This window comes from Peromyscus maniculatus, chromosome 9 (assembly GCF_049852395.1).
Source record: "Peromyscus maniculatus bairdii isolate BWxNUB_F1_BW_parent chromosome 9, HU_Pman_BW_mat_3.1, whole genome shotgun sequence".
Taxonomy (NCBI): domain Eukaryota; kingdom Metazoa; phylum Chordata; class Mammalia; order Rodentia; family Cricetidae; genus Peromyscus; species Peromyscus maniculatus.
In genome coordinates, this window is record NC_134860.1 from 43,601,485 (window position 1) to 43,673,573 (window position 72,089).

At 42.2% G+C, this 72,089-nt stretch overlaps 1 long non-coding RNA gene across 1 annotated transcript; it reads left to right on the forward strand.

Moving 5' to 3' along the window:
- The first annotated feature begins 16,878 nt into the window (after nucleotides 1-16,878).
- LOC143267356 (uncharacterized) lies at nucleotides 16,879-37,885 on the forward strand. The gene is made up of 5 exons (XR_013042353.1): nucleotides 16,879-17,038; nucleotides 21,761-21,908; nucleotides 22,765-22,796; nucleotides 29,384-29,457; nucleotides 37,735-37,885. It is a non-coding gene; the product is annotated as an uncharacterized LOC143267356 (long non-coding RNA).
- Nucleotides 37,886-72,089: the final 34,204 nt, after the last annotated feature.

The following is a 72,089-nucleotide window of genomic DNA, read 5'->3' on the forward strand; positions in this document are numbered from 1 at the left end:
AGATTGGTCCCCAGCGTGTCTTAATGAGCCAGAACTGATAACTAACTCTCATTTGGTGTATTGACAGGATCTTGCTTCCCTGTCTTCCTGCTTCTTCCCCCTTCCTTCCACTGTGCATCCTCATTGCATCCCAGATGCTGGAGCTAGAATTACACAGACGTCTTTCAACAGGAGCAGATGCAGCCTTAGAGGTAATCTCACATTTGAAGGACAGTAAATCAGAGGGAACAGAGCCAGCGTCTTGATGAAATCATACCAAAAGCCCACGTCACTGAGGGCCTTTCATCTTAATCAAACACTAAGTCCTTTCTACTGTTCGACTTGATGGATCTTATTTTAAATTATTGTACATATGTGAGTAGAGAGAAATGTACTACACACAAGCTGTGAATGAGATGAAAATCGGGGGAATCGAGCCACATATGAGGTCTAGGGTCTAGAAGTAGTGCAAATGTATTCCAGACCCCTTAGGGATCCAGAGGTGGTGACTAGCTTCATTCTCAAGCTGGGGATGTCTGGCTACTAATATGATGTGTTCATTAAAGGTGCCAGGAGAGCAAAGAGCTAGCAAATGAAGGAGAAATAGTTGATAAAGAACCCTTAGCTCCAGTAGAGAAGTAAAATCCATCAAGAGCATAGGCTTCATGACCAGACCTTTTTTTTTTTTTAAAAATGATGAGCCTTATTTCTTCATTTATAAAAGAGAAAAATAATGAGATCTTATTGTTGAGATTGCAACAAATATTCAGTTGCTGAGATAGAAGCTCCAGGAGTCAGGCATGTTGGTTATGACTTAATGACACTACCGGTGGATTCTTGTGAAGGCTGGGTGAGCTGCCAGACTTTGTGACATTGGTAGGCAGGCTGTTTTGTGTGCAATGGTCACATGATGGCTCACTTTTGATTCTCTTGGTAATTTTTGAGGTATCCTATCAACCTTTAGACAAGAGGGAAGCCACCCTTAATTAATTTTACTATGTGGCCCACGAGTGGAAATGGCTATTTTTCCTGAAGTCACACTTTGTTTTCTGGAAAGATGACAGAAGAAAGGACCTCAATGTTGGTGCCAGGCACACAGTAGGTGCTCAAAAATGCAATTAGAATTGCCTGAAGTTTGGACATAGCAAACTGATTATTTCCCATTGGATCAAATGATGATAGGAAAGGCATGGAAAAAAGAATAATCCAGATTCCGTCACTGTTTCTACATCTTTCTCTTCCTCTCTGTTTTCCCCCGACCCGTGTGTGTGTGTGTGTGTGTGTGTGTGTGTGTGTGTGTGTGTGTGTGTGTGGTGTTTTGCTTGCATGTATGTCTGTGCCATGTGTGTGCAGTGATTGTGGGGGCCAGAAGAGGGGGTCGGATCCCTTGTGATGAGAGTTACAGATGTTTGTGAACCACCATATGGCTTCTGGGTATTGAACCTGGGTCCTCAGGAAGCGCAGGCAGTGATCTTCACCCTCTACATCATCTCCAGCACCCCCACCTTACTTTGTTTCTGTGTATTTTTTCCTTTTATTGAAAACAGAATTTTCCCCCTCACATAGTATACTGATTACTGTCTTCTCTCCTTCTACTCCTCCAGCTCCTCTCTACACCCCTCCCCCAACCAGCTCCACCCCTTTCTGTCTCTCACTAGAAAACAGACAAGCTTCTATGGGATAATAATAAAATAAAACATAACAGGACAAAATAAAACAAAAACTAACACATGGAGATTGGAAAAAGCAAACAGAAGGAAAAGAGTCCAAGAGCAGGCACAAGAAAGAGAGACCCACTCATTCACACACTCAGGAAGCCCATAAAAATGCTAAACTGCTAACCATAACATATGTGCGAAGGGCCTGTAGGGGAAAAAGAGAGAAGAAAGGAGAAGAAAGTGTATATATATATATATATATATATATATATATATATATATATATATATACACACACACACATATATGTGTGTGTGTGTGTGTGTGTGTGTGTGTGTGTGTGTGTAAAAACATATAAAAACAGTAAGATAAAATTTAAAAAAAAAGGAAGAGCCTTGACATGACACTATGACAAGGAACCTCCAAAGATGCTGTTGAGTTCATTTCCTGTTGGTTACCTACTGCTGGCCATGCAGCTTACCCTTGAGAGTAGTTTATTGCCCCAGTGAGACTCCCTTGGGGGAAACTGAATTTCATTTACAAGTGGTCATCAGCAGGACACTGCTTCTGGCTTAGGGATGAGGACACGTGTCCACTTCTCCTTTCAGCTCTCAGATCCCAGTGGAGCAAACCTGGGCAGGCCTGTGCATGCTGCCTCAGGCTCCTCTGTGAGTTCCCAAGTGTGTTTGTTGATCATGTTGATTCAGAGACCTTGTTTCCTTGGTGTCCTCCTGTCTCTCTGGCTCTTACACTTTTTTTTTGTCTCCTCTTCTTCTGGGTTCCCTGAGCCCTGAGGGGAGGGATTTGATGGAAATATCATTCCGTTTAGGGCTGAGTGTTCCAAGGTTTTTCATTCTCTGGGTAATATCTGGCTGTGAGTTCCTATATTTGTTCCCATCTGCTGCAGGAGGACGCTTCTCTGGTGATGGCTGAGCAAGGCACCGATCTATGAGTACAGCAGAATGCCTTTAGAAGTCATTTTTATTGCTACTTTATTTATTCATATTTTTCTTAGAACAGTAGTCCTTGGCTTTACCCTATGTCCCTGGAATATCTAGTTTCAGGTTCTTAGCCACACAAGCAGTGTCAGTTATGGGTTGGTTCTATAACCTGTGGAGCAGGTCTTCAGTCAAGTCAGATTTTGGTCAGTTATTCCCATAAACTCGATGCCACATTTGTCCTAGCATATCTTACAGGGCAGGACACCAAAGAGTTTGTGGCTGGGTTGCTGTTTACGTTTCCTCTTTGGTAGTATGCAGAGTATCTTCCCATATCAAAGACACTAGCATGTTGGGGGGGAAGGCTCTGTGTAGGCACCAGCTCAGCTTCTCCATGTCCAGTGAGTTGTATAGGGGCCTTGTTGTCAGTCTGTGCAGAGCAACCTATAGCCTTGGCAAGAGCCTGGGCTGTTTGGGGGTTCCTATGGGACCCCTATGGCCCAAAACTCAATAGATGTGTCCCAATAACAGTACTGAAAGCTTCATTTGTTGACAAGAGATGGCCAGTTAGGGATCTGTCTCTCCCATTATTTGGTGATTTGACTTATATCATCTTAATATGTGTATATATTTATGTATATGTATGTCTATATTTTAGGAAGCTTCTACTGCATTGGATTTTCCATACTACCCCTCAAATGGCCCTTCATTGTAGCTCTCTCTGTCTGTATTCCTGCAGTCTTTCCTCCCTTCTCTTCCCTCTCCCCTTGGTCCTCCTGTTCCAGCCCCTCATCCATAAATAACTGTTCTATTTCCCTTCCCTAGGGGATCCATCTGTACCCCTCCCAGTCCCTTAGTCTATATGTAAACTCTGTGGCTCTATGGACTGTAACTTGGTTATCATTGACTTCACAGTTAATATCCACAGATGAGCAAATACATACCATATTTGTCTTTTTTATGGGTCTGGGTTACCTCATTCTGAATTTTTTTTCTAGTTCCATTCATTTACCTGAGAATTTCATGACTTCATATTTTTAATGGCTGAGTAATACTACATTGTGTAACCATACCACATTTTCTTTATCCATTCATCTGTTAAGGGATATCTAGGTTCTTTCCAATTTCTGGCTATTATAAATAGAGCAAGTGTTTGAGCAACCATCTTTGTAGTAGGATGAAGCATACTTTGGGTATATGTCCAAAAGTGGTATAGTTGGATCTTGCGGTAGATCGATTCCCATGTTCCTGAGGACCCACCACACTGATTTCCATAGTGGCCGTGCAAGTTTGCACTCCCACCAACATGGATGAGCATTCCTTCTATCCTCACCAGCATGAGCTGTCTCTTGCTTTTATTAATCTTGGCCACTGTGACAGGTATAAAATGAAATCTCAAAGTAGTTTTAATCTGCATTTCCCTGATGACTGAGGATACCAAACATTTCTTTAAGTGTTTCTCAGCCATTTGAGTTTTCACTTTTGAGAATTCTCTGTTTATATCTATACCACATTTTTATTTTGGTCATTTGTTTTCTTGATATCTAGTCTTTTGAGTTATTCATATATTTTGCATATTATCCCTCTACCGGATGTGTAGTTGGTAAAAATAATTTCTCATTCTGTAGGTTGCCTCTTTGTCCGAATGACAATGTCCTTTGCCATGCAGAAGCTTCTCAGTTTCATGAGGTTCTATGTATTAATTGTTGATCTTAGTGCCTGTGCTAATGGTGTTCTGTTCAGAAAGTCCTTTCCTGTGCCAATGAGTTCAAGGCTACTCCTTATTTTTTTTTCTATCAGGTTCAATGTATTTGGTCTTATGATGAAGTGTTTGATCCATTTTGAGTTGAGTTTTGTGCAGGGCAATAAAAATGGATCTATTTGGATTCTTCTACATATAACCATCCAGTTTGACCGGCATGTTTATTGAAGATGAATATTGAAGATGCGTTCTTTTTTCCAGTGGGTATTTCTTTCTTCATCAAAAATCAAGTGTCCATAGGTGTGTTGATTTATGTTTGAGTTCAATTTGATCCCATTGATTAACTGTTTGTTTCATGGCTGTGCCATGTTGTTTTGATTACAACTTGAAATTGAGGATGGTGATACCTCTAGCACTTCTTTTATTATCCAGGATTGTTTTCGCTATTCTGTTTATTTTTTGTGTTTCCATATGAAGCAGAAGATTATCTTTCTGAATCTGGAAAAATTGTGTTGTAATTTTGTCTGAGATTGCATTGAATGGATTGCTTTTGGTAGAATGGCCATTTTTACCACATTAATCCTATTGATCCATGAGCATGGAAGATCTTTCTATCTTCTGGTATCTTCTTCAGCTTCTTCCTTTAATGTATGATTTTTTAAAAAAATTTTGAGACAGAGTTTCTCTGTATAACAGTCCTAGCTGTCCTTGAACTTGTTTTGTAGACCAGGCTGGCCTTGAACTCATAGAGATCTGCCTGCCTCTGCCTCCCAAGTGCTGGTGTTAAAGGTGTGTACCACCACTGCTGCTTGGCATGTCTTAAAATTTTTGTCATACAAATCTTTTCCTTGCTTGGTTAGACTTACCCCATAATATTGTATATTATTTGAGGCTGTTGTGAAGGATGTTGTTTCTTTGATTTCTTTCTCAGTTCATTTGTCATTTGTAAATAGGAGGGATACCGATTTTTGTGAGTTAATTTTGTATTCAGCTACTCTGCTGAAAGTGTTTATCAGCAGTAGAAGTTTCCTACTGGAATTTTTAGGCTCCCTTATATATATTCTTCCATATCACTTGCAAATAAAGATATTTCAACTTCTTCCTTTCCAACTTGCAGCCTATTGATATCCTTTGGTTGTCTTATTGTTCTAAGACTTCAAGTACTATATTGAATAGTATGGAGAAGGTGGAAAACATTGCCTTGATCTTGATTTTAGTGGAATTGTGATGAGTTTCTTTACATTTAATTTGGTGTTGCCTATGGGCTTGCAAACTGTCTTCATTATGCTGAGGTATACCCATTGTATCCCTAATCTTTCCTGGACTTTTATTATGAAGGGGTATTGGATTTTGACAAGGCCTTTTCTGCATCTAATGAGATGATCACATGGTATTTCTCTTTCAGTTTGTTTATATGGTGAATTACATTTACCAATTTACATACGTTGAACTGTTTCTGCCGTCTCTGGAATGAAGCCTACTTGGTCATGGTGGACGATCTTTTTGATGTATTCTTGGATTTGGTTTGCAATTATTTTATTGTGAATTTTTGAACCTATGTTCAAAAGAGAAATTAGTCTGTAATTCTCTTTCTTTGTTGGGTTTTTGTGTGGTTTGGGTATCAGGGTACCTGTGGCCTCTTAAAATGATTTGGGCAATGTTCCTTCCGTTTCTATTTTATGGAATAATTTGAGGAGTATTAATATTAACTCTTTCTGAAAGTCTAGTAGAATTCTGTGCTAAAACCATCTGGCCCTGGGACTTTTATGATGGGGAGATTTTTTTTTCTTTGCTCATATAACACATCATGATGGCAGTTCCCCCTCTCTCCACTCCTCCCAGTCCCCACTCCCTCAGCAACTCCCCTTTCCCCAGGCCCACTCCTAGGGAGACTTTTAATTACTGCTTCTATTTCACTAGGGGTTAGAGGTCTGTTTAAATTGCTTATCTGATCTTGATTTAACTTTGGTAAGTGGTGTCTATTGAGGAAATTATCCATTTCTTTTACATCTTCCAATTTGGTGGAGTACAGGTCCTTATGATTCTCTGGATTTTCTCCATATCTGTCATTAAGTCTCCCTCTTTCTTTTTAATTTTTTTAATTTGGATTTTGTCTGCCTTTTATTTAATTTGTGCAAGAGTTCGTCAATCATACTGATTTTCTCAAAGAATCAACTCTTTATTTCATTGATTTTTTTTTTTGCATTGCTTTGGTTTGTCTGTTCCTGTTTTATTGATTTCAGTCTTGAGTTTGATTATTTCTTGCTGTTTACTCCGTTTGGGTATGATTTCTCCTTTTTATGTCAGAGCTCTCAGGTATGCTGTTAAGTTACTAGCATGAGAGCTTTCCAATTTTTTTATGTAGGAACTTAGTGCTAGGAACTTGCCTCTTAGAAAGCCTTCATTTGTGAAAACCCTATACGTGTGGGTATGTTCTGTATTTATGTTCATTCAATTCTAGAAAGTCTTCAATTTCTTTCTTAATTTGTGTGTCTTGACACTTTTTTTTTTAAATTTAGCAGTGAGTTGTTCAGTTTCTAGGAGTTTGTAAGCTTTCTGTTCTGTTGTATCTGTTGTTGTTGGTATCCAGCTTTAATTCATGATGGTCAGAGAGGATGCAGGATGTTATTTCGACTTTCTTGTGTCTGTTGAGACTTGCTTTGTGTTCACGTATGTGGTCAATTTTGGAGAAAGTTCCATGAGCTGCTGAGAACAACAAATATTCTCTTATGTTTGGGTGAAATGCTCTGTAAATATCTGTTAGGTCAATGGTTCTCAACCTTCTTAATGCTGTGGCCCTTTAAGATAGTTCCTCATGTTGTGGTAATCCCCCAACCATAAAATTATTTTTGTTGTTGCTTCATAACTGTAATTTTGCTATTGTTATGAACCGAAATGTAAATATCTGATATGTGACCCGCACAGGAGTTGCCACTCATAGTATGAGAGCTACTGTGTTAGGTCCATTTGGTTTATAGTGTCAATGCCATCATTTCTCTGTTTAGTTTTTGGCTGGATGACCCATCTATCTGTGAGAGTAGGGTACTGAAGTCTTCCACTATCAGTGTGTGAAGGTCAATATGTGATTTTAGCTGTAGTAGTATCTTATGAACTTGGGTGCCCTTTTTATTTAGCACATAAATGTTAACACTTGCAATGTCCTCCTGGTAGATTTTTCCTTTGATGAATATGTAGTTTCCTTCCTTATCTCTTCTGATTAGTTTTCCTTTGAAGTCTATTTGTCAGATATTAAAATGGCTACACCTGATTGCTTCTTAGGTCCATTTGCTTATGGTATATTTTTCTAATTTTTTTAAAACCATGAGTTCATTTCTATCCTTGATGTTGAGGTGTGTTTCTTGGATGTAGCAGAAGAATGGATTCTGTTTTCACATCCATTCTATTAGTTTGTGTCTTTTTATTGGGGAATTGAGACTATTGATATTGAGAGATATCAATGAGCAATGTTTGTTGATTCCTGTTATTTTGTTGTTGTGGTGTGTGTGTGTGTGTGTGTGTGTGTGTGTGTGTGTGTGTGTGTGTGTTTCCTTGCTTTTGATTTGCTGGGCTGAAATAATTTATTCCCTGTGTTTTCTTGGGTATGGCTAACCTCTTTGGGCTAGAGTTTTCCTTCTAGTGCCTTCTCTAGTACTGAACTTGTAGATAGATATTGCTTAAAATTCGTTTTAATGTGGAATGTCTTATTTTCTCCAGAGACAGAAAGCTTTGCTGGCTATAGTAGTCTGGGCAGGCCTCTGTGAAATTTAGAGTCTGTAGGACATCTGTCCAGGCCTTTATGGTTTCTGGAGTCTTCATTGAGAGAAGTCAGGTGTTACTCTTATAGATCTGCTTTTATATGTTATTTCATCTTTTTCCCTTGCAGCTTTTAATATTCTTTATTTGTTCTGTATGTTTAGTGTTTTGGTTATTATGTGCTGAGAAGAATTTCTTTCTTGGTCCAGTCTATTTTGTGTTCTGCATGCTTCTTGTACCTTCACAGGCATCTTTTTCTTTAGGTTAGGAACATGTTCTTTTATGGTTTTGTTGAAAATATTTTCTGTGCCTTTGACCTGGGTTTCTTCTCCTTCCTTTATTCCTATTATTCATAGATTTAGTCTTTTCATTGTGTCTCAGATTTCCTGGATGTTTTTCACCAGGCTTTTTTTTCTTTCTTTTTAGATGTGGCGTTTTCTTTGACTGAGGTGTTCATTTCTTCTACCTTGTCTTCAATGCCTGAGATTCTCTCTTCCATATCCTGTATTCGGTTGGTAAGGCCTCCGAGGTTCCTGTTCGAATTCTTAAAATTTTCACTTCCAGATTCCCCTCAGTTTGGACTTTCTTTATAGATTCTAGTTCCACTTTTAGACCTTAAACTGTTTCATTCATTTCCTTCCACTGTTTGTGTTTTTGTTGATTTCTTTAAGGGATTTATTCACTTCCTCTTTAAGGCCCTGCATCATCCCCATAAAGTCTACTTTAAGGTCCCTGTCCTGTGCTTCAGCTGTGTTGCAATGCTCAGGGCCTGCTGCAGCAGGGTTGCTGGCCTCTAGTGCCCACATTTTGTCCTGGCTGTTGCTGATTGTGTTTTTATGCTGGTGTCTAGGCATCTGGGTTTGGGGAGATTGTAATTCTAGGTGCTGGAATCTGGTCTTGTCTTTGTTGATGGTAAGGTTTTATTCATTGCTTTCTGTTGGCCTCTCTGGTTCTTAGGAGAGCAATGGCTGTGGATTGTCTGGTAGGAAATTCTTCTGGGATCCTGACAGTTGTGGTCACTGGGGGTTCCAGGTAGAATGTGTTCCTAGGTATTGGGAGCTGACACCTAGGAATGGAGATATGTTGGGGTGAGTGTGAGGTTATCTACAGGAGGGAGGAAAACAGGGGTTTCCACCAGGACCTGCTTAGTCTTCTGGGAATGGGGGCAGAGAGTGAGGAGAGGCCACATCAGATTGTCTGCTTCAGAGCTGGGAATGAGCCTGGGGGACTGGATATGGAGGAGAAGGGGGAGCGTGAAGCCCCCCCTCCCTGCTTTGCTGACCTCCTTGCTTCTCTGCAGGCTTGGCAGGTGGGTTCCCAGAGAAATCCTGCTGGAGTCAGGGCTGGGATAACATCATGGATGGGGAGGAAGGTTGGGGGAGAAGATCTGGATGATCCACTGGAGATGGAGGCAGAGAGGAGGAGGAGGAGGAGGAGGAGGAGGAGGAGGAGGCTGCTGCAGCTGGTGGTCTGCTACAGAGATGGGGTGAGACTGGGGGATTGGATTTAAAGGGGAGGAGGGAGAGTGAAGATCTACAATTAGGCTTCCTGCTTCCCTGGCCCAACTGGTCTGTGACTTTCCAGGGAGTGCCTGGTGGAGTGAGGCGCTCACCTTATTTTTCACTGAACATAGAGCATGTCCGTCTGCTAGGGTGGTTAGCCAGTGGGTTTCCAGCATCTGCTGATCTCTGTTCCTGCAGCACTGCCCTTACAGACCCACACCACATCACCATAGTTTAGGATCTGTAGTCAGGTGTTCCGTGCTGACGAGGAATGGAGGAATGGTTCTTACAGTAATGGTTCTTTTCATCAAGGATGGTCTCTCTCGAGCTCCCGCTGGCTCTGAAGGCCCATGTCAGTGGAAAGTTTCACAGTTGGTAGCTGGCTCTGTGGCCTAAGGCAAGTCATTTAACCTCTTGCTGTCTGGATTTCCTCATCAGTGAGCCACGGATAATAACACTTCCCTACATCCCAGGTGTGTTGGGGGCATTAATTAGTGTTTGTCTATTGCTTGGGGATCTGAGATGAAAGGCTAGCATCGTTCTTGCCAATTTGCTGCAGGCGAGACTAGATTATAGTCCTCCAGATGGGCTGCATATGGGAAGTGGTTTTAGCAGAAGATTTTTCCAAATGAAATGCAGACTTTAAGGTTTGGGGCCACTTCAAAAGAAAAAAGGTGCTTGTGGGACTTCATCCTCTCCTCCAGCTTCAGTGGGCTCAGGGTGTACATCTCATGGAGTCGGCAACTGGTATCTTAGGACTAGATCCTGATTCACGAAGCAAGGGATATTCAGCTCATTCCTCTTTTTCCAGTGAATTCTCCTCTGGGTGGAACTATAGCGATCATATTAATAAGATGAGGTTATTGTTACAGAAAACTCAGTTCCTTGTGAGGAATACCTAGCACGTGGGGCCCACTGAGCCTATCTATCCCATATAAAAGGGTGTGAGACTTAAAGTTAAAGCAAGTTATAATGCAGTAGCTGCCGTGGGTGTGGGATGCAGACTGGGATTCCCGCAAATTCTTCAATGTGGTACCCAGTTGTTTCTTTCTTTCTTTACTTGTGTGCATGTATGAGTGCTGTGCATATACTTGTGCATGCATGTTTGCATGTATATGGATGGGTGCATGTGCATATGTGTGCAGGTGCACAGCCATGCATGTGGTAGTCAGAGGTTGACATCAGTTGTCTCTCTGAGTCACTTTACCACCTTCCATATGGAGGCAGGGTCTCTCACTTGGACCCAGAGCTTGCCAGTGCAGCTAGTCTAATTAGCCAGCTTGCCCCAGGGACTCTCCTATCACTACTTCCCCAGCACTGGGGTTACCATGGCTCTCAGTGCCCACCTGACTTTTATGTGGATGCTGGGCATGCAAACTCTGGCCCTCATGCTCACACAGCAAATGTTATCAGTGACACTGAGCCACCTCTCCAGTCATTATCGCTTCATCTTTAGATCCATCCATCATTGGCTGAATAAATGAGAAAGTGGACTATGATCGGGTCATGCAACAAGGACAGTCTGGGAATTCTCTGTGAGGAACTGAGGCCGGTGGACTCTGGCTCTTGTGACATCTTGCTAAGTTCGTTGTACAGTCTGTATTTCAGATTTTTTTTTTAAACCTGGGAGTAGGGACAAAAAGGGTCTTTTCAGCTCTCATTGTGAAAAAAATACAAAATTATAAATCAATTGTGATAAAAGAGCTTAGAAACTGAATTGTGTGTCCATCGGTAGTTCACCATTGAATATGTCAGGCAGAGAGCTCGGCTCACAAGTTAGAAAAGATGAACTTTTATAGTACCTCACCAAGAAAAAAAAGCTTAAAAAAGACACGCAGCTGAGAACTTTCAAAACCTCAGAAAAGTTTTAAATGATCAGTATTACTATACTGCTTGTGGTTTCTTTACTTTGGGGTTTTTCTTGTTTTTACAAACTAGTGGAAAGGAATACTTAAGGAATGTCTTAAAGTTTACCAGCTGAGAATTCCATTTATAGCAAAACTTGGGCTGTTAAAAAGCAAAGCCAGTAAGTAAATTTAGAAAGAACAATTTATTCTTTAATATCCTAGACTCTTCACAAGGAATTAAACACCCTCTTTTAAAAACAATGATATCAAACACAATTTCATGAGAAAATAAAACCACGCATCGTTTTGTGCCCCTTAGTTAATAGCACAACACTAACAATGTTCTCTTTTCTAACCCTCAACATTTTTCAAAAGTGTTTGGAACAGCTATTTGATCCTCACAGCTGCTTTGGAAGTGGAGTGGACGGAACCTATTATTCATACTTTATATAAGGGGGTAGAGGCTTGGGAGTTGGGTTTTTTTTTTCCCCTTCTGGAATTGTGTAACTGGTGACTGCATCTGGAATCCAGGATCCTGACTCCTGTGTAGAATTGCAGCTTTCAAAAATGGGTACACAGGGACCCCGAGTTTTTCCTTTTCTGTGTTACTGCTTGTTCCTAATACAAGACCCCAAGAACTTCCAAGGACTTCAGAAGACTTTGAGGCTACTGTGACATGTTTGAGCTTTGGAACAAATTTGGACAGCCACAGTGATTCTATCACCATACTCCTTCTATGAAGACCTGACTCCCTGTGTGCTAGGTGTTGTCTGGCATGGCTGTGACATTTGTCAGATGACTTTTGTCTATTGCAATGTGAGACCATAGTTGTCTTGGGGTGTAAATGTTGCTTTAGAAAAACTTGGGGAGGGTTGGTTAATCTCATTGATTCATTCTGAGTTCTTGTATTAACATATTATGAATAAAGTAAAACTCAGGTAAGATCCTTCTAAGTGTCTGTCTATCTATCTATCTATCTATCTATCTATCTATCTATCTATCTATTATCTATCATTCTATCATCTATATCTATCTATCTATCCATTACTCTATCATCTATCTATCTATCTATCTATCTATCTATCTATCTATCTATCTATCTATCTATGTATCTATCTATTATTCTATCATCTATCTATCTATCTATCTATCTATCTATCTATCTATCTATCTATCCATCCTGTGCATGTGTGTATGTGAATGCAGGGACACATGAGTGTGGAGATCAGAGGACAACTCTCAGGAATAGGCTCACTCTTGCTCCCTTGTGGGACCCAGGGATGTATGTTAGTACCTCTACCCATTGGGTCATCTTGCTAGTTCAGATAAGACAACATTTTTTTAACATTAACATTTTTCTTAGCATATAAAATTTTAAAGCTTAAAATTTTAGGCACCTGATTATCTTCTGCCTAACATCAGTCAATAAAACATTATGTTCAGAGAGACATGGAACAGAGCAGATGGTTTTCTACCCCTTTCCAGACCTTGCATTCTACTAAGGGCAGAAAATATTAAGCCTTCGAGTTAGAGCGTGATACAGTGATTATATAACTTATTTTGTTGCATCATTTTGGGTAAGATCTGTTAAATACATCTATAGGTCAGAGATTCTGAGGGAGGGGGAGGAATCCACTTGAAGATGGGGGAGAAAAGATGGATGAAACTTCAGAGAAGGAAAGAGTTGAGTAAAGGGAGAAGAACCGGGCACAGTTTTGTTAAAAATGTTACCCTTTATCATCAATAAATTAAAATAAGGTGGTGTTTTGGGGTGAGTCAGAAGATAGATGTTGCATTAACGGGCACTGGAATCAGCAGACGCTAAACGAGACAGCCGAGCATGGAAAGATGACCTTGGAGCGTTTGTTCCACTCGCCTTTTATCTTTTACACCTGTGTTTGAATGTCTCCAAACCTGCATAAATCCTTTACACAGCTGTCGGAATTGCACCTGAAAAAAGGCTGAGGCAGTCTCAGACCGGCTAACATTTCATCATCTTGAATACTTAAACCCAAACAGGTTTAAACACTTGGCCAAACCCAAGGATAATGGGCTTCCCATTGATCTCTGCCCTGTTCAAATGTTCAGCTGCGCGCGCGCGCGGGCGTGCGCCAAAATGTACACTGGGCTGCCTTGCACAGGCTCCAGCAATTTTTAGCTGCAGACAAACTCAAACACAAACTTTTAAGGACAGCAAGTTCCCTTTTAAATCGACACAAAAAGAAATCCTTTGATACTTGTAATTAAGTAAAGACCAGCTGGCCATCAAATCAATCTATTTAACTTAATTTTCTTTTCTTGTGCAAATAGTTAACTTTTGTACATTTCTGAGAAGAGTTAATCAAGTTTATGGTATTTTACTGGACTGTTTCTGATGTCCATTTTAACTCTGTAATTTTATCGCTTTGAATTTGGAATCTCTGATTAATTTTTCTCTTAGAAGTTGTGAATGTGGGGCTGGAGAGATGGTTTAGCAGTTAAGAACACTTGTTATTCTTCCAGAAAATTCTTAGTTCCATTCCCAGCACCCACATCAGGTGATTTACAACTGTCTGTAACGCCCGCTTTAGAGGATCTGATGCCCTCTTCTGTTTTCCAAGGATACCTACATTCACATAGTATACACACACACACCCCAAACAAAAAACTCCTAACTTAAATCTTTAAAAAAAATTGCAAATTTTAAATTTTAAAATGTGCAAAATTTCATAATTTGGATCAGATTTTCATAATTTAATGGTCACTCTTTCTACAGGATAATTTAGGTTGGAGTTACCAGCAATGCCTGGAATCAAATGACGAGTTTCAAGGCACAGTAAAGAGTACTAGTTCCCCAAATACATTCATTTTCTAGTCCCCAGAACATGTGAATACGCTAAATGGTAAAGGTAAATTAAAATGAGTAATATGTTGGCCTTGCAATGGGGAGTCTTTTCGATTATATTTGGGACAGTGCAATCGTAAAGCTGGAGCAGATAGTCAGAAGTGAAAGTTCAGCCGTGTGTGAGAGACCTGAGAACGATGCTCCAGTCCTGGTTGCCCTTTCTAGTAGCCAGGAAAGGCTGCCGCAGCCAGGAAATGCACTCTTCCCTCCATTTCTGAAGGAAACTCAGCTCTGCTGACACCAGCTTTTAAGCTCATTAAGACTTATACTGGATGGCTAAATTATGGAACTCAAAGACAATAATTCTGTGTTGTTTTGAAAAACTTTGTGAATGTGTGCATTGATTGACCTTATAGTAAAACCTACATGGTTCAAGAAAGCATAGCCTGTATAAGGAAAAATGTCCTGGGCTCTCTTCCTTCAAATCCTCCTCCCGAAGCAGCCATTTTCCAGCCTGGTGCTTTTTCCTCTAGACTGTTTATAAATACAAGAAGTAGCTCATTTGTGACGATATATCCATGGCAGAAGCCTACAGCATCTCTCCACAGGACCTGCCAGCTACTTCTAGACAATAATGTTAGCATTACCTGAGGTGGCAGGTATGGTGCCTGCCCTCCTGTGTACTTGAGTGAGTTACTGAGGCAGCCACGGGAGGTTAGATAATTTAGATAAAAATAAGAAAATCTTGGTGAAGTGGAAATTTTCATTTGGGGACCCAGAATCATAACAAGGAATCTCTCAGACCCTGAGAGATATACTTTCTTGAAAGTAATGTGTTTTCCTTGCAAAATTTTGTTGAGGATTATGTAATTAAGAAGCAAACTGACACGATTGTGAAGAAGTTTGTTTAACGGCATACTGCAGCTGGAAATGTGAAGGCCCACGGAAGGCTTAAAATCCAACTCTTGTTTTAATAATTTCAATTATTATTTAATTTTATATATTTTTTGTTTGCTTTTTTTTTTTCTTTCAAGACAGGATCTCTCTATGTAGCTCTGGCTGTCCTGGAACTCACTATGTAGATCAGGTTGGCCTTGAACTCACAGAGATCTGCCTGCCTTTGGTTCCCAAGTGCTGAGATTAAACGAGTGCACCACCACACTTGGCTTATTATAATTTTTGAAAAGACTGCAAAATTATAAGAGTGCATACGAACGAAGTTTTTATATACTGTGTGGTGGGCAGATGAAGATGTCTGCTGTACATTTCTTTGTTTGAATTTCTCAGACATGGCTTATTGGTGCAAGAGCTCATAGCATAATAAATTCAGTACGATGTAAACATATGGAAAAAATGCATGACTGTGTATAATTATGAATAAATAACAACTGCATTTCTAACAGGAATATTATGCGTCCATTACCCCTTAAAATATCATAACGTATTATCAGACTTTAAATACTACACAGTTTAAAAATGAAATTTGATATCTTTGGGTTTAAGATTTGCTGTGGGCAAGGAAGAAATACACTTAATTTTACAGTGATTCTATTTTCTGCTTAGAAGGCATATTTTCTTGGTAAACATGCTACTGGGAATAAGTGAATGTAAAAGCTGATCCTGAAAAAAGTGTAATACTTGCTATCATGGTCAGAAATAAAATGGAAATTCCACACAGCAGAGTGTCTGTGAGCAAAGCCACGGGAGCCCGAGTGTCTTCTTGTTTCCTTGGTGGACCCTGGGAGTCGCCATGACAGAGACAAACGTTGGCCATCTTCAGGTGTGGCTCCATTAGTACTTCCTTCTCCAGCTTCTGCTAAGGAGTTTTCAGTTCTGTGTTCTCATTGTCTTCAGCTGCAGCATTTCCTGATCTTCCTCAGGAAGAGTTCCTTCCTGAGGAAGAGGTGGATTTCCCTCAGTTTGGTAGAGAAAACTCCACAGCAGGGCTTTGCCTGAGCTGGAGTCACCGATTACTCTCTGTAAATTGCAGCAGAGAGTTTTGGGCTGCTGGGGACCTTGAAACTCACCTCACTGACAAGTGACAACAATCCCAAGGCCCACGGGAAGTGGTCCTGTGAGGAAGTTGAGGGTTACAGGGTCCATAGGGTATAATTTACATTGGCTATAATAAGATATAATAGTCAAGAGACAAATTGATTCAAGAAGGGTGTCTTGTGTTGAGTCATGAAGTTGGGAGCCTGAAGAAGCAGCAGCACTGTGGTTTGGCATCTGGACCTAAGCCAGGAGGACTTATGAAAATATGAATCTGGGTGAAAGGAAGTAACTTTCAATCACAATGTCACCGCATGCCATTTCTTATCTTTCAGGAGCAAGCTTGCTCTCTGATAGTCCTCGAGACGCACTGAGTGAGGATTCTGATTCAGTTTTGCCAATTGGCCCCTAAGCTTTGCTGTCAGGGGATGCTAAAGCTGCTCTTCCCGTCTCCTGTTTTCTATTTGCTTCCTGTTCCTGGGAGGCAGCCTACTTCTTTATACAACCTGTTGGTAGAGCTTGATTCCAGGAGCAGCAACCAGTGAGTCCAGATAGTAGTTCCCCCAACATTCAAAGTAGCTTTTTCTCCTCACCCCCACATCCCAAAGAAGCCGCTGCAGCTCAGATGATCCTTTGCTCAAAGTTCTACGTTTTCACCCCCATGAAGCCATTCTTCTATCTTCTCTGTATTCCAGAGCTTTAGGAGTGGGAGATGTTCTTAGAATTCTTACCGCTGGGATGTCTTAATGCTCCTCCTTTGGGTCCTCTTTTGTGTTTTTCTGTATTGGGTCAGCAGTTGTGTATAGTGAATGACTTCGGTCAGTTTACTGGACCTTGGCTAAGGTAAGCTGCCCTGGATGGTGAAACTGTGAGGGAGAGAGGTACACCTGACAAACTTCAGGTGAGAAGGAACCAGTAGGACTTGAGGGTTAAACACGTAGAGTGAGGAGAGAGGGAGTGGACAGGGAGGAGCAGTTGGGGGAATGTTGATACCATAGACGATTGTTGACTCTGGGGAAAGACACATGCACATAAAGAGATTTCAAAGGCCTCTGGCAAGGAACTTAAATCAAGTGAGAACTGAAAGGCATCTCTCTGTGAGGACAGAGACTAAGGCTTAGTTCTCTGGGGAAGTGAGGACAGAGGGATGGGGTTGTCAGGCCATTTGTTTAAAGAGGCTTAATGCCCAATACATCGTTGGAGCTCCTGTCCATAACAAACAAGGGTCACCTTTTTTTCTTTTTTTAAATATCCTGCAAGAGTTAAGAATTAGGAGAACTCCAGGGTCAGCCTTTTAACTAGAAGGCAGTATTAGTGATTGGTATTTTGTAATTGTCCACACAACTAAATTTCAATTCTGGTTGAGTCAGTTGAGGGCCTGGTCAATGAACAATATTGTCTTTAAAATTTTTAAGATGGAAACAGATGAGCAAGCTACACAAATAGATACATTACATGAGCAATAGACTATGAAGCTTGCTGTCATCAAATAAAGCACATAGCAAAGCTCATCTGACACATATATAATAATAGTCATTATTGAGCTGCACTGTAATTAGACACAGGTGGTAAGCAGGCCCTATAAAATATTGTAATTCATATTGATGAAAGACAAATTGAATTTTATACTATAGTTTCCACCTTCTCAGTTCTTTATTTACAATGGATATACAACAACTTTTATTCTCGTCTTCCATTATTTAAAATCCACTGAAACTGAGTTGATAGCTTCTTCCACGCTGGCCTAGCTTTTATAGCACCGGAAGGTAATTCTGGGGGAGAAAAGACATCAGCAGCCTTATGAATCCTATGAGCTACAATACTAGTTTATCAGGCAAGATATGCCCACTAACGCAACAACGGCATACTATTACGGGGGTAACCAACCACTCTCCGTTTGGACTCGAGGCCTGCTCCACAGGTTGCAATTTATCCTTGGCACTATAAATTGAGTTAAAAACCCATGCCTGGGGGGGTGCTAGGCCATAAGTGAGGGGTTAATGACCTGAGAGCCTCAGATGAGCCGAGAATCTCTGAGCAGGAAAATTGACACGCTAGTAGCAGCATCTTTGGGGTGTTAGGATCTGGGAACCTCCTGATAAGAAGACTGATGTACTTTTGGTATTTCCAACTCTGAGGCTGCAGGAGAATGGATCTGCAAACGGAATCTTCTACCCCCAAAGTTCCTGTTTCTGTTCTATAAAACTCCAAGTCCCCTGCACCTACGCATACAGTCTCCACTTCTCTGGAGAGACTGGTGCCCTTCATTGTTCTGGTTAACGGACAGACTGTGCCTGTAGAGGTCAGTCTCCTCTTTCTTTTATTTCCATGACACTTCCATAAATCCCAATCTGACACTAATTTACCTCTGTTGTTTAGCTAAATCAACATAGCCTCAAATTGCTTTCTAACTATTTATGTTAGTCTATTGATAAGTGCTTCTCTCACCCGTAATCAAAGAAGTCTTTCTGTGTAGTGAGTGGCAGTGAATAAAGTCTGCACGAAAATGGACCGGTCAACAGTCAGGAGTGGAAATGGGAAGGGACCATGAGTGCTCTGCCCTTCCCCACTGAGCTACTGGCTGCTGATGGGTTCTGGAAAGGGAAGTCACTGTGGCAGTTACGAATCTACTGGTGAGCTTACCAGGCTCCAGGGGATGGCTTCAAGCCCGTCATTATACAGATGGCCCTGGATAAACCCCAGGTCACAAAACAAAGAAAAAAGACATGAACTGGAAAGAGGCTTATAGGAAGAAGGGAGGGGTCATTAAAGATGGGAAGGAACTTAGGGTGTGTGTGTGTGAAGGAATGAGACAGCAATCAGAATGCATTGTATACATGAATGAAATTGACAAAGAAAAAGTCAATTGAAAATACATTCATTTATCTAGCATTGATTGAATTTTCATTCTGTTCCAAATATTGTTCTAGGTTTTGAGGATTATGAACATGAACAGAATTGACCCTTAAGTTGACAAGTTTGTGTGTGTACTCTAATCTGATGCACACACATGCTACAGCATGCCTCTCACAGATTGCTACACATTGGGCCCATTTTCTGTGTTGTGTGTTGCCCTTGACTCCTCTGGAACCTTCTTTCTTCAGTTGAAGGCTTTGCCTCTGCATCTGGCCACATCTGTCTTCTTGCAGTCCTCTTCTGGACACCAAGGGCTTCTCAGCTACATTTCCAATTCTCAGCTCCCCCAGTGATAAAGATCTTAACCCTAGAAATCTCTGACTTGTGACTGAAGTGACTTTGCTTAGGGCACCTAACAGACATACGGTAGGGTGGATGTCACAGAGGGTAGAACCTGGAAGGAAGGGGACTTTCCTCTTCATTGAACAGGTAAAAGGATGTTTAAGAGACAGAAAAACATGTCCCATTCAAGGGCCCTGGAAGCTCATATATGGTTCCTTCAAGATCACCAGTAATGAATCTTGCAGGGCCTGTGTCTTAGGCAGTTTGTTTCTAGATTTTTCTACTTCTTGGCACACAGAAGGGGTCTGCTTCTCTGCCACCTTGAAGTGGATGTGACCATGTGGCTAGCTCACGTTTGGATCTAACGTCACTTGCTAGCTTTGTGATGGTCAGTGTTCCATGGCAAAGGCCGAGACAATATAGCCACCCCACCTCTGGAACAACAGCTGGAACCGACCCTACCTCTGGATCTGGAAGTAAGCCTTGGTTTGCCTCAGCCAAGCATTGTACTGCTCCACCTTGCTTTGAAGAATGTATCAAGGTTGTGTAAATAATTCACAGTTCGGTAGGCATGCTGGAAAGAACTGTTTTTGCTCATATGCTTTGCTATAATCTATGTCTCTGACTAGGAATAAAGAAGGATATAAGCCTGATTATTTGCGATAGCATTTTTTAAAAAAAAATTGTGAGGTGGTCAACTTGATGACAAGCTCAACATGCAGAGAAGAATTGAACAGAGGGAACCGTAGAAAAAAAGAGCCGAGAGTGGTGGGCAAGCTATGACAGAAACCCAAATCACCCTTAGACTTTCCATGGAAGGAGCAAATGTCTCCCTCACTTGGGAAGCCAGTTTGAACAATTAGTAGCTACAGAAATCATGCCAATTTGTATATTTAGTTCTTGGGAGGCTGAAGGATTAAGTGAGCCTACATGATTAAATTTATTGGAGTGTCCGATGTGTTGGAAGAAAGTCCCCATCACGACAGTGTAATTAGTGTCTTATAGTGGGACAGAGAGAGAGAGGAGGTCACAAGAGCAACACCTAATCAAGTTCTGGGCATAGGATGGTGATGACTTTGGGGGTGGATAATAGAAATTAAAATAGAAATAATCACTTAAAACTTCTACTTTATCAGTCTCTCCGGCTAATTACTAATTATTTGCTATTTAATTGGCAAGCACAGTTATCAATTATGTTAGGAAATAAAACGGTTTACAAATATGCAGTGTCCTATTTTCTATAATTTAGAGTAGTGAGTCAGAGGAAGGCACAGATGTGATTTTCTTGTCAGTTCTGAGGGCTCCGGATGTCAAGGCAATCCAAGGAATGGACTATGCCAGTGGTCTTTAAAAATTTGTCAACAGCTGAGTGAATAGGAAAGTAGAGTTTCAAAAACAACAACCCTGAAGGAAAACCAGTTGAGATCACAATGTTGTCACGGTGGTGTTCAGCTGAGTGGGGATGCCTGGGCAGAAACCTACCCAGGTTTAGAGACCTGGAGGTGTGTGTGTGTGTGTGTGTGTGTGTGTGTGTGTGTGTGTGTGTGTGTGTGTGTGTGTGGTGGAGGGTGCTTAGGCCCATCGGAAGATCTCAGGGATTGCAGCCTCAAGCTAGGGTGCTATTGATGGCCCCGGAGAAAGAGAGAGACAATGAAGGGGCACGTGGAGAGATAATGAGCTGGGCTTTTGACATGTTTAGTTTTAGGAGGTGATGGGACACCCAAGTAGAGATATTCTGCAGACAGAAAGAAATGCAGGACTGAAAAGAGGGTGAGAGGTCAAGGCTGGGCCTGGAGATTTGAGAATCATCTGCATTCAGGTGGTAATTGAAGCCATCTGATGGAGTTTCCAGTAGATGCTGGAGGAGGGTGGAATCATGGCTCCAAACGCTTTGCTGCCAGGGAGAGCAGGAAGGGGGAGAAGGGCTCCTGTACGGAGACTTAGGAGGAACTAGAAAGGGAGGAACAAAGAAATCTCCAGGAGAGTTCTTGTGGCAGAAAAAGGAGGAGAAAGGAGAGACTCATCAAATGGCTCGAGACGTTGGAAAAGCCATAAAGAGCCATTAGGCAATTTAGTGTTTCCATCATTTTACAGGCACCGTTCTGAAGGGAGCAAAGGTCATTCATCCTTCAAAGAGCCAAAGAACCACTGATATAAGATGAATGATTTTGGAGAGGCTGAATCCCCGCTGTCTTCCTTTTCCATTTAGGAAGGAAATAATAGTTGCCATTTTGGGGTTGATGACGTTAGTCAGCACTATTAGGAGAAAAAAAAATACAGGAAGAGTTCTCACTTGTTACAATGTCATGGAGATGTTCATCATTACATTGCTAATTTTCTTTAAGAGCCAGCACTTGCACGTTACAGGAAAGAATTTGGCTTCCCGAGATAAGCAATACCATAGGAATTCAAGCATTAAGAAAAAAAAGTCAAAGTACTTGAGAGATACTTTCTTACAAATGTCGATATCCAGTGATGCTATTGAAACTAGTCATGCAAAGTGATCATAGGAAAGGTAATGTGGTTATAGTTCGAGACAGACAATTTCTTAAATAATAATAATAATAATGATAATAATAAGCAGAGTTGTTTTATGACAGAAGTCAGTAGAGAGTCACATTTTTATACACTGTTTATCTTAGTACCACCAGCTGTGATAACTGGCTGACTCATTCAATTCATAGAAGAGATTTTGTTGTGACAAAGGCCTGGGAATCATGTTCCTCTAGTAGCCTAGCAAATCCCTTTAAGTAAGATGCACAATAATAACAGTGGGAGGGTAAGACCATCTCTTCAGGACCTCCAGAGCTGGCGTGCTGATTAAGGTACACCTGGTGGCTAAGATAACTGTGATTAAACTCTTGCCCAGACATTAAAGCAGACTGTACCCTGTCCTAGATCTCCAGGTTAGTGTTTAACTCCCTCTCCCTCCCAATGCTAACCAATAGCTGTTTCAATATGGAGGAAGGCAGCCATATTTCCACAATGAATCTACATGCTTGGGTAAGGCTGGATTTGGCTGCTTGAGGTAAGGTTGGGTTGGGGCCAAGGACAAATGGCTTCCTTACACATTAAAAGCATAAACTCTTGCTCTGAGGCATGAGGTTTGTTTTGCTCTAGATTTTGCATTCATAATTTAATATAGTACTGATTTTCCAGGCCCCTTTAAAATTCCATTAATTGAGCTTGATTGAATTGTTATGAAATTTAGACCGTCTCACAGAGGCGAAGGAATGACGGCACAGAATTAGAAGGGTAGGGCCAGAGAAGGGGACAGATTGGGAAAATGAGTGGGTTGGGGGTGGGGGGTGCCTGAGAGGGGAAACAGCTCTCTGCTCTGGAAGGTTACAGAGATCTTTGTTGTGTTCCAGGAAGAAAAGGGGGAAGAAGGGAGAGAGCTTTGGTACCTGTGGGAGCCCGTTCTGGGGTTCCTCGTGGCTTTACCCAGCAGGTCCAAATAGAGGATGATCAGGACCACGGGCCTGAGTGCAGGTGTCTGAGATGGTCTGCACTTGGCTGTGCTGGGGGAGGAGGTCTTTTGCTCCACCCCTTGGCGTCTCTATAAAAACCCTGGACCAGAGACAGTCCGGGCCCGTTGGAATAGGTTCCAGGCCCTCTCGAGGCTATCCTTTATTTTCTATCTGTTTATCTCCACAAGATTCTCCACTATAAATCCTTCTATCTAATATTTCCTGCTGCTCGCACTCAAGAAAACTCTGGGAAGCTGTGGGGGTGGTGGGTAAACGCCCCACAGAATGGCGCCGTGAACAGGGACTAAAGAAAAAAAGGGACTAAAGAAAAAAAGGGACTAAAGAAAGGGGAAAAAAAGGGACTAAAGAAAGGGGAAAAAAGGGACTAAAGAAAGGGGAAAAAAGGGACTAAAGAAAAAAGGAACAAAAAATAAGGGGACTAAAGACAAATGAACAGGGACTAAAGACAAAGTAATAGGGACTAAAGATAAAGGAAAATAATAGTTTTAATACAGAGTTTTTGGTGAAAGTGCTGAGTCAGCCCTGCCAGTGGAAAGGCATGCCGGTGTTATGGAATATATATATTTTTATATATATTTTTTGGTAAGGCAGGGGTTTTATCCTCGAGAGAAAAGGAAAGCGGACTGGAAGGATGTCCGATGCTGCAGCGAAATTCTCTTCTGTCAAAATTTTCTATCTTCTATCCCTTTCTCAATTTCTATCTGTGATAAGTATAAGATATAGGGTAGTAATATAGTTTAGGAAAAACTTAGAAGTATAAGATTGTGTAGGAAAAAATAAGTAAGGCAACTAGACAGAAAAACTCAATTTTCTAACTTTGGGGGCTTTGAAAGCAAACTGGGGAAAAAATCTTTCTTTGGGCTTTTCGGGTAGTAAAAAAGCTCTTCTTGGAGCTTATGGGGAAGGAAAAGTTTCCTATGGAAGCTTTTTGACCTGGGGACAGCTGAAATGCTAAATCCAAGCGGCAGGAGAAAGTAATTTCTCCCTGAGGCAAAAATGGGGGTGTAAGAAGTCAAAGTTTAAAGTTGGGAAGTTTTGGGAAAAGTTGGTCTCTCTCCTGGGGGAAAAAAATCTCTCTTAAACTATAAAGCTTTTCTTGGAAAATTTGGGGGAAAAAATCTCTAAAAAGCCTTAATCTTTCTCAAAAGCTCTCTTAAACTTAAAAACTAAATTTGTCCTTCTGGGAGATGACAAAAATTAGAATCACCTGAAGATATTAGTAGGGGGACCACCTGTGATTAGCTCTAAGGGAAAACAACAAATGTAAGACAGCAAAACCTCTCTAAGTTTTCAAGCTTTAACAATCCTCCCTGCAATGCAGGAGGCTGGAACAAGTTTCTAAAAATGTTTTCTAAGCTCTGTTTCTTCAAGCTAGTAAAAGACAGTGGGTCAGAGTACCCTGAAGGAAACGCTTGGGAGAGTAAGGGTAAAGAGCTACAGAGAGCCCAAAAGGGCAGGAAACTTGACCTGAAAAAAGCAAAAAAGCCAAGCTTTTCAGTTACAGCAGAGCTGAGGCAACAAGGGTTTTGTTTGAGCATTTCAGAATGAAAAGGTGTTCCTAATTGTCTTAATGCTAAGATCCCCTGAAGCAATGCAAACTGTTAGCATTGTATCCTCACTTCTGAGCAAAAACCCAGAGGCGACTGGCCAGCGTCTCTGAGTTGGAGTGCATTTCGGGGATACTAGGGTTCCTGCAGTTGTAAACTTCCTGGAGCACAGAGATGAGGCAGGAAGGTGCAGGACCCAGGGGAAGATTGCTAATGAACAAACAAAGCTAAAGCCGGTGGGAACGGCACAGTTGCGCGCTTTCCTACAAGTCCCGGGTTGATAGGTCCACAACTGCAAAAAGAAATCTGAGAAAAAGTTTCCTATCAGAGAAAGGACCTTTCTGGGAAAACAGTAAAGCTGAACTGTGTCTGAAGCAGTTGTGCTCCTGGGTCAGAACGCTGTCTGGGGAAAGAGCCCAGCCAGGGCAGAACAGGACTATCCAGGAGTAAAGCTTTCTTTTCTGTCAGAGAAAGCACCTCTTTGAGAAAAGCTTTGTTTCAACTGACTCCCTGAGATGAGGGAGTGTAGCCCTGAGGGGCGATTGCCTCTGGCATAAACTCTGTCCTTGAGCACCCAGACAAGCAAATGCAACCCACTGGGGGACTGGGCCAGGTGAAGGCCTGATGAGGCAAAGCACCTGTCCTAATGGGAGTTTAGAAATGGCAAAAACTTCCCTTGTTAGATTTTCAGTCTGTATGCAAACCGCACAGACCCCGAAAACAGAAACGGACAAAAGCCCCTACCTTCAGTAGCAGGGAAAGCCGCTGCTCTAGTGTCGGAAACCGTTTCTGGGGTAGAGGGGATAAATTGAGACCAAACTGGGAACTGTCTGGGAGAAAGACTCTGAAGAGAGAGGGGACAGATACCTCCCCAGAAAATGCATGACCTGACAAAGCTGCTAGAATTTGAGGCAGATTCAGGGGGAGAAAAAGAAAGCCCCTACCTCCAAAGGCAGCTAGCAGAGGTACAGAGCCGCAGATACCTGAAGGCTCTGCATCTGGCGGGGAAGGAACAAGAAAAATGAGAATAAGATCAGTGGGAGAAAATCTCTCTGAAGGAGCTATGGAAAAGCTCTGTTGCAAATGTTTTTCACTGACTGGCTAAGGCAAACACAAGCCCCGAGGAAAGTTGCTTTCAGAAATGCCAGCCTCAATGCCGGCTAATGAGGCAGGTGCGGTTCTGATTCGGGGGCCAGTGTCAAATGAAGTTGAAACACCTGTTAAAGCCAGCTGAGGAAAATAGAAACCTCCCAATGTCCCATAGCTGAAAATGTAAAATGCTTGTTCAAATCTCCCATTGTAAAAACAAAAAACTTTGTTCAAACCTCCCGGGCAAGAATTTGTAAGCAAGTCTGGTAAAAGAGAACCAGTTGACTCTCAAACCCGATAAGAAATATGGAAAATGATATAAGGGACTGATATAAGGGACTGATATTATTATGGACTGATATAAGGGAAATGCATTCTGGGAAAGGTAGTTTTTCCCCTAAAGATGGCGACATTGCCCTGAAACACTTTTGTCAGCTCAAAAATACGTTCATGGTAAACTTAAAATACAGCCTTTAAAAAGAATAAGGAGGAAAACCATCTAAGGGTTTAAATGTCAGTTCCAATAACAAATTGAAAGGATACGGAACTAGGTGCTTCGTGGTTTGGGGCTCCGTTGGTAAAATGCCTTATTTACCCTAATAGCTGTGCAACGTTTTTACGGTAGTTGGTTGACAAAAAGCTACCTATAAGAGCAAATAAGCCACTTTAAAATCCTTAAAATAAGGGAAAGCAGTTTATACACTGAACGTTGTCTTAGATGTGAAGAAACTTACGTTGAAATTAAAGTTCTTTGCCTTTTGAACAAACTGCCTGCAATGAGTAATTCCTTTGCAAATCTAATAAGGAGACAAGGAAACAGGCATTCAAAAAGGAAATGACTGCTTTATAGATGGGAAACAAACTTCAGAAAATCTAGCTGTCTTACAAAAGAGTTGCTTTACCTGAAAGTTCCTTATAAGAAATCAATGCTAAATATCACCGCTGCTGATAACATCAGGAGTTAAAGCTAATGAAGTGAAAATACTAAATCCTGAAACTCAAGTGAAATGGAAAGATCCCTGCTCGGGATTATGGAAGGGTCCCAATCCTGCGTTAATAGGGGGTTGAGGACATGTTTGTGTTTTTTCACAAGAGGAGAATGAAGCTCGGTGGTTACTGGAGTGTCTGGTAAGGAGCGTGGAACTAAGAAAAGTCAGCTCCAATGACGTTCCTCTAAAGGAACCAGAATGATAGTGGCTCGATTAGTGCTTCTGAGGTTTTGTCACTGGTTAATGCAAACAGTGAGGAAATAAGAGTTCAGAGCTGTGCCACTTTTGGCTTTACTAGCTTCTTTAGAAAAATACCTTATATCACCTAATAGCTGTGCAGTATTGGCGAAGAGCTTTACAGCAGCTAAATATGATAACTTCACCCTCAGCATAAAGTTTTTCAGTAGAACAAACCAAAAGTACTGCTGTGATAGAAACGTTTGTTTGAATTGAAGTTCTTAGGGGAGCTATTATGAATTTGGGTGAAGGGACAACCTCTAGTTAAAAACTGTTTACCGCTGACAGTGCATCTCTGCCGGTTCGAAAAGGCCCACTCACAACTTTGGGGTGTGGCTTTGTCCTGAGAATGTTACAATCCCCTAGCAACAAGTATCACAACTCTATAATGACAACACTCACTAAATCCCAGTGCTTTATAACAAAGCTAACTATAAACTGTAAACTTTAGAAATGATGTACGTACTTCCTGTCTAGTTAAGAGAATCTTTCTGATAGATGGTGATAATAATTAAGAGTAAGAAGTAGAAAGACGAATATAAGATATGTGAGTTTGTAAAATTCTGTCTTGTTAGATCTGTGTTAAGAAATCTTTAGGTGTTTGCTAAGTTAGATATATGCTGATGGTAGCCTATATAAGTTTGTAAAATAGATCAATAGAGTTCCTTTAAGAATATAAGCTTGTAAGAAGTATATAAGGTAGTCTTAAGACATGTAGTAATAAGCTTGTAAGATGCTAGTTGTAAATGTAAGTTTAAATAAGAAATAAGATGGAATGAATATAAGTATATAAGAATTAATAGGAAATATATTTGCTAAAGTAGTTCTATAAAGTATAAATAAGTAGATGTTAATATGTTGTATGTGAGTTTGTAAAAACGTGTAAATGTTGAATATAAGTCTAAATGCTTTGCAAGGCAAAAAATGTTATATGTGAGTTTGCGAAAAAGTGTATGTAAATGTTAAGTGTGAGTCTATTAATGTAAATGGTGAAAACACCTGAGACATAGGAGATAGTGTCCTAGTAGACTGCGAAGTAGGCAGTCTAAATGATTTCAAAAGCTCCAGAAGCCGCTAAGAAGCTAAGAATGGCGGACGCCAGAACCAGCACAAGGCATCCGCAGCTGAGATCCGTGGAATATCAACGCAACACAGAAAAACCTGAGCTAACAGCAAAAACGGTGCGGTTTAAAAATCTTACTAGAACTAAAAAGGTCTGTCTGTGAGAACAAAAGTTGCAGAGACGCTTGTTTGAACAAAAATTATTAACTGCAAAAAGTTTTGGTTGAAAAACGTCTCTTCATATTTGGAAGTAAAAGCCTGATACCAGAATTTATTTGTTTGAACTTTTTGAACTTAAAATGAGATAAAATTACAAAAACATTTTGGTTATGGATTTCTTCAAATTTGGAAGGCTAGTACCAATATTTATCATTTGAATTTTGGTACTTAAATGAAATCAACAATAGAGATTTCATTGCAATGGGACAATTTTGAGCTTACTTATAGTAATGACCTAGGAACGGTTTTCTGGAATTGGGTTAAAAATGGAACTGTTTAAATGAAGAAATGTATTTCTACTTAGAATCAAGATGCAATTTTGTGTATGCATATATGCTTTATTAATTGGAGATTTATGAATTGTTTTGTGGGACTGTTTATTTAAAAATGGGATTACTTATGGAACTGGTTTTGTGTTACAAATGGAACTGTTTAAACAGAAAAGTTTGGGTTTTCTAACTAGGCTTGAGATTTTGCTTAAAAATTATAAAGAAAAGGAGGAGCTATGAGATTGAATTATGTTCTCAGAAACCTACTGATATTAATGCACCCTGGCTTTGTGGAATTGAGGAAATGTTTAAGTTTGAGAATACATCGAAGTTTTTCCTATGTTCTGTTAACAAGAAAATTCAAATGACTGAGTTAAAGTTGTAAGACGGAGAAAATTGTTAACTATATTTAGCACCATATATGCTAATTCTAATGGTTCTGTTAAGAGTTTGCTTTGAGTTGTAAGATTGAGAGAATTGTGACTATGTATAGCAATATTTATGTTAACCTGTTAATGGTAATGATGAAGCTAAGGGATTCTTTAAGTTTGTAGTCCCCTTAAGAGTTTTGGTTTAGAAAGGGCTTGAGGCAGCTAAGACTGCTGTGGTCACCTTGGACCTAATTCAAAAGAGAAATGCCATCTATATCATCCTCTACTCCCATACTGGGAGGTGTAACAGCTATGGAGATTGCTGTAAGCCATTAATAGTTATTTTTTTATATATTAAGAAGGGGGGACCTGTGGGAGCCCGTTCTGGGGTTCCTCGTGGCTTTACCCAGCAGGTCCAAATAGAGGATGATCAGGACCACGGGCCTGAGTGCAGGTGTCTGAGATGGTCTGCACTTGGCTGTGCTGGGGGAGGAGGTCTTTTGCTCCACCCCTTGGCGTCTCTATAAAAACCCTGGACCAGAGACAGTCCGGGCCCGTTGGAATAGGTTCCAGGCCCTCTCGAGGCTATCCTTTATTTTCTATCTGTTTATCTCCACAAGATTCTCCACTATAAATCCTTCTATCTAATATTTCCTGCTGCTCGCACTCAAGAAAACTCTGGGAAGCTGTGGGGGTGGTGGGTAAACGCCCCACAGGTACCCACTGAATACTCTTTGTGAATGGACCGAGCATGTGCTAATCCATCTATTCCTCACAATGACTCTCTGTGGTATGTATTATTGTTCTATTTACAGATAAACAGAGACTCAGATCCTCCTCATAACATGTCCAAGGAAATGGCAGAGTTGGGGTTAGAAACAAGACCCCCTCCTTCTTCTCTTATTCCCTCCCTTCCTTCCTTTCTTCTCTTTTGCCCCCTCCAAAGTGGAACCCCACTCCCCACTTTAGTCCTTTAATGAGTGGTTCATGGAAAAAAAGTTTGGATTTCTTTTTGCCTTATTCACATAAGTGGACACTTGTTTTATCATGGGCGTGTTAATCCTTCAACTGTATCTGAAGTATAAGCTGTCCTCCCTGCAGGTTGCTCTGGTTCTCCCAAGGACCTGGGTCCTGGGGATTGGTACAGAAGTCTGCTTTCATGTCAGGCTGTATGGTGGATTAGTTCCCTTCCTTGTTATTAGAACAATGTGCGTGGCAGGAGCAATCTCAAAAGCTGAGGATTGACTTTTAGTTTGTGGTTTCCGAAGATTTCGGATCTCTGTGGTGCGGGTGGCAAGTGTTTGTTCACATGGGTGGAGGGAGAATGGAACCAGGAGTGGACGTAACTATCAAAGGCCCGCCCCTAGTGGCCTAATTCTGCTAGCCAACCTCCACCTCCGAAATGCTCCAGAGCCTTGGGACCAGAACAGCAGGTTTGTAAGTAAGCATGGATGACATTTCAGATGTAAACTAGGACAGTGGGATCACACCACGTGCTCCTGTGTCTGCAGCCACCAGGCTGGGACTCTCCTCTCCGATGGGAAGTTGTGGCTGCACCCTAGGCCCTAGGGGAAGACCTGGTAGGTTGGGTGGGGAATGAGGAAGAATTCAGGGAAAGGATGAGACAGGGTTCCAGTTTCACGAGGAGGCCTGTCAGATCAGGGCTTATGGAGTCAAAGCAGCACCTATTACTTACCTCAGGCCTACTGAACCTGGGGGGACTGGGGTGGGCCACCTAACACAGAGACCCAGGGATGAGGCTGATCTAGATGACTCCCATAAGTGGCAGAGGTTTTAGAGGAAAAAAAAAAAAAGACGTGGGGATGAAGGGGAAATATGTTGGAATTCTTTGTGTGTGTGCAGGTGCATGCACCTGTTTGCACACTTGTAGAGACCAGAGGAGGATGTCATGTGCCCTTCTTTTATTACTTTGCACCTTTAAGTTTTGAGGCAGGGTCTCTACTAAACCTGAAGCTTGATGTTTAAGCCAAGCTGGATGCCAGCAAGCTCCGAGGATCTGAGTCACCCCAAGCCCCCCTCCCCCTCAGCTCCAGAATTCTCATTTTAAGGAAAGAAAATGCAAGTAGAAACAGTTGGGTATAGTGGCACATGCTAATAATCTCAGCACACAGGAGGTAGAGGCAGGAGGATCAGGAGGTCAAGGTCATCTTTACCTAGCAAGTTCAACACTGGCCTGGGCTACACGAAATCCTGTCTCAAAACATTCACATTCCAAACCCAAACTACACCGCCAAACACCACACCAATATTCAAACCTACAAGGCAACATCAACAGAGAGCGAGGAGTCAGGAGCCCCACACCCACTAGCATCAAGAAGAAAGACCCTGAAGATGAGTCCCAGGTTAAAAGAGACAGAATATGTCTGTGGGGAGGTGAGAGAGGCTGTTCTAATACCTCACCTCAGCAGTTCTCTGTGGTGTGTGGCTTCTCTCTCCAGCTGCCTGCTTGGAGATCGGGATTGGAGTTCAACACCAAGGACAAGGGCCCCTGATCCTGCCTGCTCTGTTACCAGGGCTCCAGCAGCACTTCTCAGTTCAGGGGGGTGATCTTGTTCTCCAGGTGCAGCGGCTAGATAGAATATAGGATGCACACGTTAATCAGCAGTTTAGCCAGAGAGCTAATAACTTAAAGTGTAAATGCATTGTAAATACCACATAGGACATGCTCGAGCTGAAAATGTAATTATTGGGTTGGAGAGATGGCTTAGCCGTTAGGAACACTTGCTGCTCTCCTAGAGGTTGTGAGTTCGATTCTCAACCCAGGTTCTTGACAAGAGCAACAAGTGCTCTTAATGGCTGAGATATCTCTCCAGTCCCCATCGCACGAGGAAGGACTGAATGTAGGTACCAGACATAGGTTATAAAAGAAGATTTGAAGATTTGAAGATTTGTTTTTCTAGTTCCAATTCTCTCATTTTTTGGTTGTTGTTGTTTTGGTGATGTATAGGTACATAAAATATATTTGGCAATAAAAGTGTAAAACAATGTGAAACTTCACAGTTTCTGTTCCCAAAGCCCATTCTAACTGCATGGAAATTCATATAATTATATAGACTTTGGGTCTGGTTAATTTTATGTGATGTTTTTACTTATTTTTTTTCTTGTGTAACAAAATTTATAATTTTTTAAAAGCAGAAAACAGGACTTGAGAACATCACTAGCAATATGAAGACTCACAAGCCTCCCTTGTGAGTGCCCCCGGCCGGATACTCTTCCCTGCCTTCCTATTTCCCACATAGGTGGAGTGTCTTCTTGCTGGGATTCCACTGTTTGGGTCCTCACTGAAGAGCAGCCATGATTTGGGAGTGCTCAAATTCAGCAGCCTACAGTGCATGTAGCACCCCAGACCTTTGTAGACTTCACAGACTGCCTTGTGGTCTCTGCATAGCCTGCTAAGGGTTGGCTTTACCCAGAGTTCCTAGGGTTGCAAGGCAGACCCAGCCTTCATGAAGGACAAAAAGACAACAATCCCTTCTGTAGCCTTTGCTAAATTCTGTTCTTTTTGTTCATGAAACACATCTGTCTCTTTTTCTGGCTCCACCTTTGACCTGCAGGTCACTTTTTATATTACTGTACCTGTGGAGTGAAAATCCTCAATAGTATCAGCTTGCTATGATATATTTCTGAAAATTAAAAAAATACATAAAATTATTTATTTATGTAGTGTATATGTGCATGAATACAGCACATGAGGAAGTCAGGGGACAACTTGAGGGGTTCGGGTCTGTCACTCTACCGTGTGGAACCAAGAGGCTGAACTTAGGTCTTTGGGCTTGCTGGCAAGCACTTTTACTGCTCAGCCATCTTGCCATCCCTCTGGGGCACTGTTCTTCCAATCAACCGGAATGCAGAAGAACCTAGGTCTGGGCTTTGTGAGGCATGGCGTGTGCAGTGTGAAATAGTATAATTAGTGAATTTTCAGTCATTTCCCTGCTTTACTTTCTAAGAATCCCTTCTTCCTTCTAGGATGAACCTTTGGACTCCAAATATTAAAGTTAGTGTGTTCCTGGAAAGCTTTTAAGCCCAATTTCTCATCAGGTGATAGACTATGGTTGCAACTGCCATGGTTTTATCTGCTTGCTAGGTGGATTTTTTTTTTTTTTGTGTGTGTGTGTGTGTGTGTGTGTGTGTGTTCATGCTGGGCCTCCAATCCAAGGTACTATGCATGCTAGGCTAATGTTTGACCACGGTGTCACATCTCAGCCCTCAATCACTGTTTTGATTGAAGAAAAGATTAATCTGTTTCACAGAACAGTGAGTTATTTAGCTGCATATTGTTTATTACTTAATGCTGTCACAGTTCCTTAGAAGTGTTTGAAGCTCTTGGTGTGTCTGTAAGATTACTGTCCTTCTCTGAGTCTACCCTCTAAGCAGGGCTTCCTTCATTTATACTGGTTTTTCCGGAAGGGATGGAGTGCAAAACCTCTGTCCTTTACATTTGTGGGTGGTGGGTGTGTGCACGCAGGGGCAGGAAACTACCTCATGGCCCTTGGTGTGCTTATTACTAGAAACAAACTGCGTTGTAGAGGAAACATTAGCACAGACAGATGGCTTCCTTCACATAGCCAAGTTTCATGGACTGTAGAAGCTTAATTCAAAAGGTCTCAATACAAGGCTGCTACAAATTTTAAACAAGAAAATTAAAGCATTATAATCCTGGTATAACTTAATTAAATGTAAAAGAAATCCTGATTTTTTTTCCTTTGTGGTCACCTTATTAATCTGTTTTTACTTTATTTTAACATTCTCTCCTCATTCTCGCCACAGACTCAGTTCTGTTTCATGTAAGTAGATCTCCATGTCACTATGAAGGGACAGCTAAAGTTTCAATAAACTGACTTTGTTCTTTCGTGGACTTACTTTAATATAGTGCCATTCAAATAGGTGTGTGTGTGTGTGTGTGTGTGTGTGTGTGTGTGTGTGTGTGTGTGTGTCTGTTTGATTTTTTAAGAAAAACCCAGATAATTTTTTCTATTAGAGATGAAGAGTGGATACTTGGTCCCTCAGCCTCAAGCGTTCACTGGGATACGACTGAACTCTGGTGTAATGACACAGGAAGTGGTCGATATTTTTAAAAGTTATTTTACATGGTCCTTTGTAGGGGATCCTTTTTTTCCCCATCATTAAGACTACATTTGTGGCAATGGTGCTTGTCTTCTATGTTTAGACATGAAAGTGAACGTCATTGTTGAATGGTAAACATGGGGGAATTACTATGTGACAGAAGTATGTAAAGTATCTTGTAATTCAGTAGGAGAATCAAAGTCTGCTTCAGTTCTTTGCATTCTCAGGGATTCAGAAAGGATTAAAGCAACAATAGCTAGAACCTATACAAGGGAGTAACCGAAGGATAACATTCCGTGAACCTCAGAAACCTGAGTGAAAGGACTCGGGCAATTAAGGTCTTTAGGCAATCTAATGGGGTCATTTGTGAATGCCATCTTCATGGAACTTGGCAAACTGTCATCTCAGAGATCAAGGGAGGTCACTGGCTTGAGGGTGGGGGTGAAAATGGAGTGACTGTTTCCTGCCAAGTGTGTTTAAATACTTTTAGTTCTTCTCTGATGGTAGCTATTTAAAAAACAAAACCCAACCAACCAACCAACAAAAAACTCCAACAGTGTCTGAGTGCTAAAAGGCACAATGCTTTGTAAAGCCAGCTCTCTTGATTTTCTGTCTTGTATAATACATTCAAAGAGCCTAGATTTGTTTTCTCCTCTAGGCAAACCACTGAGGGGCAATTGTCCATAAAGAACTGAAGTTGCCCAGTCACCAAGTCTGTATTAAATGCAAATGATTGTGTCATCCTAAAGACACAAATAGAATGCAAAAAGGAACATTTTTGTCAGCTTAAAATCTCAGGACATTCAAATTATCTCCAGCTTATCAAAAACCTGTGTGGGAGTGTTTGGGTAAGTGTAAAGGGATTTCAAGTGGGGAAAAAATTTTCAACTCAAGAGCACCATACATTTTAGGTGGGATTGTGACAGTGGGTCACTACAGTGGGTCCTACAAAGATTGTCTGAGAAATAAGTCACACAAAGAGAGGCGGAAGCAATTAGATAGAAGCAAAAACAATAAGCAGATGCAGCTTGGGGAGTGTTTCAAATATTCAAAGGGTTGTTTGCCAGCAGAATGGATTAAAGTTCCTCTTGATGCAGAACCGACGGGTAGGAGTTACAGGATGGCAATCAACTTCATACATGACATGCTTTGATCTGACCTAGAAAGAGTTTTTATTGTTATTATTATTATTTTTAAACCCAATAAGCTAGGGACCCGCAGCTGTGGAAGACTGTGATGAGGTGGCCAGTGGGCTGATACTGTTCCCCTCATTTTTTGTCAAGGGTTGAGAAGGATGGATGGCACCATATTACTATGTCATGAATAAGTTGTCTGGCAATTGTAATAGTTATGCGCATTGATGGGGGCTTTCCTTGGACAGTAAATGTGGGAATGAAGAGGAAAGATTTTTCCTTTTAAATCCTTAACGGGATGTAAAATGACAGATGCAGAGAACAGAGGAGGAGAAAGAGTCGAACAAATTCTCCAACCCATAATCCCAGGGAGTCAGAGGTACTATTGATAGAACACAGAGAGTCATGGGAGGAAGGCATGGTATGAATGCTTTTGAGGGGGAGAAGGTAAACGAGAGAAAGCCAGAGGAGACGTGTCCGGAGATAACTTTGCTTGTTCTTGGCAGATCCTCAGTGCTAAAGCCATCGTGGTCGGTTAGAGCTTTGGCGTTGACGCAGGTGCAGATGGAGCTATGAAGGAATGCTCTTGGTAGAAGGCTCTGCAAGGGAGATGGGAATGGCAAGCTATGTTTGCCTGAGCCCCACAGTAGGGGGTACTTAGCTCCCTGACAGTTTGGGGACCCATCTGTAGTGCAGAGAGGGTGGCATGGGGAAATGGAAGGGGCAGGAGGCTGTACTTTCAAATTATTTTATAGACACGGGCGTGCTTGTCTTTAGTGTCAGAGATATAATAACAGCCCCGAAGCCCCGGTTGCTGATCCCACCAGCATTCCAATAGATGATTTTATTTCATATTGGGCACATCCCAAGAATCATTACCATTGTGAATACTTTCACGAGAATTATTTTTATTTGTGTAATTTTATGAAAGTCTTAACCTGAAAAGCCTTAGCAACAAACACAACTTGCTGCACGGTCGACTCCAAAGGCTAGCCAACTGCTTTGCACTTAGTCCTCTCTGTGTCCTGGGGGTAAATAAAGAAGTGACAGGTAAGAAGAAGGGTGGCCTTCGTCTTTGTCGTTTCCATCCCTGGAGAACTGAGAATATTTTTTTTTGGTCAACTGACTTACACAATATAAAACACACTGTGTGGAGGGACCCAAGAACACATAGATATTGCTTGATTACCATTCGGACAGCATGGGTGTAGCTTTAAGGACTTCGGAGTTTGAAACAAACTCTCCCACAAGACAGTGGCTACTCTTGAATTCATATTACCTGAGACACAGCCCCGCGGGGTTCCTCCACCTTCATGGAGCTCCTCTCTCAGGGCTTCAGAAGCACGCGTGTGTGAACTAAGCATTCAGCAAGCAAAGGCATTATTCTCAGCATCGCTTCCCCCCAGGACAGGAAAAGCTGTTTTAACATTCTAAATAATCAGCAGGTGATTAGCTAGGCTGATTATTTCCTAATGAGTTGATCTTCTCATCTGCTGGGCAGACTCTGATCGGGCTGTTTGGAGAAGGAAAGATTTTATTCATCAGCCCCCCCTATGTGTCAATGTAATAAATAATAATAATAATAATAATAATAATAATAATAATAATAATATTTAAGAGCCTCTGTCCTGTTCACAGAGGACGAATGTTGAAGGCTGTGGTGGGACTTTTCTCAAAAGTCTGCTTCAGTTCTCAAAATACTTATGAATGTGTACAGCCAGCTTTAGACGTGTTTTAAAATATGATTCTCATAAGTTACTGCAAACAGGAGTCTTTAGTCCAGGCATCACATATGTTTAGATAACAGTGGACCAAGCTGGGGCTCTTCAAAACCATAAATTTTGTGTTTGCAACCCAGGTGGTTTTGTTTTCCTTGCAAAGTCTGTCCTTAGTCCTGCAGGCAAAAGACAGGAGTAACAATTAAAAACTTCTGGGGCCCAGGCGGCCAAACTATAAAGATCTTTAGCCCCTTGACTGTGTCAAAAATATCTGCAAATGGACTTGTTGGCGGTCACATAAAACACATTTAGATGGTCACTTTCATCTGCTCAGTAACTGGAAATTTCTTAGCTCACACCAGTGACCACATCCGAGAACAGCTGGTGAGGTGCTCTTAAGTGGCGTTTTTGAGCTAAGTACCAAGCCAGCTGCAACACGTTCCGGTATTAACCAAGAGGACCGGCCTTCCTGAAGGGAGATGAGTCAGGGTTCTATTTCTGTGGCTCAGCAAACGCTGCTAAGGAGTGGCAGTGGCGGAAGGTTAGCGTTTTCCCACCACCTTCCTCCCCGGGATCCTCTCAGACCTGACATTAGGCTGTTGGCTACTCGTCATAAAGCTTCCCTGTCAAAGAGAATTCAGCTGATGAGCTATGAGCACGCTTACAGTCAGATAATAGATGAAAGGGACCTCAAGATAAACGAGGTGCCTCCCGAAAAACCGGGCAAGGTTGTTTAGGAGAAGATGGCGAAGGCCGTTAATTCTCGTCAGGCGGTTTCAAAAGGCAGTGGGCACTTGACTGCTTACTTAAAAGCACATTATCTCCCCTTTGTGAGAGAGGCCCTGATGTGTGCTGAGAGGGCAGAGGGACTTTCTAAACGGATGTTAAACACCGCGCTCTTCTGAAGGCAGGAAGGGAAAACGGTTCTTTATTTTTATTTATTTATTTATTCTTATTTTGTAACGGAGATAAAGCAGTTGGTGGCCACCCTTCCAAGCCAACATTCTGACCAGTTTATGTCACGTTAAGCATCTGTTCTCCCTCACTCCATTCCTCTTCCTTTCTCACCCCCAATGCTCCAGTTAGCTCTGTAAGACAGTAACATGGGTGCCTACCATTTTTTCTTTTCAGGAGCTGATCCTGTTTAAACACCAACTGAACACTGCTGGTGACCTCTTAGTTTCTGTCTTTATATGCCGATTTCAAAATGTGAGCTAAAGTGCAGGTCACCTGTGCTTTCTTTTTCTTTTTCTTTCCCACTGAAATAACCTCTGAATGTTAAGTTGCATTGTGGGTTTGTATCTGTTTGTGTACCTTATTAACAGCACAAAAATTCAAAATATTTTTCAATTTGGCAGGTAGAGGAGGTTATCTCCCTTATCTCACAGAAAAGGAAAACAGTTTGCCCTGAGCTTGGCAAAGGACAGACTTCTCACAGATTTTCATTTTGTTGTGTAAGGGTTTTGAAGTTCAGAGGAATGCTGTTAAAAGCCAATCTGAAAGATAGTGAAGAGAAAATTAGGCGTTTTCCAGAAACAAAGCAAGAGCAGACGGATGCAGCTACAGAGGTCCCAGGTCACGCACAGAGCCTCACGTAGGCAGGCTCTCCTGCAACGCCACCTTCTGCTCCCCGTTTTATTCCAATGTCTCTGCTTTGCTTAGCTCACTCGGACGACCACACACTCTGAGCGCAGGACCGGTGCTGCTGCAGGCCGAGGTCGCAGAAAAGGCTTGAGCGCTGCTCCCAGAGTTTAGGGTTGGGGACAGTCACAGCTGCCCCTTCTCAGCAAGATGGACTTGACACTGGGAAAATGGACCAGGTCGACTTAGCCTAGGCTGGAGGGCTGAGGGTAGGCATCCTGGATGAAGTGCACCTGTCCCGCTGGAGTCCGGGACAGTCGTACAGGAAGATGCCACTGGGGGGTTTACTCCATAGGGCGGCATCTAGCGTGCCAAGGCCTTCAGGCAAGTGAAGTGGTGGCGATGAGAGGTCAGGGAGGATGTGGGGCAAGGAGGGGCAGGGATGAAGGATGTGGCTCCTGCCCCCTGCCCTTCTGAGGTCCACAGTCAGACTTGTGAGTAATTGCTCCAAAGCTTTGGGGTTCCCCCCCACCACGAAACGGCCCCACACCGTTGGCTGTCTGCCATAGTTCTAACTTGTACTCCATTCCCGCAGCATCGGCTCTCTGGTGTCCATTTCTCAGCTCTTCTGGGCTGAAGCACCTGCCCCTCCTCCTCCTCCGCAGGTGGGTCTGCGTCACTCACCTCCTGTCTTCTCAGTTAGGCGTTCGCTGAGCACTCCACTCAATCCTGCCGTCTTCTTCCACCCAGATACCTTCCTCTTGGCCTCCTGTCCAGCAACTCTTCATCGCCAGTCAGCTTTCCATGTATTGGCCTTGTCTGTTGAAGGAAGCCCTGAAGGCCCAAGTTTCCTCTCATTTCCGTAGTGTATCCCCAGGCTCTGGAATGACTTCTGGCTCACAGTAGGCTTTCCATAAACATTCGTCAACTGCATTCTAATACACTTGTACTTTTGTCAGAGTGCGGCCCTTGGCACACGAGACTTAAGAATTTAGCTATATGGATGTGAGTCGGTTGGTGGTCTCCATCACTGATTTCTAGTTAGCTGAGGGAGCCGAGGCAGCTGTTCACCTCCAGCCCTGGACCCTCCTGCACAGCAGACAACCCCAACAAACAAAAAGTTTGGTTTTGGGGACCAAACAAAAGTGGTATTTTTATATTTTAATCATTGAATAAATAGCAAGTCGTTACATATGCTCATATTTTTTTTATGTGGACTCATATAAGTATATATACATATCTGCATTGTACCTTGGGTACTCAAAACCATTCTGGGCTAGTTTGGATCAAACATCATTTATGTTGATCAGTTGCTTTTGCAATTGAATTCCCATGTCGGATGCAACTCCTTATAATTCTCAAGGCAATGACCAGGCTCAGAAGGATTTGAAATAAAATATAGACCCAATTTGATCTATGAATTTGGGAAGATAGCCTTTACCACAGTGGACAAGCACAGTGGAGGGCCTGTAGTAACACCAGGGCAGCTGTGGAACACTGCCCAGTTCTGAGAGGTGACGGTGATGATGATGAGGGAGATGATGATGACAGCTATGACAGTGACAGCTTGTATTAATGTGGTGGTGATAAGGATGGAGGGAAGTGGATGGTGTAAGAGACATAAGGACATACAGTTCTTGGAGGCTGGCAGTGTCCTGTTGGCATTACCTAGTTACACACTACCCTCTTATCTCCAAGCTGGAAGATGGGATCCTCAAGTACCATCTGCAAAAAATCTGGCTTATCCAAACAGTTTATGATTGTATAAACACATATATCAGATGATCCTACAGTTGAATGTTTCTGGAGGAAGAGCAAAGGCAATAAAGCAAAATTAAGAGTGAGATAATACAGTGACTCTAATCACAACACACGTGCTAGTGAAAATGAAGGGGTGCCAGGTACCTTCACACCACCAGTTCAAAGTAAGATGTACTTCTACAGTCACTTGGGGGTTCTTGATTAAGACTTAAGACATATATCCTACAGATGTGAACTTCTAAGATGGGCTTAGGCTTATATCAACTCATAGTAGTTAAAATATTGCTAAAAGCACATCCATTAACACACACGTCAGGAAGAGTATATTGCCAAACTACCAATTAAAGAATGAAGAAAACACGAAAAATCCGCAAGATATTTTATGACATCAACTTTTCATGTTGGTCCTCAAAGATTAGCAGATTTGGTTAGCTAGGAAATGAGGCTGTAGATAGTTGGTAGCTTGGACATTCTGAAGTGCACATCTAGGTTACTTCAAGAGACACTGTGTTGAGAGTGTGTGTGTAAAATAGATGAGGAATTTAATTCATGCAAAAGTTGTCAGGTGAGCGCCATGGCTGCCAACAAAGTGAGTGTCTCCCTAAATTCCATTAATAGACTCTGTGTGTGTGTGTGTGTGTGTGTGTGTGTGTGTGTGTGTGTGTGTGTGCGCGCGTGCGCGCGCGCACTCATGTACTATCTAGGGAAAGTGGTGATCCTCTTTTGGTTAGTTGTGGTCCACTTGCACATGGAGTATTGTAGTTAACACTGAGCACCACACTTTCTGAAGAACACAGACATGCTGAAGTGTGCTTACAATTGATAAAGCAGGGGGCTGAGATGACTGGGGAACTGGGAAATATTTATCTTCATTGAGAAAGTACTGGTATAGTTACTTTTATGTCACTGTGACCAAGAGTTTATGGAAGAAGTTGGTTGTAGTTTATGACTTCAGGGGGTACAGTCAAATCTCAGTGGGAAAGGTGTGGTAGTTGGTGGTTCTGCCCGAATGGTGGTGGCTCCAGGCAGCAGCTCCCCACATTTTGGTAGATCAGGAAGTAGAGAACTGGACTAGTACCAGAGGTGTGTAAACTGTTCAAGGTTCACCCCTAATGTCTTATAGTAAAACAAACAACCCTACCAAGTGAGTGAGCATGTGGGGAATAGTTCACATTCACGCCATGACAGGACAAAAAGGAGGCATCACTTGTAAGAGGATCCAAGTCTCTGAGGTTAAAATTAGGGTTAAACATAAGTTACAGAAAGTAGAACAGGTGGGGGTGGAGAGCATACAATGCATATACATTAGTTTTAGAGAGAAGACAGTCATGAAGAAACCGTGTTGAATTACATTAATTCTCATGCCAGCCACTGGGTGGGACCATTAGCCCAGGGAAGCATGGCTTCCTTCATAGCTTGGGGTTGCCAGGGAACCACAATCATACACTGACAGTATGGACAGTGGTGGGTGACCCACTCACCAGTGTAGTAAGCCCACACACCCCACTCCCCTTAGGGAGAAGTACAGAAAGTTAAGGGCATGCCACCTTTTAAAGCTTGAGAGAAAAACATCATCTAAAAGTTTTGTCACTTGTGTTAATATTACACAGCCTTCATGGATATACCTAGGTTGGTAATTTCTTTCTTTTTTCTTTTTCTTTTCTTTCTTTCTATTTTTAGAGTTTAGTAAAGAGGAAATATAACTAAAATATCCTTAAACATGATTTCCTTAGAGCTAGATGCCAGTGTGGAATAAAAGTTGCTGAAGCTTTTAGTAAAAATGGTGATGAAAGATGCTTGAAACAGTTGTTATGAAAGTCTGACCTGCCATGGTTATGATTCCATGACTATTATTAATTTTCCTTTGGATCATATTCTATGATCCCATTAGTTTCATCCCTTTCATCTTTCCATATAGAATTTGAGGTTCAGCCTTACAATTCATTACACTATCTCAGGCTGAACAAAGAAGTTCCTGGAATGCTATATGCCTTCATCCCTGGGCCTTAAAACCATTCACACAGCATACACCTAACAGCTATGTCTTGATTTCTCAGCAAGAAATCATTATGATCCCAGCATGTGGTGTTGTGTTTAGTATGAAAGTGTTCTTTTGGCTGTGTTCCTGGATAATACATAAAGAACCAAAATTATACAAGTTAGTAAACAGGAAAATGGAGGCATTTGCCAAATTTTATTTAGTTCTTTTATTAGGCTAATTATTTTGTATAATGAGGAGATTAGAGATGGAGTTGGGAGACATTACAGAGTTGAGTTGGATGATAAAGTTTACTTGAGAAATGAACAGGGTATAGAGGAGGGAAGGACTTCTAGTCAGATGTGAGGGGCTGTGGGGATGATGCCTAAGTAAATTTAGCTCTTATTTCTCTTGTAGCATTCATTTCTGTATGCTATAGCCCACCCAACAGAGTGGAGAGCAGTCAGCCATGCACTCTCTTCCCTTAGGGAGACGTGCACCTGAGCCAGTGAGGTGGTTAAGCATCTGCCACATTCTTTTTTTTTTTTTTTTTGGTTTTTCGAGACAGGGTTTCTCTGTGTAGCTTTGCGCCTTTCCTGGGACTCACTTGGTAGCCCAGGCTGGCCTCGAACTCACAGAGATCCGCCTGCCTCTGCCTCCCGAGTGCTGGGATTAAAGGCGTGCGCCACCACCGCCCGGCTGCCACATTCTTAAAAGCTGTTGAGAGAAAAACATCATCTAAAACTCTTCTTCCTCTTCTTCTTTTTCTTCTTCCTGCATCTCCTCCTCTTTCTCTTCTTCCTCATCTTTTTCTTTTAGAAGTTCAGTTTATTGCTCCATTTCCAGAAATCGAAGACATAAAGCAAAGAGGTTATTCTGAATGAAAGGGATGATGGCTGTGCCTTGGTGCACAGTGAAATGGCCAACAGGTCACACCAAAGCTAGAGCTGCACTTCTGTGTGCACATCTTTTGAGTAGTCAAATACATACTCATTTCCAGTTTAACAAATGAAGAACTCGCCCTTTGCTATAAAGGACACATTGAATTTATTTCCTTGATCTTAATTTTGCTTGAAGTATTTCTTACAGAAAAGGCCGTTCTTCCAAACAGTACACTCTAGGCAAAATATGTGACCTTGATTCCTAAGCCCTGAGAGAAGTTCGTATTTTCTGGAATCTCTCCCTGGGAAGGATACAACCTGCTGGCCTCCTTAAGCCAAGCATAGCTGCCATGTTGAGCACAGTGATGGATTTGAAAACAGGCTCCTGTGATGATTCCAGCCTAGGTCTGCCTGTTATCCCACAGGCTTTTTAGGTGGAGTTTTGGGAAATGTCTTTTTTATTTCTTCCCAGATACTGGATTTTCTTGGATGTGCCAGGAAGGTAAACAAAGTAAACCCCAAGCCATATCAGATTTGTCACCATTAGCTCCATCTTCCTGGAGAGAAACATGCTGGATTAAACTTCAAGAGATGTTTTTATCTCACCTGACTGAGTCTTGTTTGAAACTAGAGCTGATCAGAACTGTGATGAGTACTATGTTCATTTGCCAACAGATTTTTTTTCTTTTACTAAAATAAGTGTTCCTAGGCCTTAGGAAGTATGAGAAAAGAAATGAAAGATTTGGGGAGAAAGTTTTTAGGAAAAATGGTAACTTGCAAAGAAAGATTAATTTTTAAAGGGAAAATAGACTTGAGAACACCCAAGTCTTCTAAGAATACATGTCTTTTTAAGGACTAAGCTGCAAAATTTTCCAAGTGAGAGCTTTTTGCTCATGATAGACTTCCTCTATTTTGATGGCTAGAGTCAGGGACAGAGACCCTATTAATATCTTTGTCTTTGTTTTTGCTTTGTGTGAAAAGTCCTTCCTTCTTTCCCTTCCTTCCTTCCTTCCTTCCTTCCTTCCTTCCTTCCTTCCTTCCTTCCTTCCTTCCTTCCTTCCTTCCTTCCTTCCTTCCTTCCTTCCATCTTTTCTTTCTTTCTTGTTATCTCCTCCCAACCCTCAGTCCTGGGGCTGGATGTGACAGATACATTTACTCAAAATGGTGGAAAATTTATCTCTAAATGAAAAAATGTAGTCTTTGACTGTGCTTTGACTGATTTAGATGGAAGTCTGAGAGGAATACATCTCCTTATGCAGTGTTCATAGCCTCCAACTTGTCTTAGGGCCAGTAGTTCATTGTGATGTATGTTCTCACGCTGGTAACTAAGTCCTCCTTACCCACTCATAGATTCCCCCTTCATTGTTATTCCTTGGGGACACATCAGTGCCCCAGCTGCCAGACTTCTGTCTACCACATCAGTGAGCAGGCTCATGGGACAGCACTTGGTCATATGCTATCTAAAGTTGATAAAGAATATTTTTATGTTTGATGATGGATGCACATGTGTCCTGTGTATGTGTGTGTATGTGAAGTTGTTGCATGAGTATGGGTATGTCAGTGCCATGGCAATGGGTGGCAGTCAGAAGACAACCTGAGATGTCTCTCCTCACCTTGTTACCCTATGAAACCCCCTCCCTCCAAAACTCACTCTAGTCAAACATTAGTCCATAAAAGTAGTTTTAAGTAAATGGCTCCCATCCCTTAAAATAAACATTACCCAGAGAAGGAAATGCCTCACATCAGAACCCAGTGTGCAGATGACTGTGCATATATTCATATGTATGTGACATATTTTATATTTATGAAACACAAACTTACCCTTAGTGCATTCAGTTCTTACTGATGTTTTCTCAGATGTTTCTAGTGTGCTTCACTCTATCCTTTAACTTAAAAAACAAAAAGTCAGTATGGCTGGGAACACAGCTTAGTGGCATGTCTTGCTTCACTTGTGTGAAATTCTGGGTTTGACAGTAGAGCTGAGAAAAAAGGGGTAATTGGCTGGATGGATTTTATGATTGACTAATGGATCTTTTGTTTTGTTATTTGCTTGTTTCCAATGCCAGGGATTACCTAAGGCCTCATGTATGTAAAGGAAGACCCATGGTTTAAAAATATATGGAATTAAACAGCCTTCCTTGGAGCCTATGTGGTTCCACAGTGCTCCATCCTAAGTAGCCCTGCATCTTTTGGGATGATGTCTGAGCACGTGGACATGGATCCAGGACTTCAGAGTGACAATGTGAGCCCCATAGCTTCTCCCTGCACATCTTTGCAAACACAGTTTTTTGTACTACATGTTTCTATAGGCAGTGTACTAGTAAAGGCACAAGTGCTGGACCGAAGATACGTACGTACGTATGAGTCTTAGCAATTTTTATTTTCACCACTAGTCTGCCTCCCTGGAAACCACCTGCACATGTCTCATAATGCATAAATCCCCATGGTTCTCCAGGAACTGAGTCATAGCAGGGCATCAGGCACCGCTCGCAACCTCCCTGGGCACCTAATCCATGGGTTCTTTCTGTTTCTCATGTACATATTGGTGTGGTTGGAACAATGGGACTTCGTATGTTAGGAGGAGGCTCCACTCTAACAATAGACACAGACCCCAAGTCTGTGAACACACCCTGCTCCCCAGGCACTGAAGCCTTTCCAGCTAGGACCCCCCTGACTTCATCTTCCAGTGTCCAGTGTCCCCTTGCCTCCATCTTGCCCACAGAGTGTTTGAGCTCTGTGCTACATTTCCCCAGTCTAGAGTCCCTGTCATCTTCTTTTTCCCATTCTGTACCATCTGTTGCCGGTTCAATGACGCTTCAGAAGCCACCTAGGCATGTGGACCTAACAGTCTTTATGTGGGTACGCAAGGCACTTGGATTCAAAAGCCCTCAATTCTTATCCCTCCACCACGCAACTGGGCATCTTTCTTTAACGATGATGAAATCCACTTTCCTTACTAGGGCCTGCAAGTGCCCATGTGATTGGACCTTTCTTTTTTCCTCCTCTACTTCACAAGTGTCACCTCTGTCCATTCTGCTTACACTCCTGAGCTCTCATAAATAATCCCCAAACACACCAGCCTCATTGTGGGGAGCACCTCCTCTTACTTTAGAATACAAGCTTTCTTTTCTCTTTCAAGGGCCACCTTACTTTCTTAAAGAACTCTATTAGATGACTAATTAAGCTAGTGGAGCCACCCAACCATGCTGCAGTGTGTAAGCCCACTGCGTTATTCACAGCACTGATTATCATGTACTTTCCTTACTTGCTTGAACTAGCTTGATAAATACGAACTCTGTGGGAGCCACAGTGGCTTTTGTCTTACGCAGAAATGCATCCTTCCTGTCTAGAACTGTGGTGATATATTGCGTACCCCAATAAACACTGGCTGAAGATCAGAGAAACAGAGCAAGCCACAGCCACCACCTCTTACCTCACCAACTCCTCAGCCTGAAAGCGCTCCAGCCAAAAGAGCTTCAGCTGAAAAAGCCTTTAATTCCTGTCTCTTCATGCCTTATATACATTTCTCTGCCTACCATATCACTTTCTTCTTAGTGCTGGGATTAAAGGCATGTGACTTTCCAAGCAAAGGCATGAGATCTCAAGTGCTGGAATTAAGGGTGTGTGCCACCACTGCCTGGCATCAATGTTTAATCTACTGGCTTGTTCTGTTCTCTGATCTTCAGGCAAATTTTATTAGGGTACACAATATATCACCACGCAGAACAGTGCTGGGTACACAGGCTTGCTCATTAAATAATAGTTTCATGAATAAAATGATCGAAGTATATATTCCTCAACCAGAGGATTTGAGAAGGTCTGCTGTGGATTGTCACAATTCTCAACACATTAGCTTGAACTTGGTTGGGTAGAGGGTGAAAGATAAATGTTGGCAATCTTGGAGTCCTTCATAAAGTGTGTGACTATTTTATACAGCTTCAATGCATGTGTAACCACCATTTTCACAAACAAGGAGCCAAGTATTTAACATCCAATCTCTGTTTGTCGTACCATCTACTTTAATTTTCTGAGCACCTCTGTGTATTATTCATTTTTAACATTGATTTTGTTTGTGAGAATCTCATTTTTATACATGAATACTATATTTACATCATTTTACCCTCCACCCCCTCTAACTCCTCCCAGATCTCTTCAGTTTGAAGGTTCAAATCCATGACCTTTTCTTTAATTATTGTTTATATATATGTGTGTTTTTTATATACATGTGTGCATACATATATGTATATATAAATGCAATCTGCTGAGTCCATTTAGTATTGCTGTGTGTGTGTGTGTGTGTGTGTGTATGTATTTAGGGCTGACCATAGGATTAGATAGCCTTTCAGGGGGCGTGGCCCTGAGAAGACTTAGTCTCCCTCTCTGGGAAGCCATTAATCACCTATAGATCTTCATCTAGAGGTGGGACCTTGTGAGACAGTAACTGAGGTTCGGAGATTAAGGGATGGCCCCATCAGCCAGCGTAAGAGGTCAGTGGTCTGATGGCTCAGTCCTTGCTCCCAGTTGACAATATACATAAGGACATTGTCAGTGTCTTTGGAAATTGCAAAGGTACAGTGTAGAATGTAACTGTCTTTAAGCAGATTGGTACAACTTTTACAATTTCCTTCTCAACATGTTTTCTCTGTTGAGAGGTGACTGAATTTGCTGCTTTCCCATTTGTTAGTTTCAGTGGTCACAGACAAGAGATAGGCTCCTGGTTGCTTCAGACCACACTCTCATTCTCAGACGGTCTGGATGGACCCACCATGTGCTGCATCCCACTGGATACACATTCTTAGAGTGGAGTTTTATGAACTTTCTCAGAAGCACCATAGTGTGATTCTTAGATTTGTGTTCCTTTTCTCTTTTAATGGTTGCATGAGGTGATATTAGTGCGAGATAGTTGACAGCATGGGGACGTTTGCTTTGTTGTCATGTGATTAGTGGTCAATGTGTTCAGTTTAGGTCCTTGGTAAAGGGCTGGTTTTTTTTTTTTTTTCCAGAAGTTTAGCCTGGGCAGTCTGTCCAAGGCATGCCATTGGCCCTGCAGGGAAGGTGCTCTGGATGCCCTTGCTGCACACAGAGAAGACCCAATGCAGCTGGCAGACATGCTTTGGTTTTGCTGTTTTTTTTCTTTAAAGCTTCACAGCTTTATAAAAATCTTTTGAATTATCATGTAAATGTCAAGTGTTGCACGCACGCACGCACGCACGCACGCACGCACGCACGCATGCACGCATGCACGCACACACTCTCCTGGCTTATTTCTCTTGAAAAATTAATGCATACGACAGCATTATTTCATATTCTTTGTGGGAATCGTGGACAGGAGCTTGTACTCTGCCCTATGTGCCACAGTGTGGGCTCCCCCATATCTTTCTCACAGCCAGCTACTCTATGGCTGAGTCTCGAGTACCCCAGTCAGCAAAGCTCATGGTCAGTGTTTCTAAACTAAGCACTCTCCAAAGTGACATAAGGACGAGAGTCTCATTGCTACAGCACTACCAGGTTCCTTTGCTATTCTGCCGCTCGGGTGCCACTCCTGGACTCCGGCTTGAGTTTCTTGGCAGCCATTTATGAGATTTGACCCCAAATTAGAGATCTGGGCAAATCATTTAATAAAAGCAATGAGAAATTCTAGTGTGTAGCAAATGGAACCCAAAGAGCATAATTATCTCTAGGAATAGTCAGATCAAAGAAGGGAAGAGAGACACCAAACAGATAAGGTGGGTCCTGCCCCCACTGTCCTAAACAGTCTTCAAAGTGTGTGGAGGGCCCCAGCCTTTGAGGGACCTTTTGGCTTGTCTTTGATGAGGATTAGAAGGAAGATCAGTAGGGGGTGCCCCAGATGTTTGGCTGCCTTTCTCTTGGTACAGGCTTCCTTTTATATCATGTATTTCATCTACAGAGAGGTGTGCAAGGAGTTCCCTATTCTACTATGAACTGCATGCTTCCTAAATAATACAAGTTATGTTATGTATTGGCTTAAAAAAAACCACTGTCTACAGTCAAGAGTTTTGGACATTCTGTGATCATGAGTGGATGCTAATTTTTATGATTGATGTATTGTGGCTAAAAGTCTAACTTTAGAACAATTGTTTTCCTTCCTGTTGCTATTTGAAGTCAGCATGCTATTAAATAAGCTACAATATGCTGCTAAGGGCTTTCATATTCAGTATTATGTTTTTTAAACTATACATTAAATAAGTTTCATGTTCTTGATCTAACCTCTAGAAAATGGCCCCTCTATTCCTAGTAATTGAAAACTGTGAATTTTAATATTTGTGATATTTGAAACACAAAAGATTATTATTAAATAAAGTATCTAAAATTATTTAAATAAAGTATTAAAAATTATTTAAATTTTTTGTCTGAGTAAATGGCTCAGGAAACAAACCTAGCTTCTGTGCTTATTGTTTTTATGATACATAAATTTTGCACTTATGAGATTATTATATGATGTAGTTCTGTTACAAATTTTAACTTTGTATATAAATGGAACATTTATAATTTAGCTCTGCCTGAGGCTGTAATATGAACTAAAGAATATTTGAAATACATACAATTTAATGATTCTGTAATTCAGATCTCTACTTTGGTCTAGCTACTCAGTTACATTAGATTGCTAAGACCTTATCATGTATATTCCTTATGTAATGAAGAATTGATCAATATTTAAAGAGAAATTTCTATAGACATAAAAAAATAAATGTGTCCTCAAGAAGATAGGGCTGGAGCCGGGCGTCGTGGCGCACGCCTTTAATCCCAGCACTCGGGAGGCAGAGGCAGGCGGATCTTTGTGAGTTCGAGGCCAGCCTGGGCTACCAAGTGAGCTCCAGGAAAGGCGCAAAGCTACACAGAGAAACCCTGTCTCGAAAAAACCAAAAAAAAAAAAAAAAAAAAAAAAAAAAAAAAAAAAAAAAAAAAAAAAGAAGATAGGGCTGGAAATGTCGAAAACATACTATAAAGATATGTCTAATGAAAATTAATAAAGTATGTTATTTTCCTGTATTTTGTGACTCAGAATGTCAGCTTTTTAAAACTTATGGTGATTTCTCCCTTCAGGTTAAGTCAGTATCGGTGTCTTAAATAGCCCCAATTTTGTATTCTTTTCCTAGTGAGAGTGCCTTTCTGAACCCCCATTTGGGCAGACTTCAGCTCCCACACAATGGAGAGCCGTCCCTGCCTGGGGGCTGGTCTTCTATTCATACATGCTCCTGGAGTCTGATGCACACTCCTGGGGACGCCCCCAGTTCTTCAGCCAATGCGAGAGTAACTTCAGTGTGCCATGCCTCACCCCGCCCCACCCCACTGACGTCATGTTATTTGTATGCTTCAGTGGACACAGGTGAACACAGTACTCTGTAGTGAGGTCACAGTGCCTGTCTCAGGACAGAGCTGCGGCTTCTGGTGGGCAACAGAAGCAGAGACATTTCAGCACAACCTGCAGGGCATTCTCTCTCTCCACCTGATCAGCAACAAAACCACACACTTGTTTACCAGTTACAACATTTTCCCAGGGCTTAATATCTAGAGACCTTATTGATAAAGGAATCTTCTATTTGCCCAGAAAAAGAAAAAAAAATACGATAAATGGTGAATCTGAGAATCTTTAATTTCTACAAAGATCGCAGCAACTTTTGCTATAATTTTGTACACATCTTCATGATAGCTCTCTTCCTTCCCCTCTTTCAGTTGCTTACTCCTTGATGGCATCTTAATTTGTGACACTTCTTGTAACCTCATTCTAGATAGAGAATATAAGGGTATTTATTCAGCTTCAAACCCGGTTAGCTGAAAACTACCATGGTTATGCTATATTGCTTTTGAATCTCAAATTCTGGAGAACTTCTCTCGGTCTCTTTTGTAGATGAGCTGTAAGATTTGGGGAAATTTCCCACAGATTAATTGTGATGGTGCACATTTAAAATCTTACCTTGACTCCATTCCTGTGTGTTAGACTTCTGTGCTGGACAAATGAATACATATAGGTGATGGGTGGAGAAGAAAACGGAAGCACTGATTGGAGTTAAAATATCTTATGAGAAGTTTGCAAAAGTCATAAGGGTCTTTCCTGAGGTCTTAGAAAGGGTCTGTGCAATGATGTCCCTAAGAGTTCATTTCTGTATTATAAAATTCCCACCTAAGAACAAGATAAAAATATAAAATAATCTCAAAATTCTGGACAGAAATAGACAGATAAAATTTAACTCATGAAAAAAATAAAATCAAATAGGGTTAATATGTGAATTCCACAAGCATCAGTCAAAGGCATGTGGTAACAGATGAGGGTCGTTAGGTGACCTTCGTTTTAGTGTGAACCAACACACTAATGCAAACAGAAAACCAGCTGACATACTAAGGGTCATATCAGTGGAAATAATTTCCAGACCATGCTACCCAATCTCTCAGCAAGTTGCTTTGGTTACAGTGGTAAGGTATGGATTGCATATAGAATGTGTCACTTATGTTTTAAATTAATTTACTATTGTTACCATGTGTATATGATGTGTGTGGGAGCAGGTGCACATATGTTACAGGGCATATGTAGAGATCACAGGACACATCTCTGGAGTTGATGCCCTCCTATACGTGGATTTCCAGGGATAGAACCCAAGCTGGCAGGCTTGTGTACTGGGCGCCATCTCACCAGGCCCCGAAGAAGATGTCATTCAAATTGACGATGACATACAGACCTCCAGCTCTTTCAGAAATGTCAAGAGTAGGAAACACTTTTAAATCAGTTCATGAGGCCAGCAGTACCCTGCTGCCAAAGCGAGGGCACTATAAAAAGGGAAAACCGCAGGCCGATGCTCCTGATGAGCACAGATGGAAAGACCCTCAGTGCAATGCTAACAGACAGACTCCAACAGCACATTAAGAGGATCATGGAGCATGATCCAGTGCGATTTGCTCCTGGGATGTAAGAATAGTTCAATATGTGCAAGTCAGTAAACGTGATAGGCCATAGCAACAGAACAGAGGATAGAAACCGTAAGACCGTCTCAAAAGATGCACGCATAGCAATTGAGAAATTTCAAGATACATCCACTGTGGACGTTCTCGGTGAATTAGATATAGAGGGAAGACGTTCAAATGCAGTAAAGCCAGAGGTGAGACGCCCACACAGCCGCAGCAAAGCCGCAGGTGAGAGTCCACACAGCCGCAGCAAAGCCACAGGCGAGAGTCCACACAGCCACAGGTGAGAGTCCACACAGCCACAGGTGAGAGTCCACACAGCCACAGCAAAGCCGCAGGGGAGAGTCCACACAGCTGCAGCAGAGCCGCAGGCGAGAGTCCACACAGCCGCAGCAAAGCCGCAGGGGAGAGTCCACACAGCCGCAGCAGAGCCGCAGGGGAGAGTCCACACAGCTGCAGTAAAGCCGCAGGTGAGAGTCCACACAGCTGCAGGTGAGACATCCACACAGCCGCAGCAAAGCCGAAGGCAAGAGTCCACACAGCCGCAGCACATGCAGATGGCAAAGAGCTGGCAGCATTTCCACCGAGATCAGGAGGACCAGGATAGCTCTGCTCTTGGTCCTTACTCAGGAAATGCTAGAAGTCCTAGCCAGAGCAACTGGGTAAGAAAAAGAAATAAAATCTGAGTCAGGAAAGAAAAAAAAAAAGTGAAGTTTCCTCTTCAGAGGAAGTCATCATCTCATATACAGAAATTCCTGAAGATGTTACAGAAAAACTGTCAGGATAAAAAAAAATCTCTATGGTTGCAGGGGAACCTTTTGTGATGCCCTTCCTCCACCCCAAATCCAGACTTCCCATGTCCTCCTCCAAAGTCTGGCCTGGTAAATAGATAGAACTAGAAAAAAAATTACATTGAGTGAGATAACCCAGACCCAGAAAGATAAATGTAACACATTTTTTCTTGTTGGCGGCTCCTAGCTCCAAATATTTGGATGTGTGTACATAGCCTGGGGTAACTATAGAAACCAGGAAAATAAAATAGTACCAGTGCCCAGATTCGGGGTGGGTTGGGTTGGGAAGCAATAGAGAAAGGAATAGCAGGATATAAGTGATTTGATCAGGGAAGTGGGAAAAGGGTGCTTGACATATGGTGCACCCTAATAAAGCTCGCCTGAGGATCAGAGGACAGAGCCAGCCACAAGATTAGACATAGAGCCAGACAGTGGTAGCACACACCTTTAGTCCTAGCACTCTGGAGGCAGAGATCCATCTGGATCTCTGTGAGTTCAAAGCCATCCTGGATCACATGAGATTGTCTCAGTCTAGGAGAGAAAACAGAGCCAGGCAGTGGCGGTACACGCCTTTAATCCCAGGAAGTGACATGGCTGGGCAGAGACCGGTGTATAAGGCTTGAGGAGACAGGAACTAAAGGCTCCTTTTGGCTAAAGTCTTTCGGCTGAGGAAAGCTTTTCAGGCTGAGGAGTCCTAGAGGTAAGAGGTGGCTTGTTCCTTTGTCCCTCTGATCTTTCAGCATTCACCCCAATATCAGGTTCTGGGTTTTTTTTTAAAGACCATTTAACATCGCAGCTACAGGGGCTCCTTAGGGAGGGGCAGGGGGGTGAAATGGAAGGGGGTGAGAGGAGGGCAAAGGGGAATAGCAGGATGCAGGTGACATGATCAGGCGAGTGGGAGGTGGGAGGCAGGTGAGGAAACCAAGGAGGGAGACTGGAAAGCCACAAGGAATCATACTTATGAACTAGTTACCTGAACTTTTCTCATCGGGACTGACAGTGCTCCCTCCCAGAGCGGACGACCACCTAGCAGAAGGCCCAATGCCAGACACCAGATGCCCTCTTTTGAGTTGTTGGCCAGGGTTGTCTAAGAGATGCCCCCCTCCCATACAGCCTGTTGCTGATGCCTTTGGCTATCCAGCGGAGGTGGAAAGTTAAGTTTATATACTGAAGACACCGTGAACTTCAGTTCTAGCACATGCTGGCCCCTGCGCTAGAACTGACAAGAATGCCTCCTCCATGACGACCAGCCTTCGTTGTGGTCTAAGGCACCATGCGACCTTACAAAGGAGGGGGGTAATCAACAGTCCTACCCACCAGCTATGGTGCCCATGGAACTGAAGACATATGCAGAGAGATGCTCCATGCTCATGAGTTGGAAGAGTTAATATTGTAAGCATGTCATTACATTCCAGATGATCTACAGATTTAATGCAAATTTTTGTTGAAAGCTCACTAACATCTTTCATGGAAATAGAAAAGCACTCCTAAAAGTCATATGGAACCACAAAGGACTCCAAGCAAACAAAGCAATTTAACAAAGAACAAAATTAGTAGTATCATACCACTTGATTTCAAAGTACAGTACAAAGCTACTTTATCCAGAGCGGTGTGGTACTGGCATCAGAATCAAACATATAGACAAATAGAATAGGATAAAGAACAGAAACATAGTCAGCTGATCTTCAGCTCTGGTGCCAAAACCACACAGTGAGGGGAAAGGAGAGTCTTTTCACTAAATGTTGAAATATTTATATGCAAAAGAATGAAACTGAACACTTATTTTACAACACACACACACACACACACACACACAAACAAACAAAAAGCTCAAGTAGACTAATGATCTAAATATAAAGATCCAAAACTAGAAAATCCTAGCAGAAAACACAGGAGAAATACTTCTTGGCACTGAACTTAGAAATGGTTTTATGACTAGATTCCAGAAGCACAGGCAGTAAAGACAAAGGTAGGCAAGTGAAACTGTACAAAACGAAAAGGAAGTCCCCAGAGTATGACAAACACTGCAGAGCATGAGTGTGACAGGGCATGGGAGCCGCAGCTTATGAGGAGCTCATACAACCTCAACAACAACATATAAATAACCCAACAAAGATACCAAATAGATATTTTCCCAAAGGAGACATATGAATGGGTAGTAGGTATATGAGAAAGCACAGAGCATCACCAAGCATAGGAGAAATACAAGACACTAAATATCACCTTGAAGATAGCCTAAATGGCTATGACATGTAGTACAGTCGGTAGAGGGCTTGCCTGGCATCCATGAGTTCTCGGATTCACTCTCCAGCACACCATGAAACCCAACACTGGAGAGGTAGAGGCAAGAGGACCAGGAGCTGAAGGCCACCCTTGAATACACAGTGAGTTCAAGGCTAGCCTGAGCTACATGGGATCCTGCATCAAAGTAGAAGTGGCGTGGAGAAATGGGGGTCCTCTGTGGGGCATTTACCCACCACCCCCACAGCTTCCCAGAGTTTTCTTGAGTGCGAGCAGCAGGAAATATTAGATAGAAGGATTTATAGCGGAGATAAACAGATAGAAAATAAAGGATAGCCTCGAGAGGGCTTGGAACCTATTCCAACGGGCCCCGACTGTCTCTGGTCCAGGGTTTTTATAGAGACGCCAAGGGGTGGAGCAAAAGACCTCCTCCCCCAGCACAGCCAAGTGCAGACCATCTCAGACACCTGCACTCAGGCCCGTGGTCCTGATCATCCTCTATTCGGACCTGCTGGGTAAAGCCACGAGGAACCCCAGAACAGGCTCCCACAGTCCTCATACACTGTTGCTGGGATTGTAAGCTGGTATAGGCATTCTGCAGTATAGTTTGGAGAGTCCTCACAAATCTAACAAATAAACTTACTCTATGATCCAGCAATCCCATGTCTGGCTACATGGGAAAAAGGAATTGAGATTAATATTACAACAAATGTTGTCAGTCCTATTATCTTTGCAACATTATTCGTGACAGCCAAAATATAGACACAACCTAAACGTCAGCCAGTGGACGGATGAAAACAGTGTTGTAAGAACTCAATGGAATACCATTCAAACTGGAGCAAGAAATCCCAAGAATTGTAACAGCGGTGAGTCCAAAGGCCATTATACTAAGTGAAAGAAACAGGAAACAGAAAGAGAAATACTGTACGATCTCAATTGTACGTTATTACACGAGGAAGTTGAACTCTGAGCAACTGAGAGGGGAACAGTGGTTGTCAGGGGAGGCGGGCGTTGGGCAGAAGGATGCTGTCAAAGGGGTCACACCATTTAGAGGATGAACGAATTCTGAAGCTCTGATGTGCAGCACAGTAACTGAGACAAATAATAAGGAAGTGTTGCACAATTCTATTTATGAAGAGGTTGGTGTTAGTGTTTACCTCACACATGAAGGTAGCGACAGTACGAGATGAGTGATATGTTCTTTAGCTTGGCGCGGGAGCTCACAGTAACACGTATTGATACATATAATTTGTAAGTATATAGAATTCTTACCTTTTGATTATACTTTCATACAGCTAAGGGAATAAAAAAAGTTGAGAAAAAAAGATAGGGGAGAAATTGGTGGAGACAGCTGGAGTCAGGGTGCTGAGTGAGTGGTTAATGAACCTGTTGTCTTAGGGTTTCTATGGCTGTGAAGAGACACCATGACTATGACAACTCTTATAAAGGAAAACGTTTCACTGAGGCTGGCTTACCATGTCAGTGGTTTAGTCCAATATCATCATGGAGGGAAGCATGGCAGAATGCAGCAGACATGGTGTTGGAAAAGGAGCTGAGAGTTCTACATCTGGATTCAAAGGCAGCAGAAGAGACCTGTGTGCTGAGCATAGCTTTAAGCTCCTGAGACCCTACACTTCCTCCAGGAAGGCCACACCCACTCCAACAAGGCCACGCCTCCTAACAGTGCCCCTCCCTATGTTCCAAGCATTCAAACACACAAGTCGATGGATGTCATTTCAATTCAACCACCACGCCTGACGGTGTCAGATTAGTACTGTGGGGAACAGGTACAACCTTCCAGTACCACTGCTGTCTGCAGAAGAGGTTTCTATGCAAACATTGTTCTAAGTTCCTGTGGCATTCAAGGATAATGCCACCAGACATTTAACTTCTAGTAAGCAGTAGCTTTCTGAAATCATGGCGGCTTCCATGACTTGAGTGCCAAAGGGGAACCTTTTGCAACATTCCAACTTACATACTTGGTCATACTGCTCTAAACACACATACACACTGCTCTAAACACACACACACCCTGTTCTAAACACATATACACACTGCTCTAAACACACACACACACATGCTGTTCTAAACACATATACACACTGCTCTAAACACACACACACACACACACACACACGCTGTTCTAAACACATATATACACTGTTCTAAACATAAACACACTTCTTTAAAAACACACACTTCTCTAAACACACACACTGCTCTAAACACACACACACTGCTCTAAACACACACACACTGCTCTAAACACACACACACACACTGCTCTAAACACACACACACACACTGCTCTAAACACACACACACTGCTCTAAACACACACACACTGCTCTAAACACACATACACACACTGCTCTAAACACACACACACACACACACACACACACACACACTGCTCTAAACACACACACACTGCTCTAAACACACACACACACACACTGCTCTAAACACACATACACACTGCTCTAAACACACACACACACACACATACTGCTCTAAACACACACAAAGAACAGGACTAAGGTCTTATTGCCTAATTTTAAAATTTAAATTTAACTAAAATTTGTTGCGTGTGCATGTTCGCCTCTGCAATCAATCTCTTTGATGGTCATTATGGTTGTTTTTGTCGTGGTTGCTGTAGTTATTACCAGGATTTTGCTGGTAGGAAGACAGACTAAACGTTTAGGGGTATCGGATTCTGTAAGTTCCTCCCGTTGCTGAGGTTGTGCTGAGGCTGTTGGGAATTCTGTGCAGCCAAATGAATCACTGTGATCCTCCAACAGTGAGTGACATGTGAGGACAAGCGGCTCCCTAGCCGAAGTCCTTAGTGAATCCAAGGGTAATCTCTTTTTGAGTAGAGACTGAACTATTTTCCAGACTCTAAACACCATAGAATCTTTAAACTATTGTTAGCAAGCTAGGGGGGATTTTGAAGTCTTCTGAACCAATGTTACATGCTGGTAATTGGACAGTCCCCTGTTAACACGGATTACGGTCCTGGGATTCGAGCTGGGAATTTTTGACTTGTGGAAATGTTGAAATGACCACTCAGCTCTGAGTGCTATTTCTTTTGTGCTGAGTGCAAATTGGAATTTCACCTAACAGGCCTTGGCAAGTCCGTCTTGTCTGTAATTAACACATGTAATTTAACAGCAGTTAAGCCACGGCTGTGTTACTTTTTATGTACTAACTTAGCCATGCTACATGCTATGACCATGTGTGCTCCACATTAAATTGGAATTAAAGTGTTACTTCTGAAAGATTTTTTTCCCCTCCTTTCCCCATTTCTTAAGTGAAACCATGATTCTGTGGCAAACGACTGTGACAAATCTGTGATTTTCATTAAAAAATTTAGTGACAAACATTCTTTCCTAATTATAAATCTACAGAGTATGGGTCCAGGAATTTGTGTACTGATTTGAAAATGTCAGCTACACCCTGTTTTTATCTGTTTACTCCAGCCAGTGGATCTCTGCAATCTGGAAAGAAACATTTCCTTTCCATTAGTCGTGGCGCGTCCGTCAGGCAAGCATGTCTCCCCCAGACCCACAGCCGGAGTGCACCGTTGTCTGCATGAGGAAGCTTTAATTAAAATGCATTGCAGTAAAATGTACTATTTTAAAACAACTTTAAAGTACACAGTCAGTGTCAGTAAATACACTCACGATGTATTTACACAACAACATGACCATCTGTCTCCAAAACTTTCTGCCATCACTGGTTACACAGTAACTGCCTTCTCCCTTCCATATACTTCCCGACAACCACCCTCACAGACTTTTTTTCTCTGTGAATTCTACCATTCCAGACATCTCATATAAATGCTATCACGCTGCGTTTGTCTTTCAGTGATGAACTTATTTCCCTTGATTTCACTTGATGTTTTGAAGTATATCAGAATTTCTTCCCATACATACCATTATTTATAACATAACAGGTGTCGTTTGCGATATTCTATAGTATGGGCTGCATTTTTTAACCTCTGTATCTGCACTGGACTTGCTCCCACCTTCTAGCTGTTGCAAACAGTGATGCCATGGGTATGGGGCGTGGAAATATCTGCGCTGCTCCCTGGTTTTGCTGCTTTGGATGCATCCCCGTTGTATTGCTGCCCACAGTGATGGTACCACTTTTAAAATTCTAACTGGTATTGCAAGAGGGTTCCCTGCTCCCCACATCCTTGCCAGCGTTCACCTTCTGTTCTTATTTGTGTGGCTGTGACAGACATCCTAATGAGCACATGCTGTTTAGAAAGTCATTGATATGCTAGTGAAACATTTCATAAGCAAACATAAAAATAGTTGTAAATGTCTAGTTTTGTTTTAGATACGTGTCAAATGTAGACTTCCCAAATCATATGCTCCTGTTTCAACAACACATCTTAAGACTAAAAGAGTAATAGGCATATTGAAGGAGATTATCTAACAGATAGAAGGAATAAGGAATTTAGGCGGCCTTGAAGTCTCTGAGGTACATTAGCAAACTCTTCAAGTGAGGTTTGAAATGTGCCACTTAACAGTTGGGCTGTTGGGCTGCTTTGTAAAAATACCACCGACTTGTTTTGCTGGTGGAAGTTTATAATTTCTATTAATAAAAGGCATTTTGAACCTGAATAACACCGTAGAGGTCTAACTGTGCACGGTGATGACTGCCTTATGTGCTCTCGTTAAAACCTCACAGTCTTAGTTTTACCAACACATTCGATCTCTGACAACACATTCCTGTGTTTAGACTGCTTCCCCCCTTAGGCTTTTCACTGTGTTCAAGGTTCATTACCCTGACCCGAACCCCCAGTTCGGGCCTGGTGGAAAGTGGATTACTTCATTAGCAATCCAGAATTGCTAGGTGAAAATCTATCTAACATCTCCCTCTCTGGAACAAATATGCCCAGGTTACTGGTACTACACACATGTGGCATCATTTTCCCCTTATTTGGAACATACAGAACTAAATTAATAACAGTGCTTACAAGACCCTGGGGCTTTACGGAAAAGAATTTTGATCTCCTTAGGAAGGGCTCACCAGTGCTCTCAGGAGAGATGCACTTGACTTCTGACCTCTTTTCAAAGGCACCTGTGTGAGCTTTTAAAATCCACTACCACCAATTATCCACTTTCAACCTGAAGTGTTTAAACCTCGGACCACATTAACTGAGCTTAGCACACAGCCATGTCATTGTAGACTTCCTGATGTGAGGAGATGTCTTGACATAGTTAAAAGGGAGTTTAGGGATGGGGCATGAGATTAATCAGGTCCTCCTACTGACAGCCTCAACAAAGAAGCCTTTTAGCCACCTGGTTTGTGTCTCCCACACCTGCATTCAGATTGCCCGGACAGTTCTGGGCGCTGCCTTGATCCCATTCTTTTCAGGTACTTGTTTGTAACTGTACGGCATCACTTAATGACTGATTAGCAGGGCCGCAGAGGAGCCCCGAAAGAGCAGTCTCCTCTGCAGGGAAAGTGGAGCCTCAAGAATGCAATTGTTTAGGAAAACGGGTCATGATGTGCTTGGGAAACTCCCGTGGACTTCAAGTCTCTTGCAAAGGGGACCCCGGCGCATGCCGCACTTTAGCTATATGCATCATTCTTTCTTCTGCTATCATTTTCCTGGAAATTTAAACCAGGGCGAATATACATTTCTCTCTGCTTCGCATCACTGTGAGCTGGTTTCTTTGGTAGGAAATGTGGCTTTGATTTTACTCTCCGAGCTTATTAAATTTAATATTCTTATTTTTTTACTTACGGTGCAGAGGACTCGAGCACTAAGTTATTCCAGCATTCAGGAGGCCAGAGGAACTCTGTGAAAGTGAGATTCCAGTTGTCTAGCTAGCCCTTCAGCCTTTGCATGCTGCACACTTTCAACACCGGCCAGGGCTGCATTGTTCGCTGGAACCGAGCGAGGCAGAAATATTAGAGGCCTAGTTGAGTTCATATTCAATGCCTGGTTTAAATCACTGATGTTGTAAGATCTGGCCATGGACTAAAAAAAAAAAAAAAATTCCAAATGTTTTCTGGTTCTAGTTTTTGATTTTTTTTTCCTATGAAAAGTAAAACCATACAGCATCTCTTGATTGCACAATGAAGCACAGCTACGGGCCATGCTAATAATTTATCCCAGTTTAGCCTCAGCAGAGTTATGCAATGGCCATTTCAAACACACTCATCCAAGTCATTTGATCATAAGCTTCAAGAGTCATTTTGTTGAATAAAGAGTGGAGTGCACCGCCTGGTCTGTGTTTGGCAGGTACATCAACCTGCTTCTTGCCCACGGAGAGCTGAATTCCTTCAAGTTTCTGCTTCCAATTGTCTTAGCATCTATGTTTCTCTAATAATGATCTGGTGCTTTGTCAATGGTAATGGCGGTGGTCGTAATCACTGACAGCACCATTAGCAACAATAATAGCAAGGATTATGTCAGTGTAGTCTGTGTGCTAGGTACTACGATAGGAGCTGTGTATATTTTAGCTTAGATGCTTCCCTAAGAAGTGAGGGGGTGCGTGGTCCTGTTAGGGAAATATGAGGCTCATGGAAGAAAACAATTTGCCCAAAGCCATGTGCTTCATAAGCAAGAGAAGCAGAGTTTAGACCCTGGCACTCTGATTACAGGACAAATTATCTCAATAAGGAATATTTAAAAGTCTGTGTATGGGCTCAACATCTGTGCTGATGGGTGAAAATAACAAAATCAAACTAAACAAAACAAAACTTGCCAACTTTTTACATAGAGGATGTTGCTAAAATAATAGACGCTGTAGAGATATGTGTGCAAGAATATCTGTGGGATCATTACTCTGTGTTCTTGATTTTTTTTGTTGTTGTTGTTTTTTTCGAGACAGGGTTTCTCTGTGTAGCTTTGTGCCTTTCCTGGATATCACTCTGTAGACCAGGCTGGCCTCGAACTCACAGAGATCCACCTGCCTCTGCCTCCAGAGGGCTGGGATGTGTGACACCACTGCCCAGTTGTATTCTTGATTTTTATGATTGCATGTAGTTAAAGAAAGAAGGGATAGGGTTACCCCCCTTCTATCCCATGTATATACATGGTAACGACAGAAACTTCCCTTCTAAAGCACAGTACTTACATTCATAGAATTGGCATGTTCATTTTCTTTCCACTAAGTTTTTGGAACACCTCATTTTTGGGGGGTAACTTTTGAAGCACAGGCTAGCTGATTAACACGGTGAAGCTTGCAGGTCATTCTGCCCTAACAGATTTTTTAAGTCACTCATCTGTTTTCTCTTCAGCCATAATGTCCCTTCTCTTGGCCACTGTGGCAATTTTCTCAGTAGTTGTGTTGGATCTCTGTCTTGGATGTGGAAACCTGTCATAAAAGAGAGGTTAGGCGTGTGTGTGTGTGTGTGTGTGTGTGTGTGTGTGTGTGTGTGTGTGCATCTGTTATCAAGCTTCAGGGCTGGGTTCATGCTTTCACAGAGAAAAAGTGAGAGAGGTGGGTCAGAGTTAAGATCATGGTTCTCTGGCCACTGCAGACACCCACATGTACATTGTGCATAAACACACATTCGGGAACACTTACATACACACAAAATAAAATAAACCTTTAAATGTTGTTGGAAAAGAATATTCAGCAACAAACAGGTACACCATTTCTGCATCTTCACCCCCAGCCCCAAGTCATTTAGCTGGTTTGCCTTGAGACTCATCCTGTGGTAGTTTTTGTGAAGTAGCTATTAAGCAGACTTTGTGAAGGATTTTAAGAAGGGACACACACCAACTCCAGTGCTAAAGAGAACCAAAACAATGCTTATGGAAACCCAAGGAGCAGGAAGACCATTAACATCTGATATGTCTGTATTAGTCAGAGTTATCTAGAGGAACAGAGCTTATATGTATAAAGCAGATCTATCAGAATGACTTACAGGCTGTGGTCCAGCTAGTACAACAATGGCTGTGTACCAATGGAAGATCCCTTAAGCCAACAGGCTAAGAGAAAGAAATAACAGTGTTAGGAGAAGATCTGATATGTGACCCCCCAAATGGGTCATGATCCACAGGTGGATAACCCTTAGGGCCTCAAGGATCTCTTGCACTCCAGACATCTTTCTTACTTCCACTCTGGAGAAGCAATCCAATTTCCCCTTTGGAATCTGGATCAACCACTTCTCCTAACACTGTTATTTCTTTCTCGTAGCCTGTTGGCTTAAGGGCATCAGAAGCCCAAGGTGGCCAGGGAGAAGTCTGAGATTTAGTGAAATGTTTGCTGTGTCCCCTGGCAGGAGTGTTCCCCTCTCTGCAACCAAATCTTCTAGACCAGCAGCTGTAGCCAGGCCAGCCTTGGTGAGTGGAAGTCCATGTTGTTGAGCCCAGGCATAACCCCCATCTCTGCCACCATGGCCACTTTGTTCATAGACCCATTGAGCAGTGACAGGGATGACTGGTTAAAGAGGCTGCTCACAGAATGAGTCACCCTATCTACTTGATTGCTGAACTCCTTCTCAATGGATGTCACCTTTTGAGGAGCATTTACATGGGACACAAGTATCTTCACATCCTTCACCCATTTGCAGAGATCTGTCCACATAGTTCTTCCCCAGATGTCTTTCTCATCAATTTTCCAATCATGCTCTTTCCAAGTTCCTGACCATCCAGCCAACTCATTGGCTACAGCCCATGAATCAGTGAACAACTGCACATCTGGCCATTTCTTCTTCCAAACAAAATGTATGACTATGTGTACTGTCTGAAGTTCTGTCCACTGTGAAGATTTCCCTTTGCTGATATCTTTCAGTGTTATCCCAGAAAAGAGTTGTAATGCTGCAGCTGCCCACTTCTGGGTGGTACCTGCATAACATGCAGAACCATCCATAAAACAGGCCCTAGTCTTCTCTTTCTCAGTCAATCAATAATAGGGCACACCTGGTGCATGCTTGGCAACAGATGGCATTGTAATGGGAGGAGAAACCACAGGCATTTGCGCAACTTCATGTAACTTGCTTGTGTCTTCAGGACCTGCTGAGGCCTGATGCATCTACCATTTCCATTTGATGATGGATTGCTGCCATGCACATCCTACTTTAGGATTTGGTGGGTCAGATCACACCTAGCTCATAATGGGCAGCTCAGGTCCAATAGTAACTTGCTGGCCCAATGTCAAATGTTCATTTTCCACTAAGGTCCAATAACAGGCCAAGAGCTGTCTCTCAAAGGGAGAATAGTTGTCTGAAGATGATAATAGGGCCTTGCTCCGAAGTCCCAAAATCTCTTCTGTAATTCACCTGCCAAAGACACCAAACAGCATCCCTATCTGCCACTGACACCTTAAGGACCATCAGTTTGGCTGGATCATATGGTTCAAGTGGTAGGACAGCCTGTAGAGTCACCTGGATCTGTTGAAAAGCCTTCTCCTGTTCCAAGTCCCATGCAAAGCTAGCGGCTTTCTGAGTCATTTGGTATATGGGTTGGAATAACAAACCCAAGTGAAGAAAGTGCTGTCTCCAGAATCCAAATAGGCCCACTAGATCTCATGCTTCTTGCTTGGTGGTGGGAGGGGTCAGGGGCAATAACTTATCCTTTCCCCTATATCTCTGCATGCCCATACCACTGCACAGCTAAGAATTTCACTGGGGGTAAAAAGCCCTTGAGTTTTGGTTGGATATATTTCTCATCCTCTGATTCACGTATGTGGTACCAGCAAGTCCAGAGTGATTGCTACCTCCTTCTCACTTGGTCCAATAATTCTATAAATAAAGAGAACCAATATGATATTTTGTGGAGGAGACAACCAAGATCACTTCTCACTAAGTTATGATACAAGGATGAAGAGTTAATATATCCTTGAGGTAAAATTGTGAAAGTATACTACTACTGGCCTTACCAACTAAAAGCAAATTGCTTCTGGTGGTCTTTAGGAGCAGGTGTCCAGAAAAGGGCATTTGCTAGAGAAATAGCTGCATACCATGTAGCAGGAGAAGTGTTAATCTGTTTAAGTAAGGACACCACATCTGGCACAGCAGCTGCAATTGGAGTCACTTCTTGAGTTTTCCATAGTCAGCTGTCATTCTCCATGATCCATCTGTCTTCTGCACTGGCCAGATAGAGTTCAAGGTAGATGTGGTAAGAACCTCCACCCCTGCATCTTTCAAGTCCTTGATGGTGGCACTAATGTCTGCAATTCCACCAGGGATGCAATACTGTTTTTGATTCACTATTTTCCTTGGCAGAGTCCATTCCAAAGGCCCCTGTTTAGCCTTTCCAACCATAACAGCCCTTACTCCACAGGTCAGGGAACCAGTGTGGGAATTCTGTCAACTTCTAAGTATATCTATCCCAACTATTCATTCTGGAACTGGAGAAATAACCACAGGATGAGTTTGGGGACCCCTGGACCTACTGTGGGTCAGACTTCAGTCAAAGCTCCACTAATCACCTGATCTCCATAAGTAACTGGGGGGGCCACAGAGTTCTTTAGGTGTCCTGGAATCAGTGTCAGTTCAGTATCCAATAGACCCTGGAAAGTCTGATTGCTTCCTCTCCCCCTGTGTATGGTTATCCTTGTAAAAGGGCCGTCTTTCCCTCTGGAGGGAGATTGAAGAAAGGCTAACAGTAAAACTTGTAGGAATTTTATCAAGGTTCTTCCTCAGGGGAACCTGGCTGTCCTTTCATTCAAGGAGGTCTGGGTCTGCAATCTGGCTCAAGTCTGGAAATTGGTTCACAGGCCCAGATTCCCCTTTGCCATCATCCAGTGGAGCCTTTACTTCATTTGGTTGAGGATTTTTTTCTGCTAACATAGATCAAACAAAAATGCAACAGGCGTTATCTATTTCCTGCCTGGGAACACCATGATTGATTAGCTAGTACCAAAAAGCCCTATGAGTCATGCCACCATAAAAATCACTTTGCCTGTGCTGCCCACTACAGTTCATGACCTTATGGACATATTGCCTTGCCTATGGTGTCCGTTATGATAACTATGGCCTATTTGTCTTTGGCAATTCAGTGCTGCCCCCGCCCCCTGCTACTTCAGGGCCCAATTAAACCCACTGCATTTAATTCATCCAACTGAGCGACAGCATCTCCAACCCTAAGGTCTGGGACGAGGAAAAGGGTGACAACAAAGCTCTTCCAATGTGCTGTTGGCCCTCTCACCATTTTGTGTCTTATAGGGTTAGTGAAGGGCAAGGCTTCTGGGCCTTCCCATCGTGGAGGATTAGGTTTTACACAGTGTATCTATCCACTCCAGCATTCCAATTTCCCTGAGCCTTCAAACTCCTTCATCAACACTAAGCCAATGGATAACAGGCATCTCCAACTCTTCTTCAATAGGCCATCTTTTGACAAATGCCTCAGCCAGCCATTCAAACTAACTTTTGATACCTTTTGTTGTTGACTGTGCAGGCTTCCATATGAAACCTAGAAATCTCCATTCCAGTTTTATGTCCCTTCCACCATTATCCCACACCCTGAAAATCCATTCCCACTCATATTCCCCAGACTTCTGCTTGAATGAACTATCTCCCAAACTCATTAAGCTTTTTAGTAGTGGAGCGCACCTCCCCTCCCCAGGAGCTTGTTTAGCCTGAAGTCTGGTTACAGGTCTAGAGACAAGTGTTGGTGGACCCTGTGGGACATCAGTATTATGTTGCTTAGCATCTCCTTCAGAAAAACTCACCGCTGGTTTAGCAAACAGTGGAGGACTAATTTCCTCAGTCAAAGGTGGCAAGGGCAGTATTTTAGGAGATGGGGTGGAAGTACATCTTCTGAAGAAGGTGGACAGATTGCTTCCTCAGGTGAGATAAACCCTTGGGAATTTGAGGGTTCAAAGTTCTAGGCTTCGATAGGGGCTTCCCACACATCTCCGTCCCAAGTTCGAGGATCCCATTCTTTAACAATGAATGCCCTTACTTTAACTGCCGACAATCTACCTCTGAGGCTGGAACTTAAATTTTTGCTGTAATTCAGCCAACCTCTAATGATGGCTTCAGTTCGATTTTCCACAACTTGAGCTCTGTGGCTGCTGGAGATAAAATTCTCTTCCAGGGCACACTTAGAAACCCTTAGACAGTGCATTTGGAGCTGGTCAGGTTTATCACTAGTTCATATGCCTGATCTTCATCTGGCATAGTCTGAGATGCCAGAAGTTGGTTCATTTGATCAGAGCTCATTCTTTTCTTTTGTCAATTTATCCAGAGATGCTAGGAGCAACCAACCAGCATCATCATTTTCCATAAATTTTCAAAAGTTTCATATGAAGAAGCACCACATCTTTTGCCTCTCACATTTGGTGAATCAGGATAATCAAATGCATTTGTCTACAATACTTTCAGTACTTTTCAGTAACTGGAGAGACTTCAGTCATTTTAGGTGTTGGCAAATTGGGAAGCCTAGTCTAGATATTTTAAAAATTTATTCTTATACTTCTGTCACTCTAGAACCACTTCTGGTACCAAAATCTGTACAAGTGTGTGAGTGGATAACATACACATACATACATACATACATACATACATACATACATACATACATACATGATGTTATCTCCAAGATCCAAGAATCCAGTAGTTGTTCAGTCCCTGAGGTTGTATGTCTCAGCTGTCTTCAGCATATACCAGAACCTCAAAAAAGCAGGCTCTCATGCTAGGGAAGGAATGGACTTGCCAGTGAGACCTAGGGCAAGCAGGCAAAGCGAGCTCCCTTCTTCCATGACCTTTATATAGACTGCCAGCAGAAGGTGTGGTCCAGATTAAAGGTGGATCTTCCCACCTCAAATGATTTAATTAAGAAAAAAAAATCCCCCCGGATGTACCCAGCCTCTGGGTTTGTATGAATTCCTGGTGTAGTCAAGTTGATGACCAAGAACAGCCATCACAGTGTTGATTCTCTCTTCTCTTCTGCCTGCAGCACCCAAAACCATCAAAAAATTAACTCAATGCTGAGAATTAGAAACCAGAGCTGGCAAAGACCCTAGATCAAGTTCCCATTCCTCTATCAAACCTGGTTCAACCCCCTCCTACCCTTCTTAGTTTCCCTTAACTTGAAATGTCTCCTGTCTGAATGTCCCTCTCTTACCCTTGTCCCATTACTGCCAGTTACAATCCCCGTTGTTGTGACAACTAACTCCCACCTGTCCTTCGCAGGCAGTTGTATCCCTTTAGTCCTTCCTTAGGTTTCAAGCTTTCATTTCCGCTCTTCCCAAGTCAGCCCTCTGGCCAGTCAGTATTTTTTAATTTTGTTTACTTATTTTTTACTTGCTCTGAACTCTCCATCCTTTCTTTCACCATGGGTCCCAAGCCTGAAGGCAGCCTTCTGGGTATGGTCCACCTGGGCTGGGTGAGAAAGTTATCTCTTCTTGTTTCTTCAGGGTACTTGACAGGAACCTTTCAAAGATACTTTCTGAATTTATTCTGGCTATGAGATTGCCATAGCAACAGTTCTTATTTAATTATTTCCCTTGCCTGGGAGCCTGGAAGCTTATGAATCTCTAGTTCAGCACTGTCCAATAATTATGAGTTATACATGTGGTTACAAATGTTTTGATAGCTATGCTGACAAAACACTTACATGGGGTTAATGTTAATAATATTTACTTTAATCTACACAACCTACCATTTCAGTGTGCAGACAATTTTATTATAAAAGTATGAATGGAACATTTAAATTTCTCTTTTCTACTAAAATATGAAAATTCAATGTTTCATGCTTATACGTCATTTCGATTCAAACACTACATATTAATCAGAAATACAGTGCTCATTTGTGTTTAGAATTCATAAAATTTAGAGTGGAAGCAGATTTACATGTTTTTCAAACACACTTAGAGTTCCCCAGTAACTAAATTGTCTGTTCTAACATTGAAATTTTAATGAACTAAAATGAAGTGAGGTTGAAACTGAGCCCCTGTGTCTCACTGGCCACATTTTAAGCATCCAACAGTCCCTCTCACATACAGCTTGGGTTACGTTTCCATAGATGACACTTAGATTTTGGACGTTTGATCACGTGTACTTTTGCGGGCAGGAGGCCAGGTGGCAGGAATGGGAACTTTTGTTTCACTCCTTGAATTTTCCTGAGGTATTTGTTGGAGATTTAAAAAATAGTCTAAAGGTTTTTGGATGTTAGGATGCAGTGGTATGATTTTGAAATGCATCCACACTAAGTACTGTGAAACTGAAATGCTACCATGAAAAGATCTGAGAAATCAGAACTGGGAAGACCTGTAATATGTGTTGGCTTGAAGGTAGTTTCCAGGTCATGGTTATCTATGGACGTACATGCTTTTCCTTCACTTTATCAGACAAATGAAAAAGAAACTTCTAGAATAAATATATCCAGTGCTGAATCATGACAAAACACTGAGCAAAGTAATACTAAAGGTCATGTCTCTGTCTTGATCAAAAATCTCTAGAAAAAAACCTGCAGTCAACATCATGATCGACAGTGAAATATGAATGCTTTAGCTCTAATATTTGGAGCAAAACAAGGGGATCTCCCTCATTACTAATTGTATTGAAGCATTTAGTGAGAGAAATTTTAAAAGAGCAGAGACAAGGATTCACTTTGGAAAGGAAAAAGTAAAATGGATCTTTGTTTTGTTTTGTTTTAAAAATGGCATAACCATTTGTTTGGAGTACTCCAAGGATCAAAAGGGAAAAATAAATAAAAGTAATAAAAAGCTCAACAATACTTTGAGGTACAAGATAGTGTTGAGAAATGAGTTAAATTCCAATATTCTGTCAATGAATATTCTGAAAGTGATAGCTGAAAAACTTATTACAGAAGCAACCTGAATAAAATATTTAGGCAGAAATTTAACAAAAGAAAGGTACAACTCTCATTCTAATGACAACACATTGCTTTTGGAAGAAATTAAAGAAGACCTGAAAAAGAAAGGCAGGCTGTATGTGTTGATTAGCATATTCAATATCATTGAGATGGTACTCCATTGGAAAGGCATGAGGTCTTTCCTTATCCATCCAGAGGCTACTTGGAGAGTTTCAGGGTAGCCAGGGCTATTTTGTCACAAACAAAACAGAGTGCAGGGAGGAAGAGAGAAGGAGAGGTGTGAGGGAGTGGAGACAGAGAGAAAGGAGAGGAGAGAGGGAGGGGGAGGAGTGACAGAAGAATACTTAGTGGCTAAAGCACACACCCTGAAAATCGACCTGAGTGCAGGCGGTGAGTCCCCCAAGAGCAGCCCTTGGCTTTGTTACAGTACCCTCCACCCTCAGGAGAAGGAGCCTTGGAGACGGTGGCAGCGTAGATGGACTTCTGTCTAGGTTCAGTCACTTGCCAACTTCCAGATGGTGCTGTCACCTCTGAGACTTCATCATAGAGATGTGAGTCACTCGAGAAGGAGGGTGCTCCTGGAAAATCCGGGGGCCATGAGACTCATCAGCAAGACTTCAAGATCCTGGGTGCAGAGGTTGGGCGGGAACGCAGGCTTTCCTTCATTTTCTGCCCATTGGTGGCCTTCTGTAAACAATGGGCTGAACCGCAGAGGAGCAGTACGTCTAAAATTGTGAATGCAGAGGGGTTCTTAGTCAGTCTCTCTGAAGTTCACATGTGAAGAGGCTGAAAGACAGGTGTGTGGTAAGGCTTGCTTCCTTAGGGTGGACCCAGGGGGTCTTCCTCATCCATCCATAGCATTTTGCTGAGAAGTTACCCTCTTCCATGACTTGGAAATTCAGCACCCTTTAAGGTCCCAGGTGCCGGGATCAGAAAGCCTTGCTTTGCCCTTGGTGCTTCTGTAGGCCAGGTGTAAAGTGTTCTTCATGGCTGTGCAAGAAAACTGAATGGAGAAAGTGTCTGTGTCTTGGGCAAGGCTGGATGGCAGCAGTGTACCAAGTCTGGCTGACCTGGGCACTCGATGAAGGATCTTCTCTAAGAACGCCGAAGAGATCGGCACTTCTGGCAAAGGGAGCCCTGCTTAGCTTGGAGCTTTCTCCTTCTCAATGTTCTTCTTGGAGTTCCATTTTAGCACCCATTCGTAGCCCTCAATCCAGTAGCTAAAACACTTCATTTGGTTCACCCAGTGGGCGTGGCCGGAGATGCAAAAGGGGGGTTTGCTCTGGGACTTGCTAATGCCCCCCATGCGTTAACTTTGACACAGACGTTCTTTTAAACTGCTGTGTAGGTTCTGTATCTGAAATGTCTTGATTTCTAACTTTGCTTATAGTAGTAGACTTTTTTAAGTTAGGGTATTCAAATGAAGTATACAGGTTTTCAAATTTGTTTGGAAGAATGACTTCATAGACATGATCCATGATCATCGTCATTTGAAGAATTATCCAGTAATCTCTGCTGAAATAGAAAAGTAAAGGCACCTTGTTTCCAGTCCATCTGCAGAACTGCTGTCTCTGTGATTTACGTCAGGTGTCCCCAGGCCTCCCCTGCTTCTCTCCCTCCCTCCCACGTCCCTTCCCTCCCTCACCTCGTCGTCCCTCATTTCTTCCAATCTTGCCTTTTTTCCCTCTCCTCCCCTTTATTTCTTTCCCCTCTTTTTTCTTTCTCTCCCTTTATTTTCCTTTTCTTCCATTTTATGTACATTTTCTATGTTAAAAATCTTTGTAATCTCGCTTAGAGAAATCTTGGTCTCTTAGGCTCAAAGACCATGGTTCTGGCTCTTTTCTCTGGCATTTAATCTAATACTCGTGTGTTGGCTTTGACCTTCCTGTGTTGGTCAACGCAGAACCACTGTAAAGTTACTTTATGTTACACGACTTCAAATCCTTTTTCACCAAATTGCAATTTTAGCCACCATACTAGAATTTTGGGTTGATCCATCTCGCTGAATTAGGCTTTTGGCTTACTGGATTTCTAGACTGTTTAAGTGCATTTTCCTCTCATCTCCTTTTTATATCTTGTTCCTTCTAGCTCTTTTCCCTCTATTTTTTTATTTCCATTCTTTCCACCTCTTCCCCCACATTTTTCTTATATTTCTTCTATACATTGAGCCCTTACCATTGAATGAAAAATGAGAACAAGATTGCTCCTAGGTATGGTTGAGGAGGATTGCTGTAGATATGAGGGAGAGAATAGCCAGAGGCATCTGGAAGGGTCCAGACTGAACATGGCCAGCAAAATGAACTGGACCATGAGAAGAATAGGGGGAGGGGATCTGGCAGAGAAAGTGAAAGAGAGGAGAGAAGGCAGGAGGGGGACCAGGAGCTAAGAAGCCAGGAGCGAGTCAGGCGACTAGAGGGCACATAGTCAAAATGACTGAGTATATATAGGATCAGAAGCTGGGGAAGGGAAACAGAAATCCAGACCCTGGGAGGGAGAGGTTTAGGGTAGGGGTGGGGTGAGAAGTGCTGGGAGGAGCCACAGGTACTGAGGGAGACTTGTCCTGGGTTTCTTTGAGTTCT